Consider the following 68,685-nt stretch of genomic DNA (forward strand, 5'->3'; position numbering starts at 1 on the left):
CTTCCCCCGTTCCTCTGACGAAAGCGGTTAGAGGGAGAAAAGCGTCCTTTGCTTTCGCTTTCCCGCAATGAGCTCGGCAGATCTGCCCTTCGCGAAGGGCCGTTTTCCCCCGGAGAACTGCCTCGCGGTAGCCCTGTTCTGGAAGTGGAACGAGTATGCAGTGTTAGCGTTCAGCTATTGTGAAGGCTCGCTTTGGCCCAGGGCAAACGAAACGCCGGGGGAAGTCTGAGCAGAGCCCGGCGCCTTTCCACGGTTCAAAGCGTGGAACTGCAGACTCTTTTGCAAAGAAGAGAGCGCACAGGCAACAGCAGCCCGCACGTTTCTCAGTGAAAGGGAGAACTCCCTGACTTCATCCAGTTCTCTGAGCAAAGCAGGCAGAGGGAGAGAAACTTTCTTTCCTTCCTCTTTCCTGCAACGAATTGCTCCTTTGCTCTTGCAAACGCAGGGCTTCTTCTGAAAAACTACGTCGCGGTGCAGGGATCCTTCCAGAGGAGCAACGACATAGTTTGAGCTGGAAGGGCTTGGGAAAGCAGCCGGGGAAAAAAGGCCTCTTGCTGTTCTCTTTTCTTTCTGCCTGAATGCGGTCAATTCGCACTTGCCAAAGCAAGGTTTCCCAGCACAAACTACAAAGCAGCAGCTCTCTTGGAAGAGGAAATCCCACGCAGTGTTGCCCTGGCGAGATAGTGTTGCTACAGTGAGGCCCAGGGAAATCACACTGCCTAGAGAAATCCTAGCAAAGCCCTGTGTTTCCCCACAGGAATGTATGTCAGTTTCAGTTCTTTGCCAGCAAAGGAGCTCAGAGGCAACGTCAGATTGTGTGTATCTCAGTGAGAGAAAGAACACTGTGACTTCCCCCGTTCCTCTGACGAAAGCGGTTAGAGGGAGAAAAGCGTCCTTTGCTTTCGCTTTCCCGCAATGAGCTCGGCAGATCTGCCCTTCGCGAAGGGCCGTTTTCCCCCGGAGAACTGCCTCGCGGTAGCCCTGTTCTGGAAGTGGAACGAGTATGCCGTGTTAGCGTTCAGCTATTGTGAAGGCTCGCTTTGGCCCAGGGCAAACGAAACGCCGGGGGAAGTCTGAGCAGAGCCCGGCGCCTTTCCACGGTTCAAAGTGTGGAACTGCAGACTCTTTTGCAAAGAAGAGAGCGCACAGGCAAAAGCAGCCCACACGTTTCTCAGTGAAAGGGAGAACTCCCTGACTTCATCCAGTTCTCTGAGCAAAGCAGGCAGAGGGAGAGAAACTTTCTTTCCTTCCTCTTTCCTGCAACGAATTGCTCCTTTGCTCTTGCAAACGCAGGGCTTCTTCTGAAAAACTACGTCGCGGTGCAGGGATCCTTCCAGAGGAGCAACGACATAGTTTGAGCTGGAAGGGCTTGGGAAAGCAGCCGGGGAAAAATGGCCTCTTGCTGTTCTCTTTTCTTTCTGCCTGAATGCGGTCAATTCGCACTTGCCAAAGCAAGGTTTCCCAGCACAAACTACAAAGCAGCAGCTCTCTTGGAAGAGGAAATTCCACGCAGTGTTGCCCTGGCGAGATAGTGTTGCTACAGTGAGGCCCAGGGAAATCACACTGCCTAGAGAAATCCTAGCAAAGCCCTGTATTTCCCCACAGGAATGTATGTCAGTTTCAGTTCTTTGCCAGCAACGGAGCTCAGAGGCAACGTCAGATTGTGTGTATCTCAGTGAGAGAAAGAACACTGTGACTTCCCCCATTCCTCTGACGAAAGCGGTTAGAGGGAGAAAAGCGTCCTTTGCTTTCGCTTTCCCGCAATGAGCTCGGCAGATCTGCCCTTCGCAAAGGGCCGTTTTCCCCCGGAGAACTGCCTCGCGGTAGCCCTGTTCTGGAAGTGGAACGAGTATGCAGTGTTAGCGTTCAGCTATTGTGAAGGCTCGCTTTGGCCCAGGGCAAACGAAGCGCCGGGGGAAGTCTTAGCAGAGCCCGGCGCCTTTCCACGGTTCAAAGCGTGGAACTGCAGACTCTTTTGCAAAGAAGAGAGCGCACAGGCAACAGCAGCCCGCACGTTTCTCAGTGAAAGGGAGAACTCCCTGACTTCATCCAGTTCTCTGAGCAAAGCAGGCAGAGGGAGAGAAACTTTCTTTCCTTCCTCTTTCCTGCAACGAATTGCTCCTTTGCTCTTGCAAACGCAGGGCTTCTTCTGAAAAACTACGTCGCGGTGCAGGGATCCTTCCAGAGGAGGAACGACATAGTTTGAGCTGGAAGGGCTTGGGAAAGCAGCCGGGGAAAAAAGGCCTCTTGCTGTTCTCTTTTCTTTCTGCCTGAATGCGGTCAATTCGCACTTGCCAAAGCAAGGTTTCCCAGCACAAACTACAAAGCAGCAGCTCTCTTGGAAGAGGAAATCCCACGCAGTGTTGCCCTGGCGAGATAGTGTTGCTACAGTGAGGCCCAGGGAAATCACACTGCCTAGAGAAATCCTAGCAAAGCCCTGTGTTTCCCCACAGGAATGTATGTCAGTTTCAGTTCTTTGCCAGCAACGGAGCTCAGAGGCAACGTCAGATTGTGTGTATCTCAGTGAGAGAAAGAACACTGTGACTTCCCCCGTTCCTCTGACGAAAGCGGTTAGAGGGAGAAAAGCGTCCTTTGCTTTCGCTTTCCCGCAATGAGCTCGGCAGATCTGCCCTTCGCGAAGGGCCGTTTTCCCCCGGAGAACTGCCTCGCGGTAGCCCTGTTCTGGAAGTGGAACGAGTATGCAGTGTTAGCGTTCAGCTATTGTGAAGGCTCGCTTTGGCCCAGGGCAAACGAAACGCCGGGGGAAGTCTTAGCAGAGCCCGGCGCCTTTCCACGGTTCAAAGCGTGGAACTGCAGACTCTTTTGCAAAGAAGAGAGCGCACAGGCAACAGCAGCCCGCACGTTTCTCAGTGAAAGGGAGAACTCCCTGACTTCATCCAGTTCTCTGAGCAAAGCAGGCAGAGGGAGAGAAACTTTCTTTCCTTCCTCTTTCCTGCAACGAATTGCTCCTTTGCTCTTGCAAACGCAGGGCTTCTTCTGAAAAACTACGTCGCGGTGCAGGGATCCTTCCAGAGGAGCAACGACATAGTTTGAGCTGGAAGGGCTTGGGAAAGCAGCCGGGGAAAAAAGGCCTCTTGCTGTTCTCTTTTCTTTCTGCCTGAATGCGGTCAATTCGCACTTGCCAAAGCAAGGTTTCCCAGCACAAACTACAAAGCAGCAGCTCTCTTGGAAGAGGAAATCCCACGCAGTGTTGCCCTGGCGAGATAGTGTTGCTACAGTGAGGCCCAGGGAAATCACACTGCCTAGAGAAATCCTAGCAAAGCCCTGTGTTTCCCCACAGGAATGTATGTCAGTTTCAGTTCTTTGCCAGCAAAGGAGCTCAGAGGCAACGTCAGATTGTGTGTATCTCAGTGAGAGAAAGAACACTGTGACTTCCCCCGTTCCTCTGACGAAAGCGGTTAGAGGGAGAAAAGCGTCCTTTGCTTTCGCTTTCCCGCAATGAGCTCGGCAGATCTGCCCTTCGCGAAGGGCCGTTTTCCCCCGGAGAACTGCCTCGCGGTAGCCCTGTTCTGGAAGTGGAACGAGTATGCCGTGTTAGCGTTCAGCTATTGTGAAGGCTCGCTTTGGCCCAGGGCAAACGAAACGCCGGGGGAAGTCTGAGCAGAGCCCGGCGCCTTTCCACGGTTCAAAGTGTGGAACTGCAGACTCTTTTGCAAAGAAGAGAGCGCACAGGCAAAAGCAGCCCACACGTTTCTCAGTGAAAGGGAGAACTCCCTGACTTCATCCAGTTCTCTGAGCAAAGCAGGCAGAGGGAGAGAAACTTTCTTTCCTTCCTCTTTCCTGCAACGAATTGCTCCTTTGCTCTTGCAAACGCAGGGCTTCTTCTGAAAAACTACGTCGCGGTGCAGGGATCCTTCCAGAGGAGCAACGACATAGTTTGAGCTGGAAGGGCTTGGGAAAGCAGCCGGGGAAAAATGGCCTCTTGCTGTTCTCTTTTCTTTCTGCCTGAATGCGGTCAATTCGCACTTGCCAAAGCAAGGTTTCCCAGCACAAACTACAAAGCAGCAGCTCTCTTGGAAGAGGAAATTCCACGCAGTGTTGCCCTGGCGAGATAGTGTTGCTACAGTGAGGCCCAGGGAAATCACACTGCCTAGAGAAATCCTAGCAAAGCCCTGTATTTCCCCACAGGAATGTATGTCAGTTTCAGTTCTTTGCCAGCAACGGAGCTCAGAGGCAACGTCAGATTGTGTGTATCTCAGTGAGAGAAAGAACACTGTGACTTCCCCCATTCCTCTGACGAAAGCGGTTAGAGGGAGAAAAGCGTCCTTTGCTTTCGCTTTCCCGCAATGAGCTCGGCAGATCTGCCCTTCGCGAAGGGCCGTTTTCCCCCGGAGAACTGCCTCGCGGTAGCCCTGTTCTGGAAGTGGAACGAGTATGCAGTGTTAGCGTTCAGCTATTGTGAAGGCTCGCTTTGGCCCAGGGCAAACGAAACGCCGGGGGAAGTCTTAGCAGAGCCCGGCGCCTTTCCACGGTTCAAAGCGTGGAACTGCAGACTCTTTTGCAAAGAAGAGAGCGCACAGGCAACAGCAGCCCGCACGTTTCTCAGTGAAAGGGAGAACTCCCTGACTTCATCCAGTTCTCTGAGCAAAGCAGGCAGAGGGAGAGAAACTTTCTTTCCTTCCTCTTTCCTGCAACGAATTGCTCCTTTGCTCTTGCAAACGCAGGGCTTCTTCTGAAAAACTACGTCGCGGTGCAGGGATCCTTCCAGAGGAGCAACGACATAGTTTGAGCTGGAAGGGCTTGGGAAAGCAGCCGGGGAAAAATGGCCTCTTGCTGTTCTCTTTTCTTTCTGCCTGAATGCGGTCAATTCGCACTTGCCAAAGCAAGGTTTCCCAGCACAAACTACAAAGCAGCAGCTCTCTTGGAAGAGGAAATTCCACGCAGTGTTGCCCTGGCGAGATAGTGTTGCTACAGTGAGGCCCAGGGAAATCACACTGCCTAGAGAAATCCTAGCAAAGCCCTGTATTTCCCCACAGGAATGTATGTCAGTTTCAGTTCTTTGCCAGCAACGGAGCTCAGAGGCAACGTCAGATTGTGTGTATCTCAGTGAGAGAAAGAACACTGTGACTTCCCCCATTCCTCTGACGAAAGCGGTTAGAGGGAGAAAAGCGTCCTTTGCTTTCGCTTTCCCGCAATGAGCTCGGCAGATCTGCCCTTCGCGAAGGGCCGTTTTCCCCCGGAGAACTGCCTCGCGGTAGCCCTGTTCTGGAAGTGGAACGAGTATGCAGTGTTAGCGTTCAGCTATTGTGAAGGCTCGCTTTGGCCCAGGGCAAACGAAGCGCCGGGGGAAGTCTTAGCAGAGCCCGGCGCCTTTCCACGGTTCAAAGCGTGGAACTGCAGACTCTTTTGCAAAGAAGAGAGCGCACAGGCAACAGCAGCCCGCACGTTTCTCAGTGAAAGGGAGAACTCCCTGACTTCATCCAGTTCTCTGAGCAAAGCAGGCAGAGGGAGAGAAACTTTCTTTCCTTCCTCTTTCCTGCAACGAATTGCTCCTTTGCTCTTGCAAACGTAGGGCTTCTTCTGAAAAACTACGTCGCGGTGCAGGGATCCTTCCAGAGGAGCAACGACATAGTTTGAGCTGGAAGGGCTTGGGAAAGCAGCCGGGGAAAAATGGCCTCTTGCTGTTCTCTTTTCTTTCTGCCTGAATGCGGTCAATTCGCACTTGCCAAAGCAAGGTTTCCCAGCACAAACTACAAAGCAGCAGCTCTCTTGGAAGAGGAAATTCCACGCAGTGTTGCCCTGGCGAGATAGTGTTGCTACAGTGAGGCCCAGGGAAATCACACTGCCTAGAGAAATCCTAGCAAAGCCCTGTATTTCCCCACAGGAATGTATGTCAGTTTCAGTTCTTTGCCAGCAACGGAGCTCAGAGGCAACGTCAGATTGTGTGTATCTCAGTGAGAGAAAGAACACTGTGACTTCCCCCATTCCTCTGACGAAAGCGGTTAGAGGGAGAAAAGCGTCCTTTGCTTTCGCTTTCCCGCAATGAGCTCGGCAGATCTGCCCTTCGCGAAGGGCCGTTTTCCCCCGGAGAACTGCCTCGCGGTAGCCCTGTTCTGGAAGTGGAACGAGTATGCAGTGTTAGCGTTCAGCTATTGTGAAGGCTCGCTTTGGCCCAGGGCAAACGAAGCGCCGGGGGAAGTCTTAGCAGAGCCCGGCGCCTTTCCACGGTTCAAAGCGTGGAACTGCAGACTCTTTTGCAAAGAAGAGAGCGCACAGGCAACAGCAGCCCGCACGTTTCTCAGTGAAAGGGAGAACTCCCTGACTTCATCCAGTTCTCTGAGCAAAGCAGGCAGAGGGAGAGAAACTTTCTTTCCTTCCTCTTTCCTGCAACGAATTGCTCCTTTGCTCTTGCAAACGTAGGGCTTCTTCTGAAAAACTACGTCGCGGTGCAGGGATCCTTCCAGAGGAGCAACGACATAGTTTGAGCTGGAAGGGCTTGGGAAAGCAGCCGGGGAAAAATGGCCTCTTGCTGTTCTCTTTTCTTTCTGCCTGAATGCGGTCAATTCGCACTTGCCAAAGCAAGGTTTCCCAGCACAAACTACAAAGCAGCAGCTCTCTTGGAAGAGGAAATTCCACGCAGTGTTGCCCTGGCGAGATAGTGTTGCTACAGTGAGGCCCAGGGAAATCACACTGCCTAGAGAAATCCTAGCAAAGCCCTGTATTTCCCCACAGGAATGTATGTCAGTTTCAGTTCTTTGCCAGCAACGGAGCTCAGAGGCAACGTCAGATTGTGTGTATCTCAGTGAGAGAAAGAACACTGTGACTTCCCCCGTTCCTCTGACGAAAGCGGTTAGAGGGAGAAAAGCGTCCTTTGCTTTCGCTTTCCCGCAATGAGCTCGGCAGATCTGCCCTTCGCGAAGGGCCGTTTTCCCCCGGAGAACTGCCTCGCGGTAGCCCTGTTCTGGAAGTGGAACGAGTATGCAGTGTTAGCGTTCAGCTATTGTGAAGGCTCGCTTTGGCCCAGGGCAAACGAAGCGCCGGGGGAAGTCTTAGCAGAGCCCGGCGCCTTTCCACGGTTCAAAGCGTGGAACTGCAGACTCTTTTGCAAAGAAGAGAGCGCACAGGCAACAGCAGCCCGCACGTTTCTCAGTGAAAGGGAGAACTCCCTGACTTCATCCAGTTCTCTGAGCAAAGCAGGCAGAGGGAGAGAAACTTTCTTTCCTTCCTCTTTCCTGCAACGAATTGCTCCTTTGCTCTTGCAAACGCAGGGCTTCTTCTGAAAAACTACGTCGCGGTGCAGGGATCCTTCCAGAGGAGGAACGACATAGTTTGAGCTGGAAGGGCTTGGGAAAGCAGCCGGGGAAAAAAGGCCTCTTGCTGTTCTCTTTTCTTTCTGCCTGAATGCGGTCAATTCGCACTTGCCAAAGCAAGGTTTCCCAGCACAAACTACAAAGCAGCAGCTCTCTTGGAAGAGGAAATCCCACGCAGTGTTGCCCTGGCGAGATAGTGTTGCTACAGTGAGGCCCAGGGAAATCACACTGCCTAGAGAAATCCTAGCAAAGCCCTGTGTTTCCCCACAGGAATGTATGTCAGTTTCAGTTCTTTGCCAGCAACGGAGCTCAGAGGCAACGTCAGATTGTGTGTATCTCAGTGAGAGAAAGAACACTGTGACTTCCCCCGTTCCTCTGACGAAAGCGGTTAGAGGGAGAAAAGCGTCCTTTGCTTTCGCTTTCCCGCAATGAGCTCGGCAGATCTGCCCTTCGCGAAGGGCCGTTTTCCCCCGGAGAACTGCCTCGCGGTAGCCCTGTTCTGGAAGTGGAACGAGTATGCAGTGTTAGCGTTCAGCTATTGTGAAGGCTCGCTTTGGCCCAGGGCAAACGAAACGCCGGGGGAAGTCTGAGCAGAGCCCGGCGCCTTTCCACGGTTCAAAGTGTGGAACTGCAGACTCTTTTGCAAAGAAGAGAGCGCACAGGCAAAAGCAGCCCACACGTTTCTCAGTGAAAGGGAGAACTCCCTGACTTCATCCAGTTCTCTGAGCAAAGCAGGCAGAGGGAGAGAAACTTTCTTTCCTTCCTCTTTCCTGCAACGAATTGCTCCTTTGCTCTTGCAAACGCAGGGCTTCTTCTGAAAAACTACGTCGCGGTGCAGGGATCCTTCCAGAGGAGCAACGACATAGTTTGAGCTGGAAGGGCTTGGGAAAGCAGCCGGGGAAAAAAGGCCTCTTGCTGTTCTCTTTTCTTTCTGCCTGAATGCGGTCAATTCGCACTTGCCAAAGCAAGGTTTCCCAGCACAAACTACAAAGCAGCAGCTCTCTTGGAAAAGGAAATCCCACGCAGTGTTGCCCTGGCGAGATAGTGTTGCTACAGTGAGGCCCAGGGAAATCACACTGCCTAGAGAAATCCTAGCAAAGCCCTGTGTTTCCCCACAGGAATGTATGTCAGTTTCAGTTCTTTGCCAGCAACGGAGCTCAGAGGCAACGTCAGATTGTGTGTATCTCAGTGAGAGAAAGAACACTGTGACTTCCCCCGTTCCTCTGACGAAAGCGGTTAGAGGGAGAAAAGCGTCCTTTGCTTTCGCTTTCCCGCAATGAGCTCGGCAGATCTGCCCTTCGCGAAGGGCCGTTTTCCCCCGGAGAACTGCCTCGCGGTAGCCCTGTTCTGGAAGTGGAACGAGTATGCAGTGTTAGCGTTCAGCTATTGTGAAGGCTCGCTTTGGCCCAGGGCAAACGAAGCGCCGGGGGAAGTCTTAGCAGAGCCCGGCGCCTTTCCACGGTTCAAAGCGTGGAACTGCAGACTCTTTTGCAAAGAAGAGAGCGCACAGGCAACAGCAGCCCGCACGTTTCTCAGTGAAAGGGAGAACTCCCTGACTTCATCCAGTTCTCTGAGCAAAGCAGGCAGAGGGAGAGAAACTTTCTTTCCTTCCTCTTTCCTGCAACGAATTGCTCCTTTGCTCTTGTAAACGTAGGGCTTCTTCTGAAAAACTACGTCGCGGTGCAGGGATCCTTCCAGAGGAGCAACGACATAGTTTGAGCTGGAAGGGCTTGGGAAAGCAGCCGGGGAAAAATGGCCTCTTGCTGTTCTCTTTTCTTTCTGCCTGAATGCGGTCAATTCGCACTTGCCAAAGCAAGGTTTCCCAGCACAAACTACAAAGCAGCAGCTCTCTTGGAAGAGGAAATTCCACGCAGTGTTGCCCTGGCGAGATAGTGTTGCTACAGTGAGGCCCAGGGAAATCACACTGCCTAGAGAAATCCTAGCAAAGCCCTGTATTTCCCCACAGGAATGTATGTCAGTTTCAGTTCTTTGCCAGCAACGGAGCTCAGAGGCAACGTCAGATTGTGTGTATCTCAGTGAGAGAAAGAACACTGTGACTTCCCCCATTCCTCTGACGAAAGCGGTTAGAGGGAGAAAAGCGTCCTTTGCTTTCGCTTTCCCGCAATGAGCTCGGCAGATCTGCCCTTCGCGAAGGGCCGTTTTCCCCCGGAGAACTGCCTCGCGGTAGCCCTGTTCTGGAAGTGGAACGAGTATGCAGTGTTAGCGTTCAGCTATTGTGAAGGCTCGCTTTGGCCCAGGGCAAACGAAGCGCCGGGGGAAGTCTTAGCAGAGCCCGGCGCCTTTCCACGGTTCAAAGCGTGGAACTGCAGACTCTTTTGCAAAGAAGAGAGCGCACAGGCAACAGCAGCCCGCACGTTTCTCAGTGAAAGGGAGAACTCCCTGACTTCATCCAGTTCTCTGAGCAAAGCAGGCAGAGGGAGAGAAACTTTCTTTCCTTCCTCTTTCCTGCAACGAATTGCTCCTTTGCTCTTGCAAACGCAGGGCTTCTTCTGAAAAACTACGTCGCGGTGCAGGGATCCTTCCAGAGGAGGAACGACATAGTTTGAGCTGGAAGGGCTTGGGAAAGCAGCCGGGGAAAAAAGGCCTCTTGCTGTTCTCTTTTCTTTCTGCCTGAATGCGGTCAATTCGCACTTGCCAAAGCAAGGTTTCCCAGCACAAACTACAAAGCAGCAGCTCTCTTGGAAGAGGAAATCCCACGCAGTGTTGCCCTGGCGAGATAGTGTTGCTACAGTGAGGCCCAGGGAAATCACACTGCCTAGAGAAATCCTAGCAAAGCCCTGTATTTCCCCACAGGAATGTATGTCAGTTTCAGTTCTTTGCCAGCAACGGAGCTCAGAGGCAACGTCAGATTGTGTGTATCTCAGTGAGAGAAAGAACACTGTGACTTCCCCCGTTCCTCTGACGAAAGCGGTTAGAGGGAGAAAAGCGTCCTTTGCTTTCGCTTTCCCGCAATGAGCTCGGCAGATCTGCCCTTCGCGAAGGGCCGTTTTCCCCCGGAGAACTGCCTCGCGGTAGCCCTGTTCTGGAAGTGGAACGAGTATGCAGTGTTAGCGTTCAGCTATTGTGAAGGCTCGCTTTGGCCCAGGGCAAACGAAGCGCCGGGGGAAGTCTTAGCAGAGCCCGGCGCCTTTCCACGGTTCAAAGCGTGGAACTGCAGACTCTTTTGCAAAGAAGAGAGCGCACAGGCAACAGCAGCCCGCACGTTTCTCAGTGAAAGGGAGAACTCCCTGACTTCATCCAGTTCTCTGAGCAAAGCAGGCAGAGGGAGAGAAACTTTCTTTCCTTCCTCTTTCCTGCAACGAATTGCTCCTTTGCTCTTGCAAACGCAGGGCTTCTTCTGAAAAACTACGTCGCGGTGCAGGGATCCTTCCAGAGGAGGAACGACATAGTTTGAGCTGGAAGGGCTTGGGAAAGCAGCCGGGGAAAAAAGGCCTCTTGCTGTTCTCTTTTCTTTCTGCCTGAATGCGGTCAATTCGCACTTGCCAAAGCAAGGTTTCCCAGCACAAACTACAAAGCAGCAGCTCTCTTGGAAGAGGAAATCCCACGCAGTGTTGCCCTGGCGAGATAGTGTTGCTACAGTGAGGCCCAGGGAAATCACACTGCCTAGAGAAATCCTAGCAAAGCCCTGTGTTTCCCCACAGGAATGTATGTCAGTTTCAGTTCTTTGCCAGCAACGGAGCTCAGAGGCAACGTCAGATTGTGTGTATCTCAGTGAGAGAAAGAACACTGTGACTTCCCCCGTTCCTCTGACGAAAGCGGTTAGAGGGAGAAAAGCGTCCTTTGCTTTCGCTTTCCCGCAATGAGCTCGGCAGATCTGCCCTTCGCGAAGGGCCGTTTTCCCCCGGAGAACTGCCTCGCGGTAGCCCTGTTCTGGAAGTGGAACGAGTATGCAGTGTTAGCGTTCAGCTATTGTGAAGGCTCGCTTTGGCCCAGGGCAAACGAAACGCCGGGGGAAGTCTGAGCAGAGCCCGGCGCCTTTCCACGGTTCAAAGTGTGGAACTGCAGACTCTTTTGCAAAGAAGAGAGCGCACAGGCAAAAGCAGCCCACACGTTTCTCAGTGAAAGGGAGAACTCCCTGACTTCATCCAGTTCTCTGAGCAAAGCAGGCAGAGGGAGAGAAACTTTCTTTCCTTCCTCTTTCCTGCAACGAATTGCTCCTTTGCTCTTGCAAACGCAGGGCTTCTTCTGAAAAACTACGTCGCGGTGCAGGGATCCTTCCAGAGGAGCAACGACATAGTTTGAGCTGGAAGGGCTTGGGAAAGCAGCCGGGGAAAAAAGGCCTCTTGCTGTTCTCTTTTCTTTCTGCCTGAATGCGGTCAATTCGCACTTGCCAAAGCAAGGTTTCCCAGCACAAACTACAAAGCAGCAGCTCTCTTGGAAAAGGAAATCCCACGCAGTGTTGCCCTGGCGAGATAGTGTTGCTACAGTGAGGCCCAGGGAAATCACACTGCCTAGAGAAATCCTAGCAAAGCCCTGTGTTTCCCCACAGGAATGTATGTCAGTTTCAGTTCTTTGCCAGCAACGGAGCTCAGAGGCAACGTCAGATTGTGTGTATCTCAGTGAGAGAAAGAACACTGTGACTTCCCCCGTTCCTCTGACGAAAGCGGTTAGAGGGAGAAAAGCGTCCTTTGCTTTCGCTTTCCCGCAATGAGCTCGGCAGATCTGCCCTTCGCGAAGGGCCGTTTTCCCCCGGAGAACTGCCTCGCGGTAGCCCTGTTCTGGAAGTGGAACGAGTATGCAGTGTTAGCGTTCAGCTATTGTGAAGGCTCGCTTTGGCCCAGGGCAAACGAAGCGCCGGGGGAAGTCTTAGCAGAGCCCGGCGCCTTTCCACGGTTCAAAGCGTGGAACTGCAGACTCTTTTGCAAAGAAGAGAGCGCACAGGCAACAGCAGCCCGCACGTTTCTCAGTGAAAGGGAGAACTCCCTGACTTCATCCAGTTCTCTGAGCAAAGCAGGCAGAGGGAGAGAAACTTTCTTTCCTTCCTCTTTCCTGCAACGAATTGCTCCTTTGCTCTTGTAAACGTAGGGCTTCTTCTGAAAAACTACGTCGCGGTGCAGGGATCCTTCCAGAGGAGCAACGACATAGTTTGAGCTGGAAGGGCTTGGGAAAGCAGCCGGGGAAAAATGGCCTCTTGCTGTTCTCTTTTCTTTCTGCCTGAATGCGGTCAATTCGCACTTGCCAAAGCAAGGTTTCCCAGCACAAACTACAAAGCAGCAGCTCTCTTGGAAGAGGAAATTCCACGCAGTGTTGCCCTGGCGAGATAGTGTTGCTACAGTGAGGCCCAGGGAAATCACACTGCCTAGAGAAATCCTAGCAAAGCCCTGTATTTCCCCACAGGAATGTATGTCAGTTTCAGTTCTTTGCCAGCAACGGAGCTCAGAGGCAACGTCAGATTGTGTGTATCTCAGTGAGAGAAAGAACACTGTGACTTCCCCCATTCCTCTGACGAAAGCGGTTAGAGGGAGAAAAGCGTCCTTTGCTTTCGCTTTCCCGCAATGAGCTCGGCAGATCTGCCCTTCGCGAAGGGCCGTTTTCCCCCGGAGAACTGCCTCGCGGTAGCCCTGTTCTGGAAGTGGAACGAGTATGCAGTGTTAGCGTTCAGCTATTGTGAAGGCTCGCTTTGGCCCAGGGCAAACGAAGCGCCGGGGGAAGTCTTAGCAGAGCCCGGCGCCTTTCCACGGTTCAAAGCGTGGAACTGCAGACTCTTTTGCAAAGAAGAGAGCGCACAGGCAACAGCAGCCCGCACGTTTCTCAGTGAAAGGGAGAACTCCCTGACTTCATCCAGTTCTCTGAGCAAAGCAGGCAGAGGGAGAGAAACTTTCTTTCCTTCCTCTTTCCTGCAACGAATTGCTCCTTTGCTCTTGCAAACGCAGGGCTTCTTCTGAAAAACTACGTCGCGGTGCAGGGATCCTTCCAGAGGAGGAACGACATAGTTTGAGCTGGAAGGGCTTGGGAAAGCAGCCGGGGAAAAAAGGCCTCTTGCTGTTCTCTTTTCTTTCTGCCTGAATGCGGTCAATTCGCACTTGCCAAAGCAAGGTTTCCCAGCAAAAACTACAAAGCAGCAGCTCTCTTGGAAGAGGAAATCCCACGCAGTGTTGCCCTGGCGAGATAGTGTTGCTACAGTGAGGCCCAGGGAAATCACACTGCCTAGAGAAATCCTAGCAAAGCCCTGTATTTCCCCACAGGAATGTATGTCAGTTTCAGTTCTTTGCCAGCAACGGAGCTCAGAGGCAACGTCAGATTGTGTGTATCTCAGTGAGAGAAAGAACACTGTGACTTCCCCCGTTCCTCTGACGAAAGCGGTTAGAGGGAGAAAAGCGTCCTTTGCTTTCGCTTTCCCGCAATGAGCTCGGCAGATCTGCCCTTCGCGAAGGGCCGTTTTCCCCCGGAGAACTGCCTCGCGGTAGCCCTGTTCTGGAAGTGGAACGAGTATGCAGTGTTAGCGTTCAGCTATTGTGAAGGCTCGCTTTGGCCCAGGGCAAACGAAGCGCCGGGGGAAGTCTTAGCAGAGCCCGGCGCCTTTCCACGGTTCAAAGCGTGGAACTGCAGACTCTTTTGCAAAGAAGAGAGCGCACAGGCAACAGCAGCCCGCACGTTTCTCAGTGAAAGGGAGAACTCCCTGACTTCATCCAGTTCTCTGAGCAAAGCAGGCAGAGGGAGAGAAACTTTCTTTCCTTCCTCTTTCCTGCAACGAATTGCTCCTTTGCTCTTGCAAACGCAGGGCTTCTTCTGAAAAACTACGTCGCGGTGCAGGGATCCTTCCAGAGGAGCAACGACATAGTTTGAGCTGGAAGGGCTTGGGAAAGCAGCCGGGGAAAAATGGCCTCTTGCTGTTCTCTTTTCTTTCTGCCTGAATGCGGTCAATTCGCACTTGCCAAAGCAAGGTTTCCCAGCACAAACTACAAAGCAGCAGCTCTCTTGGAAGAGGAAATTCCACGCAGTGTTGCCCTGGCGAGATAGTGTTGCTACAGTGAGGCCCAGGGAAATCACACTGCCTAGAGAAATCCTAGCAAAGCCCTGTATTTCCCCACAGGAATGTATGTCAGTTTCAGTTCTTTGCCAGCAACGGAGCTCAGAGGCAACGTCAGATTGTGTGTATCTCAGTGAGAGAAAGAACACTGTGACTTCCCCCGTTCCTCTGACGAAAGCGGTTAGAGGGAGAAAAGCGTCCTTTGCTTTCGCTTTCCCGCAATGAGCTCGGCAGATCTGCCCTTCGCAAAGGGCCGTTTTCCCCGGAGAACTGCCTCGCGGTAGCCCTGTTCTGGAAGTGGAACGAGTATGCAGTGTTAGCGTTCAGCTATTGTGAAGGCTCGCTTTGGCCCAGGGCAAACGAAGCGCCGGGGGAAGTCTTAGCAGAGCCCGGCGCCTTTCCACGGTTCAAAGCGTGGAACTGCAGACTCTTTTGCAAAGAAGAGAGCGCACAGGCAACAGCAGCCCGCACGTTTCTCAGTGAAAGGGAGAACTCCCTGACTTCATCCAGTTCTCTGAGCAAAGCAGGCAGAGGGAGAGAAACTTTCTTTCCTTCCTCTTTCCTGCAACGAATTGCTCCTTTGCTCTTGCAAACGCAGGGCTTCTTCTGAAAAACTACGTCGCGGTGCAGGGATCCTTCCAGAGGAGGAACGACATAGTTTGAGCTGGAAGGGCTTGGGAAAGCAGCCGGGGAAAAAAGGCCTCTTGCTGTTCTCTTTTCTTTCTGCCTGAATGCGGTCAATTCGCACTTGCCAAAGCAAGGTTTCCCAGCAAAAACTGCAAAGCAGCAGCTCTCTTGGAAGAGGAAATCCCACGCAGTGTTGCCCTGGCGAGATAGTGTTGCTACAGTGAGGCCCAGGGAAATCACACTGCCTAGAGAAATCCTAGCAAAGCCCTGTGTTTCCCCACAGGAATGTATGTCAGTTTCAGTTCTTTGCCAGCAACGGAGCTCAGAGGCAACGTCAGATTGTGTGTATCTCAGTGAGAGAAAGAACACTGTGACTTCCCCCGTTCCTCTGACGAAAGCGGTTAGAGGGAGAAAAGCGTCCTTTGCTTTCGCTTTCCCGCAATGAGCTCGGCAGATCTGCCCTTCGCGAAGGGCCGTTTTCCCCCGGAGAACTGCCTCGCGGTAGCCCTGTTCTGGAAGTGGAACGAGTATGCAGTGTTAGCGTTCAGCTATTGTGAAGGCTCGCTTTGGCCCAGGGCAAACGAAACGCCGGGGGAAGTCTGAGCAGAGCCCGGCGCCTTTCCACGGTTCAAAGTGTGGAACTGCAGACTCTTTTGCAAAGAAGAGAGCGCACAGGCAACAGCAGCCCGCACGTTTCTCAGTGAAAGGGAGAACTCCCTGACTTCATCCAGTTCTCTGAGCAAAGCAGGCAGAGGGAGAGAAACTTTCTTTCCTTCCTCTTTCCTGCAACGAATTGCTCCTTTGCTCTTGCAAACGCAGGGCTTCTTCTGAAAAACTACGTCGCGGTGCAGGGATCCTTCCAGAGGAGCAACGACATAGTTTGAGCTGGAAGGGCTTGGGAAAGCAGCCGGGGAAAAAAGGCCTCTTGCTGTTCTCTTTTCTTTCTGCCTGAATGCGGTCAATTCGCACTTGCCAAAGCAAGGTTTCCCAGCACAAACTACAAAGCAGCAGCTCTCTTGGAAGAGGAAATCCCACGCAGTGTTGCCCTGGCGAGATAGTGTTGCTACAGTGAGGCCCAGGGAAATCACACTGCCTAGAGAAATCCTAGCAAAGCCCTGTGTTTCCCCACAGGAATGTATGTCAGTTTCAGTTCTTTGCCAGCAACGGAGCTCAGAGGCAACGTCAGATGGTGTGTATCTCAGTGAGAGAAAGAACACTGTGACTTCCCCCGTTCCTCTGACGAAAGCGGTTAGAGGGAGAAAAGCGTCCTTTGCTTTCGCTTTCCCGCAATGAGCTCGGCAGATCTGCCCTTCGCGAAGGGCCGTTTTCCCCCGGAGAACTGCCTCGCGGTAGCCCTGTTCTGGAAGTGGAACGAGTATGCCGTGTTAGCGTTCAGCTATTGTGAAGGCTCGCTTTGGCCCAGGGCAAACGAAACGCCGGGGGAAGTCTGAGCAGAGCCCGGCGCCTTTCCACGGTTCAAAGTGTGGAACTGCAGACTCTTTTGCAAAGAAGAGAGCGCACAGGCAAAAGCAGCCCACACGTTTCTCAGTGAAAGGGAGAACTCCCTGACTTCATCCAGTTCTCTGAGCAAAGCAGGCAGAGGGAGAGAAACTTTCTTTCCTTCCTCTTTCCTGCAACGAATTGCTCCTTTGCTCTTGCAAACGCAGGGCTTCTTCTGAAAAACTACGTCGCGGTGCAGGGATCCTTCCAGAGGAGCAACGACATAGTTTGAGCTGGAAGGGCTTGGGAAAGCAGCCGGGGAAAAATGGCCTCTTGCTGTTCTCTTTTCTTTCTGCCTGAATGCGGTCAATTCGCACTTGCCAAAGCAAGGTTTCCCAGCACAAACTACAAAGCAGCAGCTCTCTTGGAAGAGGAAATTCCACGCAGTGTTGCCCTGGCGAGATAGTGTTGCTACAGTGAGGCCCAGGGAAATCACACTGCCTAGAGAAATCCTAGCAAAGCCCTGTATTTCCCCACAGGAATGTATGTCAGTTTCAGTTCTTTGCCAGCAACGGAGCTCAGAGGCAACGTCAGATTGTGTGTATCTCAGTGAGAGAAAGAACACTGTGACTTCCCCCATTCCTCTGACGAAAGCGGTTAGAGGGAGAAAAGCGTCCTTTGCTTTCGCTTTCCCGCAATGAGCTCGGCAGATCTGCCCTTCGCGAAGGGCCGTTTTCCCCCGGAGAACTGCCTCGCGGTAGCCCTGTTCTGGAAGTGGAACGAGTATGCAGTGTTAGCGTTCAGCTATTGTGAAGGCTCGCTTTGGCCCAGGGCAAACGAAGCGCCGGGGGAAGTCTTAGCAGAGCCCGGCGCCTTTCCACGGTTCAAAGCGTGGAACTGCAGACTCTTTTGCAAAGAAGAGAGCGCACAGGCAACAGCAGCCCGCACGTTTCTCAGTGAAAGGGAGAACTCCCTGACTTCATCCAGTTCTCTGAGCAAAGCAGGCAGAGGGAGAGAAACTTTCTTTCCTTCCTCTTTCCTGCAACGAATTGCTCCTTTGCTCTTGCAAACGTAGGGCTTCTTCTGAAAAACTACGTCGCGGTGCAGGGATCCTTCCAGAGGAGCAACGACATAGTTTGAGCTGGAAGGGCTTGGGAAAGCAGCCGGGGAAAAATGGCCTCTTGCTGTTCTCTTTTCTTTCTGCCTGAATGCGGTCAATTCGCACTTGCCAAAGCAAGGTTTCCCAGCACAAACTACAAAGCAGCAGCTCTCTTGGAAGAGGAAATTCCACGCAGTGTTGCCCTGGCGAGATAGTGTTGCTACAGTGAGGCCCAGGGAAATCACACTGCCTAGAGAAATCCTAGCAAAGCCCTGTATTTCCCCACAGGAATGTATGTCAGTTTCAGTTCTTTGCCAGCAACGGAGCTCAGAGGCAACGTCAGATTGTGTGTATCTCAGTGAGAGAAAGAACACTGTGACTTCCCCCATTCCTCTGACGAAAGCGGTTAGAGGGAGAAAAGCGTCCTTTGCTTTCGCTTTCCCGCAATGAGCTCGGCAGATCTGCCCTTCGCGAAGGGCCGTTTTCCCCCGGAGAACTGCCTCGCGGTAGCCCTGTTCTGGAAGTGGAACGAGTATGCAGTGTTAGCGTTCAGCTATTGTGAAGGCTCGCTTTGGCCCAGGGCAAACGAAGCGCCGGGGGAAGTCTTAGCAGAGCCCGGCGCCTTTCCACGGTTCAAAGCGTGGAACTGCAGACTCTTTTGCAAAGAAGAGAGCGCACAGGCAACAGCAGCCCGCACGTTTCTCAGTGAAAGGGAGAACTCCCTGACTTCATCCAGTTCTCTGAGCAAAGCAGGCAGAGGGAGAGAAACTTTCTTTCCTTCCTCTTTCCTGCAACGAATTGCTCCTTTGCTCTTGCAAACGCAGGGCTTCTTCTGAAAAACTACGTCGCGGTGCAGGGATCCTTCCAGAGGAGCAACGACATAGTTTGAGCTGGAAGGGCTTGGGAAAGCAGCCGGGGAAAAAAGGCCTCTTGCTGTTCTCTTTTCTTTCTGCCTGAATGCGGTCAATTCGCACTTGCCAAAGCAAGGTTTCCCAGCACAAACTACAAAGCAACAGCTCTCTTGGAAGAGGAAATCCCACGCAGTGTTGCCCTGGCGAGATAGTGTTGCTACAGTGAGGCCCAGGGAAATCACACTGCCTAGAGAAATCCTAGCAAAGCCCTGTGTTTCCCCACAGGAATGTATGTCAGTTTCAGTTCTTTGCCAGCAACGGAGCTCAGAGGCAACGTCAGATTGTGTGTATCTCAGTGAGAGAAAGAACACTGTGACTTCCCCCGTTCCTCTGACGAAAGCGGTTAGAGGGAGAAAAGCGTCCTTTGCTTTCGCTTTCCCGCAATGAGCTCGGCAGATCTGCCCTTCGCGAAGGGCCGTTTTCCCCCGGAGAACTGCCTCGCGGTAGCCCTGTTCTGGAAGTGGAACGAGTATGCAGTGTTAGCGTTCAGCTATTGTGAAGGCTCGCTTTGGCCCAGGGCAAACGAAACGCCGGGGGAAGTCTGAGCAGAGCCCGGCGCCTTTCCACGGTTCAAAGTGTGGAACTGCAGACTCTTTTGCAAAGAAGAGAGCGCACAGGCAAAAGCAGCCCACACGTTTCTCAGTGAAAGGGAGAACTCCCTGACTTCATCCAGTTCTCTGAGCAAAGCAGGCAGAGGGAGAGAAACTTTCTTTCCTTCCTCTTTCCTGCAACGAATTGCTCCTTTGCTCTTGCAAACGCAGGGCTTCTTCTGAAAAACTACGTCGCGGTGCAGGGATCCTTCCAGAGGAGCAACGACATAGTTTGAGCTGGAAGGGCTTGGGAAAGCAGCCGGGGAAAAATGGCCTCTTGCTGTTCTCTTTTCTTTCTGCCTGAATGCGGTCAATTCGCACTTGCCAAAGCAAGGTTTCCCAGCACAAACTACAAAGCAGCAGCTCTCTTGGAAGAGGAAATTCCACGCAGTGTTGCCCTGGCGAGATAGTGTTGCTACAGTGAGGCCCAGGGAAATCACACTGCCTAGAGAAATCCTAGCAAAGCCCTGTATTTCCCCACAGGAATGTATGTCAGTTTCAGTTCTTTGCCAGCAACGGAGCTCAGAGGCAACGTCAGATTGTGTGTATCTCAGTGAGAGAAAGAACACTGTGACTTCCCCCATTCCTCTGACGAAAGCGGTTAGAGGGAGAAAAGCGTCCTTTGCTTTCGCTTTCCCGCAATGAGCTCGGCAGATCTGCCCTTCGCAAAGGGCCGTTTTCCCCCGGAGAACTGCCTCGCGGTAGCCCTGTTCTGGAAGTGGAACGAGTATGCAGTGTTAGCGTTCAGCTATTGTGAAGGCTCGCTTTGGCCCAGGGCAAACGAAACGCCGGGGGAAGTCTTAGCAGAGCCCGGCGCCTTTCCACGGTTCAAAGCGTGGAACTGCAGACTCTTTTGCAAAGAAGAGAGCGCACAGGCAACAGCAGCCCGCACGTTTCTCAGTGAAAGGGAGAACTCCCTGACTTCATCCAGTTCTCTGAGCAAAGCAGGCAGAGGGAGAGAAACTTTCTTTCCTTCCTCTTTCCTGCAACGAATTGCTCCTTTGCTCTTGCAAACGCAGGGCTTCTTCTGAAAAACTACGTCGCGGTGCAGGGATCCTTCCAGAGGAGCAACGACATAGTTTGAGCTGGAAGGGCTTGGGAAAGCAGCCGGGGAAAAAAGGCCTCTTGCTGTTCTCTTTTCTTTCTGCCTGAATGCGGTCAATTCACACTTGCCAAAGCAAGGTTTCCCAGCACAAACTACAAAGCAGCAGCTCTCTTGGAAGAGGAAATCCCACGCAGTGTTGCCCTGGCGAGATAGTGTTGCTACAGTGAGGCCCAGGGAAATCACACTGCCTAGAGAAATCCTAGCAAAGCCCTGTGTTTCCCCACAGGAATGTATGTCAGTTTCAGTTCTTTGCCAGCAACGGAGCTCAGAGGCAACGTCAGATTGTGTGTATCTCAGTGAGAGAAAGAACACTGTGACTTCCCCCGTTCCTCTGACGAAAGCGGTTAGAGGGAGAAAAGCGTCCTTTGCTTTCGCTTTCCCGCAATGAGCTCGGCAGATCTGCCCTTCGCGAAGGGCCGTTTTCCCCCGGAGAACTGCCTCGCGGTAGCCCTGTTCTGGAAGTGGAACGAGTATGCCGTGTTAGCGTTCAGCTATTGTGAAGGCTCGCTTTGGCCCAGGGCAAACGAAACGCCGGGGGAAGTCTGAGCAGAGCCCGGCGCCTTTCCACGGTTCAAAGTGTGGAACTGCAGACTCTTTTGCAAAGAAGAGAGCGCACAGGCAAAAGCAGCCCACACGTTTCTCAGTGAAAGGGTGAACTCCCTGACTTCATCCAGTTCTCTGAGCAAAGCAGGCAGAGGGAGAGAAACTTTCTTTCCTTCCTCTTTCCTGCAACGAATTGCTCCTTTGCTCTTGCAAACGCAGGGCTTCTTCTGAAAAACTACGTCGCGGTGCAGGGATCCTTCCAGAGGAGCAACGACATAGTTTCAGCTGGAAGGGCTTGGGAAAGCAGCCGGGGAAAAATGGCCTCTTGCTGTTCTCTTTTCTTTCTGCCTGAATGCGGTCAATTCGCACTTGCCAAAGCAAGGTTTCCCAGCACAAACTACAAAGCAGCAGCTCTCTTGGAAGAGGAAATTCCACGCAGTGTTGCCCTGGCGAGATAGTGTTGCTACAGTGAGGCCCAGGGAAATCACACTGCCTAGAGAAATCCTAGCAAAGCCCTGTATTTCCCCACAGGAATGTATGTCAGTTTCAGTTCTTTGCCAGCAACGGAGCTCAGAGGCAACGTCAGATTGTGTGTATCTCAGTGAGAGAAAGAACACTGTGACTTCCCCCGTTCCTCTGACGAAAGCGGTTAGAGGGAGAAAAGCGTCCTTTGCTTTCGCTCTCCCGCAATGAGCTCGGCAGATCTGCCCTTCGCGAAGGGCCGTTTTCCCCCGGAGAACTGCCTCGCGGTAGCCCTGTTCTGGAAGTGGAACGAGTATGCAGTGTTAGCGTTCAGCTATTGTGAAGGCTCGCTTTGGCCCAGGGCAAACGAAGCGCCGGGGGAAGTCTTAGCAGAGCCCGGCGCCTTTCCACGGTTCAAAGCGTGGAACTGCAGACTCTTTTGCAAAGAAGAGAGCGCACAGGCAACAGCAGCCCGCACGTTTCTCAGTGAAAGGGAGAACTCCCTGACTTCATCCAGTTCTCTGAGCAAAGCAGGCAGAGGGAGAGAAACTTTCTTTCCTTCCTCTTTCCTGCAACGAATTGCTCCTTTGCTCTTGCAAACGCAGGGCTTCTTCTGAAAAACTACGTCGCGGTGCAGGGATCCTTCCAGAGGAGCAACGACATAGTTTGAGCTGGAAGGGCTTGGGAAAGCAGCCGGGGAAAAATGGCCTCTTGCTGTTCTCTTTTCTTTCTGCCTGAATGCGGTCAATTCGCACTTGCCAAAGCAAGGTTTCCCAGCACAAACTACAAAGCAGCAGCTCTCTTGGAAGAGGAAATTCCACGCAGTGTTGCCCTGGCGAGATAGTGTTGCTACAGTGAGGCCCAGGGAAATCACACTGCCTAGAGAAATCCTAGCAAAGCCCTGTATTTCCCCACAGGAATGTATGTCAGTTTCAGTTCTTTGCCAGCAACGGAGCTCAGAGGCAACGTCAGATTGTGTGTATCTCAGTGAGAGAAAGAACACTGTGACTTCCCCCGTTCCTCTGACGAAAGCGGTTAGAGGGAGAAAAGCGTCCTTTGCTTTCGCTTTCCCGCAATGAGCTCGGCAGATCTGCCCTTCGCAAAGGGCCGTTTTCCCCGGAGAACTGCCTCGCGGTAGCCCTGTTCTGGAAGTGGAACGAGTATGCAGTGTTAGCGTTCAGCTATTGTGAAGGCTCGCTTTGGCCCAGGGCAAACGAAGCGCCGGGGGAAGTCTTAGCAGAGCCCGGCGCCTTTCCACGGTTCAAAGCGTGGAACTGCAGACTCTTTTGCAAAGAAGAGAGCGCACAGGCAACAGCAGCCCGCACGTTTCTCAGTGAAAGGGAGAACTCCCTGACTTCATCCAGTTCTCTGAGCAAAGCAGGCAGAGGGAGAGAAACTTTCTTTCCTTCCTCTTTCCTGCAACGAATTGCTCCTTTGCTCTTGCAAACGCAGGGCTTCTTCTGAAAAACTACGTCGCGGTGCAGGGATCCTTCCAGAGGAGGAACGACATAGTTTGAGCTGGAAGGGCTTGGGAAAGCAGCCGGGGAAAAAAGGCCTCTTGCTGTTCTCTTTTCTTTCTGCCTGAATGCGGTCAATTCGCACTTGCCAAAGCAAGGTTTCCCAGCAAAAACTGCAAAGCAGCAGCTCTCTTGGAAGAGGAAATCCCACGCAGTGTTGCCCTGGCGAGATAGTGTTGCTACAGTGAGGCCCAGGGAAATCACACTGCCTAGAGAAATCCTAGCAAAGCCCTGTGTTTCCCCACAGGAATGTATGTCAGTTTCAGTTCTTTGCCAGCAACGGAGCTCAGAGGCAACGTCAGATTGTGTGTATCTCAGTGAGAGAAAGAACACTGTGACTTCCCCCGTTCCTCTGACGAAAGCGGTTAGAGGGAGAAAAGCGTCCTTTGCTTTCGCTTTCCCGCAATGAGCTCGGCAGATCTGCCCTTCGCGAAGGGCCGTTTTCCCCCGGAGAACTGCCTCGCGGTAGCCCTGTTCTGGAAGTGGAACGAGTATGCAGTGTTAGCGTTCAGCTATTGTGAAGGCTCGCTTTGGCCCAGGGCAAACGAAGCGCCGGGGGAAGTCTTAGCAGAGCCCGGCGCCTTTCCACGGTTCAAAGCGTGGAACTGCAGACTCTTTTGCAAAGAAGAGAGCGCACAGGCAACAGCAGCCCGCACGTTTCTCAGTGAAAGGGAGAACTCCCTGACTTCATCCAGTTCTCTGAGCAAAGCAGGCAGAGGGAGAGAAACTTTCTTTCCTTCCTCTTTCCTGCAACGAATTGCTCCTTTGCTCTTGCAAACGCAGGGCTTCTTCTGAAAAACTACGTCGCGGTGCAGGGATCCTTCCAGAGGAGCAACGACATAGTTTGAGCTGGAAGGGCTTGGGAAAGCAGCCGGGGAAAAATGGCCTCTTGCTGTTCTCTTTTCTTTCTGCCTGAATGCGGTCAATTCGCACTTGCCAAAGCAAGGTTTCCCAGCACAAACTACAAAGCAGCAGCTCTCTTGGAAGAGGAAATTCCACGCAGTGTTGCCCTGGCGAGATAGTGTTGCTACAGTGAGGCCCAGGGAAATCACACTGCCTAGAGAAATCCTAGCAAAGCCCTGTATTTCCCCACAGGAATGTATGTCAGTTTCAGTTCTTTGCCAGCAACGGAGCTCAGAGGCAACGTCAGATGGTGTGTATCTCAGTGAGAGAAAGAACACTGTGACTTCCCCCGTTCCTCTGACGAAAGCGGTTAGAGGGAGAAAAGCGTCCTTTGCTTTCGCTTTCCCGCAATGAGCTCGGCAGATCTGCCCTTCGCAAAGGGCCGTTTTCCCCGGAGAACTGCCTCGCGGTAGCCCTGTTCTGGAAGTGGAACGAGTATGCAGTGTTAGCGTTCAGCTATTGTGAAGGCTCGCTTTGGCCCAGGGCAAACGAAGCGCCGGGGGAAGTCTTAGCAGAGCCCGGCGCCTTTCCACGGTTCAAAGCGTGGAACTGCAGACTCTTTTGCAAAGAAGAGAGCGCACAGGCAACAGCAGCCCGCACGTTTCTCAGTGAAAGGGAGAACTCCCTGACTTCATCCAGTTCTCTGAGCAAAGCAGGCAGAGGGAGAGAAACTTTCTTTCCTTCCTCTTTCCTGCAACGAATTGCTCCTTTGCTCTTGCAAACGCAGGGCTTCTTCTGAAAAACTACGTCGCGGTGCAGGGATCCTTCCAGAGGAGGAACGACATAGTTTGAGCTGGAAGGGCTTGGGAAAGCAGCCGGGGAAAAATGGCCTCTTGCTGTTCTCTTTTCTTTCTGCCTGAATGCGGTCAATTCGCACTTGCCAAAGCAAGGTTTCCCAGCACAAACTACAAAGCAGCAGCTCTCTTGGAAGAGGAAATTCCACGCAGTGTTGCCCTGGCGAGATAGTGTTGCTACAGTGAGGCCCAGGGAAATCACACTGCCTAGAGAAATCCTAGCAAAGCCCTGTATTTCCCCACAGGAATGTATGTCAGTTTCAGTTCTTTGCCAGCAACGGAGCTCAGAGGCAACGTCAGATTGTGTGTATCTCAGTGAGAGAAAGAACACTGTGACTTCCCCCATTCCTCTGACGAAAGCGGTTAGAGGGAGAAAAGCGTCCTTTGCTTTCGCTTTCCCGCAATGAGCTCGGCAGATCTGCCCTTCGCAAAGGGCCGTTTTCCCCCGGAGAACTGCCTCGCGGTAGCCCTGTTCTGGAAGTGGAACGAGTATGCAGTGTTAGCGTTCAGCTATTGTGAAGGCTCGCTTTGGCCCAGGGCAAACGAAGCGCCGGGGGAAGTCTTAGCAGAGCCCGGCGCCTTTCCACGGTTCAAAGCGTGGAACTGCAGACTCTTTTGCAAAGAAGAGAGCGCACAGGCAACAGCAGCCCGCACGTTTCTCAGTGAAAGGGAGAACTCCCTGACTTCATCCAGTTCTCTGAGCAAAGCAGGCAGAGGGAGAGAAACTTTCTTTCCTTCCTCTTTCCTGCAACGAATTGCTCCTTTGCTCTTGCAAACGCAGGGCTTCTTCTGAAAAACTACGTCGCGGTGCAGGGATCCTTCCAGAGGAGGAACGACATAGTTTGAGCTGGAAGGGCTTGGGAAAGCAGCCGGGGAAAAAAGGCCTCTTGCTGTTCTCTTTTCTTTCTGCCTGAATGCGGTCAATTCGCACTTGCCAAAGCAAGGTTTCCCAGCACAAACTACAAAGCAGCAGCTCTCTTGGAAGAGGAAATCCCACGCAGTGTTGCCCTGGCGAGATAGTGTTGCTACAGTGAGGCCCAGGGAAATCACACTGCCTAGAGAAATCCTAGCAAAGCCCTGTGTTTCCCCACAGGAATGTATGTCAGTTTCAGTTCTTTGCCAGCAACGGAGCTCAGAGGCAACGTCAGATTGTGTGTATCTCAGTGAGAGAAAGAACACTGTGACTTCCCCCGTTCCTCTGACGAAAGCGGTTAGAGGGAGAAAAGCGTCCTTTGCTTTCGCTTTCCCGCAATGAGCTCGGCAGATCTGCCCTTCGCGAAGGGCCGTTTTCCCCCGGAGAACTGCCTCGCGGTAGCCCTGTTCTGGAAGTGGAACGAGTATGCAGTGTTAGCGTTCAGCTATTGTGAAGGCTCGCTTTGGCCCAGGGCAAACGAAACGCCGGGGGAAGTCTGAGCACAGCCCGGCGCCTTTCCACGGTTCAAAGTGTGGAACTGCAGACTCTTTTGCAAAGAAGAGAGCGCACAGGCAAAAGCAGCCCACACGTTTCTCAGTGAAAGGGAGAACTCCCTGACTTCATCCAGTTCTCTGAGCAAAGCAGGCAGAGGGAGAGAAACTTTCTTTCCTTCCTCTTTCCTGCAACGAATTGCTCCTTTGCTCTTGCAAACGCAGGGCTTCTTCTGAAAAACTACGTCGCGGTGCAGGGATCCTTCCAGAGGAGCAACGACATAGTTTGAGCTGGAAGGGCTTGGGAAAGCAGCCGGGGAAAAAAGGCCTCTTGCTGTTCTCTTTTCTTTCTGCCTGAATGCGGTCAATTCGCACTTGCCAAAGCAAGGTTTCCCAGCACAAACTACAAAGCAGCAGCTCTCTTGGAAGAGGAAATCCCACGCAGTGTTGCCCTGGCGAGATAGTGTTGCTACAGTGAGGCCCAGGGAAATCACACTGCCTAGAGAAATCCTAGCAAAGCCCTGTGTTTCCCCACAGGAATGTATGTCAGTTTCAGTTCTTTGCCAGCAACGGAGCTCAGAGGCAACGTCAGATGGTGTGTATCTCAGTGAGAGAAAGAACACTGTGACTTCCCCCGTTCCTCTGACGAAAGCGGTTAGAGGGAGAAAAGCGTCCTTTGCTTTCGCTTTCCCGCAATGAGCTCGGCAGATCTGCCCTTCGCGAAGGGCCGTTTTCCCCCGGAGAACTGCCTCGCGGTAGCCCTGTTCTGGAAGTGGAACGAGTATGCCGTGTTAGCGTTCAGCTATTGTGAAGGCTCGCTTTGGCCCAGGGCAAACGAAACGCCGGGGGAAGTCTGAGCAGAGCCCGGCGCCTTTCCACGGTTCAAAGTGTGGAACTGCAGACTCTTTTGCAAAGAAGAGAGCGCACAGGCAAAAGCAGCCCACACGTTTCTCAGTGAAAGGGAGAACTCCCTGACTTCATCCAGTTCTCTGAGCAAAGCAGGCAGAGGGAGAGAAACTTTCTTTCCTTCCTCTTTCCTGCAACGAATTGCTCCTTTGCTCTTGCAAACGCAGGGCTTCTTCTGAAAAACTACGTCGCGGTGCAGGGATCCTTCCAGAGGAGCAACGACATAGTTTGAGCTGGAAGGGCTTGGGAAAGCAGCCGGGGAAAAATGGCCTCTTGCTGTTCTCTTTTCTTTCTGCCTGAATGCGGTCAATTCGCACTTGCCAAAGCAAGGTTTCCCAGCACAAACTACAAAGCAGCAGCTCTCTTGGAAGAGGAAATTCCACGCAGTGTTGCCCTGGCGAGATAGTGTTGCTACAGTGAGGCCCAGGGAAATCACACTGCCTAGAGAAATCCTAGCAAAGCCCTGTATTTCCCCACAGGAATGTATGTCAGTTTCAGTTCTTTGCCAGCAACGGAGCTCAGAGGCAACGTCAGATTGTGTGTATCTCAGTGAGAGAAAGAACACTGTGACTTCCCCCATTCCTCTGACGAAAGCGGTTAGAGGGAGAAAAGCGTCCTTTGCTTTCGCTTTCCCGCAATGAGCTCGGCAGATCTGCCCTTCGCGAAGGGCCGTTTTCCCCCGGAGAACTGCCTCGCGGTAGCCCTGTTCTGGAAGTGGAACGAGTATGCAGTGTTAGCGTTCAGCTATTGTGAAGGCTCGCTTTGGCCCAGGGCAAACGAAGCGCCGGGGGAAGTCTTAGCAGAGCCCGGCGCCTTTCCACGGTTCAAAGCGTGGAACTGCAGACTCTTTTGCAAAGAAGAGAGCGCACAGGCAACAGCAGCCCGCACGTTTCTCAGTGAAAGGGAGAACTCCCTGACTTCATCCAGTTCTCTGAGCAAAGCAGGCAGAGGGAGAGAAACTTTCTTTCCTTCCTCTTTCCTGCAACGAATTGCTCCTTTGCTCTTGCAAACGCAGGGCTTCTTCTGAAAAACTACGTCGCGGTGCAGGGATCCTTCCAGAGGAGCAACGACATAGTTTGAGCTGGAAGGGCTTGGGAAAGCAGCCGGGGAAAAATGGCCTCTTGCTGTTCTCTTTTCTTTCTGCCTGAATGCGGTCAATTCGCACTTGCCAAAGCAAGGTTTCCCAGCACAAACTACAAAGCAGCAGCTCTCTTGGAAGAGGAAATTCCACGCAGTGTTGCCCTGGCGAGATAGTGTTGCTACAGTGAGGCCCAGGGAAATCACACTGCCTAGAGAAATCCTAGCAAAGCCCTGTATTTCCCCACAGGAATGTATGTCAGTTTCAGTTCTTTGCCAGCAACGGAGCTCAGAGGCAACGTCAGATTGTGTGTATCTCAGTGAGAGAAAGAACACTGTGACTTCCCCCGTTCCTCTGACGAAAGCGGTTAGAGGGAGAAAAGCGTCCTTTGCTTTCGCTTTCCCGCAATGAGCTCGGCAGATCTGCCCTTCGCAAAGGGCCGTTTTCCCCGGAGAACTGCCTCGCGGTAGCCCTGTTCTGGAAGTGGAACGAGTATGCAGTGTTAGCGTTCAGCTATTGTGAAGGCTCGCTTTGGCCCAGGGCAAACGAAGCGCCGGGGGAAGTCTTAGCAGAGCCCGGCGCCTTTCCACGGTTCAAAGCGTGGAACTGCAGACTCTTTTGCAAAGAAGAGAGCGCACAGGCAACAGCAGCCCGCACGTTTCTCAGTGAAAGGGAGAACTCCCTGACTTCATCCAGTTCTCTGAGCAAAGCAGGCAGAGGGAGAGAAACTTTCTTTCCTTCCTCTTTCCTGCAACGAATTGCTCCTTTGCTCTTGCAAACGCAGGGCTTCTTCTGAAAAACTACGTCGCGGTGCAGGGATCCTTCCAGAGGAGGAACGACATAGTTTGAGCTGGAAGGGCTTGGGAAAGCAGCCGGGGAAAAATGGCCTCTTGCTGTTCTCTTTTCTTTCTGCCTGAATGCGGTCAATTCGCACTTGCCAAAGCAAGGTTTCCCAGCACAAACTACAAAGCAGCAGCTCTCTTGGAAGAGGAAATTCCACGCAGTGTTGCCCTGGCGAGATAGTGTTGCTACAGTGAGGCCCAGGGAAATCACACTGCCTAGAGAAATCCTAGCAAAGCCCTGTATTTCCCCACAGGAATGTATGTCAGTTTCAGTTCTTTGCCAGCAACGGAGCTCAGAGGCAACGTCAGATTGTGTGTATCTCAGTGAGAGAAAGAACACTGTGACTTCCCCCATTCCTCTGACGAAAGCGGTTAGAGGGAGAAAAGCGTCCTTTGCTTTCGCTTTCCCGCAATGAGCTCGGCAGATCTGCCCTTCGCAAAGGGCCGTTTTCCCCCGGAGAACTGCCTCGCGGTAGCCCTGTTCTGGAAGTGGAACGAGTATGCAGTGTTAGCGTTCAGCTATTGTGAAGGCTCGCTTTGGCCCAGGGCAAACGAAGCGCCGGGGGAAGTCTTAGCAGAGCCCGGCGCCTTTCCACGGTTCAAAGCGTGGAACTGCAGACTCTTTTGCAAAGAAGAGAGCGCACAGGCAACAGCAGCCCGCACGTTTCTCAGTGAAAGGGAGAACTCCCTGACTTCATCCAGTTCTCTGAGCAAAGCAGGCAGAGGGAGAGAAACTTTCTTTCCTTCCTCTTTCCTGCAACGAATTGCTCCTTTGCTCTTGCAAACGCAGGGCTTCTTCTGAAAAACTACGTCGCGGTGCAGGGATCCTTCCAGAGGAGGAACGACATAGTTTGAGCTGGAAGGGCTTGGGAAAGCAGCCGGGGAAAAAAGGCCTCTTGCTGTTCTCTTTTCTTTCTGCCTGAATGCGGTCAATTCGCACTTGCCAAAGCAAGGTTTCCCAGCACAAACTACAAAGCAGCAGCTCTCTTGGAAGAGGAAATCCCACGCAGTGTTGCCCTGGCGAGATAGTGTTGCTACAGTGAGGCCCAGGGAAATCACACTGCCTAGAGAAATCCTAGCAAAGCCCTGTGTTTCCCCACAGGAATGTATGTCAGTTTCAGTTCTTTGCCAGCAACGGAGCTCAGAGGCAACGTCAGATTGTGTGTATCTCAGTGAGAGAAAGAACACTGTGACTTCCCCCGTTCCTCTGACGAAAGCGGTTAGAGGGAGAAAAGCGTCCTTTGCTTTCGCTTTCCCGCAATGAGCTCGGCAGATCTGCCCTTCGCGAAGGGCCGTTTTCCCCCGGAGAACTGCCTCGCGGTAGCCCTGTTCTGGAAGTGGAACGAGTATGCAGTGTTAGCGTTCAGCTATTGTGAAGGCTCGCTTTGGCCCAGGGCAAACGAAACGCCGGGGGAAGTCTGAGCACAGCCCGGCGCCTTTCCACGGTTCAAAGTGTGGAACTGCAGACTCTTTTGCAAAGAAGAGAGCGCACAGGCAAAAGCAGCCCACACGTTTCTCAGTGAAAGGGAGAACTCCCTGACTTCATCCAGTTCTCTGAGCAAAGCAGGCAGAGGGAGAGAAACTTTCTTTCCTTCCTCTTTCCTGCAACGAATTGCTCCTTTGCTCTTGCAAACGCAGGGCTTCTTCTGAAAAACTACGTCGCGGTGCAGGGATCCTTCCAGAGGAGCAACGACATAGTTTGAGCTGGAAGGGCTTGGGAAAGCAGCCGGGGAAAAATGGCCTCTTGCTGTTCTCTTTTCTTTCTGCCTGAATGCGGTCAATTCGCACTTGCCAAAGCAAGGTTTCCCAGCACAAACTACAAAGCAGCAGCTCTCTTGGAAGAGGAAATTCCACGCAGTGTTGCCCTGGCGAGATAGTGTTGCTACAGTGAGGCCCAGGGAAATCACACTGCCTAGAGAAATCCTAGCAAAGCCCTGTGTTTCCCCACAGGAATGTATGTCAGTTTCAGTTCTTTGCCAGCAACGGAGCTCAGAGGCAACGTCAGATTGTGTGTATCTCAGTGAGAGAAAGAACACTGTGACTTCCCCCGTTCCTCTGACGAAAGCGGTTAGAGGGAGAAAAGCGTCCTTTGCTTTCGCTTTCCCGCAATGAGCTCGGCAGATCGGCCCTTCGCGAAGGGCCGTTTTCCCCCGGAGAACTGCCTCGCGGTAGCCCTGTTCTGGAAGTGGAACGAGTATGCCGTGTTAGCGTTCAGCTATTGTGAAGGCTCGCTTTGGCCCAGGGCAAACGAAACGCCGGGGGAAGTCTGAGCAGAGCCCGGCGCCTTTCCACGGTTCAAAGTGTGGAACTGCAGACTCTTTTGCAAAGAAGAGAGCGCACAGGCAAAAGCAGCCCACACGTTTCTCAGTGAAAGGGAGAACTCCCTGACTTCATCCAGTTCTCTGAGCAAAGCAGGCAGAGGGAGAGAAACTTTCTTTCCTTCCTCTTTCCTGCAACGAATTGCTCCTTTGCTCTTGCAAACGCAGGGCTTCTTCTGAAAAACTACGTCGCGGTGCAGGGATCCTTCCAGAGGAGCAACGACATAGTTTGAGCTGGAAGGGCTTGGGAAAGCAGCCGGGGAAAAATGGCCTCTTGCTGTTCTCTTTTCTTTCTGCCTGAATGCGGTCAATTCGCACTTGCCAAAGCAAGGTTTCCCAGCACAAACTACAAAGCAGCAGCTCTCTTGGAAGAGGAAATTCCACGCAGTGTTGCCCTGGCGAGATAGTGTTGCTACAGTGAGGCCCAGGGAAATCACACTGCCTAGAGAAATCCTAGCAAAGCCCTGTATTTCCCCACAGGAATGTATGTCAGTTTCAGTTCTTTGCCAGCAACGGAGCTCAGAGGCAACGTCAGATTGTGTGTATCTCAGTGAGAGAAAGAACACTGTGACTTCCCCCGTTCCTCTGACGAAAGCGGTTAGAGGGAGAAAAGCGTCCTTTGCTTTCGCTTTCCCGCAATGAGCTCGGCAGATCTGCCCTTCGCAAAGGGCCGTTTTCCCCGGAGAACTGCCTCGCGGTAGCCCTGTTCTGGAAGTGGAACGAGTATGCAGTGTTAGCGTTCAGCTATTGTGAAGGCTCGCTTTGGCCCAGGGCAAACGAAGCGCCGGGGGAAGTCTTAGCAGAGCCCGGCGCCTTTCCACGGTTCAAAGCGTGGAACTGCAGACTCTTTTGCAAAGAAGAGAGCGCACAGGCAACAGCAGCCCGCACGTTTCTCAGTGAAAGGGAGAACTCCCTGACTTCATCCAGTTCTCTGAGCAAAGCAGGCAGAGGGAGAGAAACTTTCTTTCCTTCCTCTTTCCTGCAACGAATTGCTCCTTTGCTCTTGCAAACGCAGGGCTTCTTCTGAAAAACTACGTCGCGGTGCAGGGATCCTTCCAGAGGAGGAACGACATAGTTTGAGCTGGAAGGGCTTGGGAAAGCAGCCGGGGAAAAATGGCCTCTTGCTGTTCTCTTTTCTTTCTGCCTGAATGCGGTCAATTCGCACTTGCCAAAGCAAGGTTTCCCAGCACAAACTACAAAGCAGCAGCTCTCTTGGAAGAGGAAATTCCACGCAGTGTTGCCCTGGCGAGATAGTGTTGCTACAGTGAGGCCCAGGGAAATCACACTGCCTAGAGAAATCCTAGCAAAGCCCTGTATTTCCCCACAGGAATGTATGTCAGTTTCAGTTCTTTGCCAGCAACGGAGCTCAGAGGCAACGTCAGATTGTGTGTATCTCAGTGAGAGAAAGAACACTGTGACTTCCCCCATTCCTCTGACGAAAGCGGTTAGAGGGAGAAAAGCGTCCTTTGCTTTCGCTTTCCCGCAATGAGCTCGGCAGATCTGCCCTTCGCAAAGGGCCGTTTTCCCCCGGAGAACTGCCTCGCGGTAGCCCTGTTCTGGAAGTGGAACGAGTATGCAGTGTTAGCGTTCAGCTATTGTGAAGGCTCGCTTTGGCCCAGGGCAAACGAAGCGCCGGGGGAAGTCTTAGCAGAGCCCGGCGCCTTTCCACGGTTCAAAGCGTGGAACTGCAGACTCTTTTGCAAAGAAGAGAGCGCACAGGCAACAGCAGCCCGCACGTTTCTCAGTGAAAGGGAGAACTCCCTGACTTCATCCAGTTCTCTGAGCAAAGCAGGCAGAGGGAGAGAAACTTTCTTTCCTTCCTCTTTCCTGCAACGAATTGCTCCTTTGCTCTTGCAAACGCAGGGCTTCTTCTGAAAAACTACGTCGCGGTGCAGGGATCCTTCCAGAGGAGGAACGACATAGTTTGAGCTGGAAGGGCTTGGGAAAGCAGCCGGGGAAAAAAGGCCTCTTGCTGTTCTCTTTTCTTTCTGCCTGAATGCGGTCAATTCGCACTTGCCAAAGCAAGGTTTCCCAGCACAAACTACAAAGCAGCAGCTCTCTTGGAAGAGGAAATCCCACGCAGTGTTGCCCTGGCGAGATAGTGTTGCTGCAGTGAGGCCCAGGGAAATCACACTGCCTAGAGAAATCCTAGCAAAGCCCTGTATTTCCCCACAGGAATGTATGTCAGTTTCAGTTCTTTGCCAGCAACGGAGCTCAGAGGCAACGTCAGATTGTGTGTATCTCAGTGAGAGAAAGAACACTGTGACTTCCCCCGTTCCTCTGACGAAAGCGGTTAGAGGGAGAAAAGCGTCCTTTGCTTTCGCTTTCCCGCAATGAGCTCGGCAGATCTGCCCTTCGCGAAGGGCCGTTTTCCCCCGGAGAACTGCCTCGCGGTAGCCCTGTTCTGGAAGTGGAACGAGTATGCAGTGTTAGCGTTCAGCTATTGTGAAGGCTCGCTTTGGCCCAGGGCAAACGAAACGCCGGGGGAAGTCTGAGCACAGCCCGGCGCCTTTCCACGGTTCAAAGTGTGGAACTGCAGACTCTTTTGCAAAGAAGAGAGCGCACAGGCAAAAGCAGCCCACACGTTTCTCAGTGAAAGGGAGAACTCCCTGACTTCATCCAGTTCTCTGAGCAAAGCAGGCAGAGGGAGAGAAACTTTCTTTCCTTCCTCTTTCCTGCAACGAATTGCTCCTTTGCTCTTGCAAACGCAGGGCTTCTTCTGAAAAACTACGTCGCGGTGCAGGGATCCTTCCAGAGGAGCAACGACATAGTTTGAGCTGGAAGGGCTTGGGAAAGCAGCCGGGGAAAAATGGCCTCTTGCTGTTCTCTTTTCTTTCTGCCTGAATGCGGTCAATTCGCACTTGCCAAAGCAAGGTTTCCCAGCACAAACTACAAAGCAGCAGCTCTCTTGGAAGAGGAAATTCCACGCAGTGTTGCCCTGGCGAGATAGTGTTGCTACAGTGAGGCCCAGGGAAATCACACTGCCTAGAGAAATCCTAGCAAAGCCCTGTATTTCCCCACAGGAATGTATGTCAGTTTCAGTTCTTTGCCAGCAACGGAGCTCAGAGGCAACGTCAGATTGTGTGTATCTCAGTGAGAGAAAGAACACTGTGACTTCCCCCATTCCTCTGACGAAAGCGGTTAGAGGGAGAAAAGCGTCCTTTGCTTTCGCTTTCCCGCAATGAGCTCGGCAGATCTGCCCTTCGCGAAGGGCCGTTTTCCCCCGGAGAACTGCCTCGCGGTAGCCCTGTTCTGGAAGTGGAACGAGTATGCAGTGTTAGCGTTCAGCTATTGTGAAGGCTCGCTTTGGCCCAGGGCAAACGAAGCGCCGGGGGAAGTCTTAGCAGAGCCCGGCGCCTTTCCACGGTTCAAAGCGTGGAACTGCAGACTCTTTTGCAAAGAAGAGAGCGCACAGGCAACAGCAGCCCGCACGTTTCTCAGTGAAAGGGAGAACTCCCTGACTTCATCCAGTTCTCTGAGCAAAGCAGGCAGAGGGAGAGAAACTTTCTTTCCTTCCTCTTTCCTGCAACGAATTGCTCCTTTGCTCTTGCAAACGCAGGGCTTCTTCTGAAAAACTACGTCGCGGTGCAGGGATCCTTCCAGAGGAGGAACGACATAGTTTGAGCTGGAAGGGCTTGGGAAAGCAGCCGGGGAAAAAAGGCCTCTTGCTGTTCTCTTTTCTTTCTGCCTGAATGCGGTCAATTCGCACTTGCCAAAGCAAGGTTTCCCAGCACAAACTACAAAGCAGCAGCTCTCTTGGAAGAGGAAATCCCACGCAGTGTTGCCCTGGCGAGATAGTGTTGCTACAGTGAGGCCCAGGGAAATCACACTGCCTAGAGAAATCCTAGCAAAGCCCTGTGTTTCCCCACAGGAATGTATGTCAGTTTCAGTTCTTTGCCAGCAACGGAGCTCAGAGGCAACGTCAGATTGTGTGTATCTCAGTGAGAGAAAGAACACTGTGACTTCCCCCATTCCTCTGACGAAAGCGGTTAGAGGGAGAAAAGCGTCCTTTGCTTTCGCTTTCCCGCAATGAGCTCGGCAGATCTGCCCTTCGCGAAGGGCCGTTTTCCCCCGGAGAACTGCCTCGCGGTAGCCCTGTTCTGGAAGTGGAACGAGTATGCAGTGTTAGCGTTCAGCTATTGTGAAGGCTCGCTTTGGCCCAGGGCAAACGAAGCGCCGGGGGAAGTCTTAGCAGAGCCCGGCGCCTTTCCACGGTTCAAAGCGTGGAACTGCAGACTCTTTTGCAAAGAAGAGAGCGCACAGGCAACAGCAGCCCGCACGTTTCTCAGTGAAAGGGAGAACTCCCTGACTTCATCCAGTTCTCTGAGCAAAGCAGGCAGAGGGAGAGAAACTTTCTTTCCTTCCTCTTTCCTGCAACGAATTGCTCCTTTGCTCTTGCAAACGCAGGGCTTCTTCTGAAAAACTACGTCGCGGTGCAGGGATCCTTCCAGAGGAGCAACGACATAGTTTGAGCTGGAAGGGCTTGGGAAAGCAGCCGGGGAAAAATGGCCTCTTGCTGTTCTCTTTTCTTTCTGCCTGAATGCGGTCAATTCGCACTTGCCAAAGCAAGGTTTCCCAGCACAAACTACAAAGCAGCAGCTCTCTTGGAAGAGGAAATTCCACGCAGTGTTGCCCTGGCGAGATAGTGTTGCTACAGTGAGGCCCAGGGAAATCACACTGCCTAGAGAAATCCTAGCAAAGCCCTGTATTTCCCCACAGGAATGTATGTCAGTTTCAGTTCTTTGCCAGCAACGGAGCTCAGAGGCAACGTCAGATTGTGTGTATCTCAGTGAGAGAAAGAACACTGTGACTTCCCCCATTCCTCTGACGAAAGCGGTTAGAGGGAGAAAAGCGTCCTTTGCTTTCGCTTTCCCGCAATGAGCTCGGCAGATCTGCCCTTCGCAAAGGGCCGTTTTCCCCGGAGAACTGCCTCGCGGTAGCCCTGTTCTGGAAGTGGAACGAGTATGCAGTGTTAGCGTTCAGCTATTGTGAAGGCTCGCTTTGGCCCAGGGCAAACGAAGCGCCGGGGGAAGTCTTAGCAGAGCCCGGCGCCTTTCCACGGTTCAAAGCGTGGAACTGCAGACTCTTTTGCAAAGAAGAGAGCGCACAGGCAACAGCAGCCCGCACGTTTCTCAGTGAAAGGGAGAACTCCCTGACTTCATCCAGTTCTCTGAGCAAAGCAGGCAGAGGGAGAGAAACTTTCTTTCCTTCCTCTTTCCTGCAACGAATTGCTCCTTTGCTCTTGCAAACGCAGGGCTTCTTCTGAAAAACTACGTCGCGGTGCAGGGATCCTTCCAGAGGAGGAACGACATAGTTTGAGCTGGAAGGGCTTGGGAAAGCAGCCGGGGAAAAAAGGCCTCTTGCTGTTCTCTTTTCTTTCTGCCTGAATGCGGTCAATTCGCACTTGCCAAAGCAAGGTTTCCCAGCACAAACTACAAAGCAGCAGCTCTCTTGGAAGAGGAAATCCCACGCAGTGTTGCCCTGGCGAGATAGTGTTGCTACAGTGAGGCCCAGGGAAATCACACTGCCTAGAGAAATCCTAGCAAAGCCCTGTGTTTCCCCACAGGAATGTATGTCAGTTTCAGTTCTTTGCCAGCAACGGAGCTCAGAGGCAACGTCAGATTGTGTGTATCTCAGTGAGAGAAAGAACACTGTGACTTCCCCCGTTCCTCTGACGAAAGCGGTTAGAGGGAGAAAAGCGTCCTTTGCTTTCGCTTTCCCGCAATGAGCTCGGCAGATCTGCCCTTCGCGAAGGGCCGTTTTCCCCCGGAGAACTGCCTCGCGGTAGCCCTGTTCTGGAAGTGGAACGAGTATGCAGTGTTAGCGTTCAGCTATTGTGAAGGCTCGCTTTGGCCCAGGGCAAACGAAACGCCGGGGGAAGTCTGAGCAGAGCCCGGCGCCTTTCCACGGTTCAAAGTGTGGAACTGCAGACTCTTTTGCAAAGAAGAGAGCGCACAGGCAAAAGCAGCCCACACGTTTCTCAGTGAAAGGGAGAACTCCCTGACTTCATCCAGTTCTCTGAGCAAAGCAGGCAGAGGGAGAGAAACTTTCTTTCCTTCCTCTTTCCTGCAACGAATTGCTCCTTTGCTCTTGCAAACGCAGGGCTTCTTCTGAAAAACTACGTCGCGGTGCAGGGATCCTTCCAGAGGAGCAACGACATAGTTTGAGCTGGAAGGGCTTGGGAAAGCAGCCGGGGAAAAAAGGCCTCTTGCTGTTCTCTTTTCTTTCTGCCTGAATGCGGTCAATTCGCACTTGCCAAAGCAAGGTTTCCCAGCACAAACTACAAAGCAGCAGCTCTCTTGGAAGAGGAAATCCCACGCAGTGTTGCCCTGGCGAGATAGTGTTGCTACAGTGAGGCCCAGGGAAATCACACTGCCTAGAGAAATCCTAGCAAAGCCCTGTGTTTCCCCACAGGAATGTATGTCAGTTTCAGTTCTTTGCCAGCAACGGAGCTCAGAGGCAACGTCAGATGGTGTGTATCTCAGTGAGAGAAAGAACACTGTGACTTCCCCCGTTCCTCTGACGAAAGCGGTTAGAGGGAGAAAAGCGTCCTTTGCTTTCGCTTTCCCGCAATGAGCTCGGCAGATCTGCCCTTCGCGAAGGGCCGTTTTCCCCCGGAGAACTGCCTCGCGGTAGCCCTGTTCTGGAAGTGGAACGAGTATGCCGTGTTAGCGTTCAGCTATTGTGAAGGCTCGCTTTGGCCCAGGGCAAACGAAACGCCGGGGGAAGTCTGAGCAGAGCCCGGCGCCTTTCCACGGTTCAAAGTGTGGAACTGCAGACTCTTTTGCAAAGAAGAGAGCGCACAGGCAAAAGCAGCCCACACGTTTCTCAGTGAAAGGGAGAACTCCCTGACTTCATCCAGTTCTCTGAGCAAAGCAGGCAGAGGGAGAGAAACTTTCTTTCCTTCCTCTTTCCTGCAACGAATTGCTCCTTTGCTCTTGCAAACGCAGGGCTTCTTCTGAAAAACTACGTCGCGGTGCAGGGATCCTTCCAGAGGAGCAACGACATAGTTTGAGCTGGAAGGGCTTGGGAAAGCAGCCGGGGAAAAATGGCCTCTTGCTGTTCTCTTTTCTTTCTGCCTGAATGCGGTCAATTCGCACTTGCCAAAGCAAGGTTTCCCAGCACAAACTACAAAGCAGCAGCTCTCTTGGAAGAGGAAATTCCACGCAGTGTTGCCCTGGCGAGATAGTGTTGCTACAGTGAGGCCCAGGGAAATCACACTGCCTAGAGAAATCCTAGCAAAGCCCTGTATTTCCCCACAGGAATGTATGTCAGTTTCAGTTCTTTGCCAGCAACGGAGCTCAGAGGCAACGTCAGATTGTGTGTATCTCAGTGAGAGAAAGAACACTGTGACTTCCCCCATTCCTCTGACGAAAGCGGTTAGAGGGAGAAAAGCGTCCTTTGCTTTCGCTTTCCCGCAATGAGCTCGGCAGATCTGCCCTTCGCGAAGGGCCGTTTTCCCCCAGAGAACTGCCTCGCGGTAGCCCTGTTCTGGAAGTGGAACGAGTATGCAGTGTTAGCGTTCAGCTATTGTGAAGGCTCGCTTTGGCCCAGGGCAAACGAAGCGCCGGGGGAAGTCTTAGCAGAGCCCGGCGCCTTTCCACGGTTCAAAGCGTGGAACTGCAGACTCTTTTGCAAAGAAGAGAGCGCACAGGCAACAGCAGCCCGCACGTTTCTCAGTGAAAGGGAGAACTCCCTGACTTCATCCAGTTCTCTGAGCAAAGCAGGCAGAGGGAGAGAAACTTTCTTTCCTTCCTCTTTCCTGCAACGAATTGCTCCTTTGCTCTTGCAAACGCAGGGCTTCTTCTGAAAAACTACGTCGCGGTGCAGGGATCCTTCCAGAGGAGCAACGACATAGTTTGAGCTGGAAGGGCTTGGGAAAGCAGCCGGGGAAAAATGGCCTCTTGCTGTTCTCTTTTCTTTCTGCCTGAATGCGGTCAATTCGCACTTGCCAAAGCAAGGTTTCCCAGCACAAACTACAAAGCAGCAGCTCTCTTGGAAGAGGAAATTCCACGCAGTGTTGCCCTGGCGAGATAGTGTTGCTACAGTGAGGCCCAGGGAAATCACACTGCCTAGAGAAATCCTAGCAAAGCCCTGTATTTCCCCACAGGAATGTATGTCAGTTTCAGTTCTTTGCCAGCAACGGAGCTCAGAGGCAACGTCAGATTGTGTGTATCTCAGTGAGAGAAAGAACACTGTGACTTCCCCCGTTCCTCTGACGAAAGCGGTTAGAGGGAGAAAAGCGTCCTTTGCTTTCGCTTTCCCGCAATGAGCTCGGCAGATCTGCCCTTCGCAAAGGGCCGTTTTCCCCGGAGAACTGCCTCGCGGTAGCCCTGTTCTGGAAGTGGAACGAGTATGCAGTGTTAGCGTTCAGCTATTGTGAAGGCTCGCTTTGGCCCAGGGCAAACGAAGCGCCGGGGGAAGTCTTAGCAGAGCCCGGCGCCTTTCCACGGTTCAAAGCGTGGAACTGCAGACTCTTTTGCAAAGAAGAGAGCGCACAGGCAACAGCAGCCCGCACGTTTCTCAGTGAAAGGGAGAACTCCCTGACTTCATCCAGTTCTCTGAGCAAAGCAGGCAGAGGGAGAGAAACTTTCTTTCCTTCCTCTTTCCTGCAACGAATTGCTCCTTTGCTCTTGCAAACGCAGGGCTTCTTCTGAAAAACTACGTCGCGGTGCAGGGATCCTTCCAGAGGAGGAACGACATAGTTTGAGCTGGAAGGGCTTGGGAAAGCAGCCGGGGAAAAATGGCCTCTTGCTGTTCTCTTTTCTTTCTGCCTGAATGCGGTCAATTCGCACTTGCCAAAGCAAGGTTTCCCAGCACAAACTACAAAGCAGCAGCTCTCTTGGAAGAGGAAATTCCACGCAGTGTTGCCCTGGCGAGATAGTGTTGCTACAGTGAGGCCCAGGGAAATGACACTGCCTAGAGAAATCCTAGCAAAGCCCTGTATTTCCCCACAGGAATGTATGTCAGTTTCAGTTCTTTGCCAGCAACGGAGCTCAGAGGCAACGTCAGATTGTGTGTATCTCAGTGAGAGAAAGAACACTGTGACTTCCCCCATTCCTCTGACGAAAGCGGTTAGAGGGAGAAAAGCGTCCTTTGCTTTCGCTTTCCCGCAATGAGCTCGGCAGATCTGCCCTTCGCAAAGGGCCGTTTTCCCCCGGAGAACTGCCTCGCGGTAGCCCTGTTCTGGAAGTGGAACGAGTATGCAGTGTTAGCGTTCAGCTATTGTGAAGGCTCGCTTTGGCCCAGGGCAAACGAAGCGCCGGGGGAAGTCTTAGCAGAGCCCGGCGCCTTTCCACGGTTCAAAGCGTGGAACTGCAGACTCTTTTGCAAAGAAGAGAGCGCACAGGCAACAGCAGCCCGCACGTTTCTCAGTGAAAGGGAGAACTCCCTGACTTCATCCAGTTCTCTGAGCAAAGCAGGCAGAGGGAGAGAAACTTTCTTTCCTTCCTCTTTCCTGCAACGAATTGCTCCTTTGCTCTTGCAAACGCAGGGCTTCTTCTGAAAAACTACGTCGCGGTGCAGGGATCCTTCCAGAGGAGGAACGACATAGTTTGAGCTGGAAGGGCTTGGGAAAGCAGCCGGGGAAAAAAGGCCTCTTGCTGTTCTCTTTTCTTTCTGCCTGAATGCGGTCAATTCGCACTTGCCAAAGCAAGGTTTCCCAGCACAAACTACAAAGCAGCAGCTCTCTTGGAAGAGGAAATCCCACGCAGTGTTGCCCTGGCGAGATAGTGTTGCTACAGTGAGGCCCAGGGAAATCACACTGCCTAGAGAAATCCTAGCAAAGCCCTGTGTTTCCCCACAGGAATGTATGTCAGTTTCAGTTCTTTGCCAGCAACGGAGCTCAGAGGCAACGTCAGATTGTGTGTATCTCAGTGAGAGAAAGAACACTGTGACTTCCCCCGTTCCTCTGACGAAAGCGGTTAGAGGGAGAAAAGCGTCCTTTGCTTTCGCTTTCCCGCAATGAGCTCGGCAGATCTGCCCTTCGCGAAGGGCCGTTTTCCCCCGGAGAACTGCCTCGCGGTAGCCCTGTTCTGGAAGTGGAACGAGTATGCAGTGTTAGCGTTCAGCTATTGTGAAGGCTCGCTTTGGCCCAGGGCAAACGAAACGCCGGGGGAAGTCTGAGCAGAGCCCGGCGCCTTTCCACGGTTCAAAGTGTGGAACTGCAGACTCTTTTGCAAAGAAGAGAGCGCACAGGCAAAAGCAGCCCACACGTTTCTCAGTGAAAGGGAGAACTCCCTGACTTCATCCAGTTCTCTGAGCAAAGCAGGCAGAGGGAGAGAAACTTTCTTTCCTTCCTCTTTCCTGCAACGAATTGCTCCTTTGCTCTTGCAAACGCAGGGCTTCTTCTGAAAAACTACGTCGCGGTGCAGGGATCCTTCCAGAGGAGCAACGACATAGTTTGAGCTGGAAGGGCTTGGGAAAGCAGCCGGGGAAAAATGGCCTCTTGCTGTTCTCTTTTCTTTCTGCCTGAATGCGGTCAATTCGCACTTGCCAAAGCAAGGTTTCCCAGCACAAACTACAAAGCAGCAGCTCTCTTGGAAGAGGAAATTCCACGCAGTGTTGCCCTGGCGAGATAGTGTTGCTACAGTGAGGCCCAGGGAAATCACACTGCCTAGAGAAATCCTAGCAAAGCCCTGTGTTTCCCCACAGGAATGTATGTCAGTTTCAGTTCTTTGCCAGCAACGGAGCTCAGAGGCAACGTCAGATGGTGTGTATCTCAGTGAGAGAAAGAACACTGTGACTTCCCCCGTTCCTCTGACGAAAGCGGTTAGAGGGAGAAAAGCGTCCTTTGCTTTCGCTTTCCCGCAATGAGCTCGGCAGATCTGCCCTTCGCGAAGGGCCGTTTTCCCCCGGAGAACTGCCTCGCGGTAGCCCTGTTCTGGAAGTGGAACGAGTATGCCGTGTTAGCGTTCAGCTATTGTGAAGGCTCGCTTTGGCCCAGGGCAAACGAAACGCCGGGGGAAGTCTGAGCAGAGCCCGGCGCCTTTCCACGGTTCAAAGTGTGGAACTGCAGACTCTTTTGCAAAGAAGAGAGCGCACAGGCAAAAGCAGCCCACACGTTTCTCAGTGAAAGGGAGAACTCCCTGACTTCATCCAGTTCTCTGAGCAAAGCAGGCAGAGGGAGAGAAACTTTCTTTCCTTCCTCTTTCCTGCAACGAATTGCTCCTTTGCTCTTGCAAACGCAGGGCTTCTTCTGAAAAACTACGTCGCGGTGCAGGGATCCTTCCAGAGGAGCAACGACATAGTTTGAGCTGGAAGGGCTTGGGAAAGCAGCCGGGGAAAAATGGCCTCTTGCTGTTCTCTTTTCTTTCTGCCTGAATGCGGTCAATTCGCACTTGCCAAAGCAAGGTTTCCCAGCACAAACTACAAAGCAGCAGCTCTCTTGGAAGAGGAAATTCCACGCAGTGTTGCCCTGGCGAGATAGTGTTGCTACAGTGAGGCCCAGGGAAATCACACTGCCTAGAGAAATCCTAGCAAAGCCCTGTATTTCCCCACAGGAATGTATGTCAGTTTCAGTTCTTTGCCAGCAACGGAGCTCAGAGGCAACGTCAGATTGTGTGTATCTCAGTGAGAGAAAGAACACTGTGACTTCCCCCGTTCCTCTGACGAAAGCGGTTAGAGGGAGAAAAGCGTCCTTTGCTTTCGCTTTCCCGCAATGAGCTCGGCAGATCTGCCCTTCGCAAAGGGCCGTTTTCCCCGGAGAACTGCCTCGCGGTAGCCCTGTTCTGGAAGTGGAACGAGTATGCAGTGTTAGCGTTCAGCTATTGTGAAGGCTCGCTTTGGCCCAGGGCAAACGAAGCGCCGGGGGAAGTCTTAGCAGAGCCCGGCGCCTTTCCACGGTTCAAAGCGTGGAACTGCAGACTCTTTTGCAAAGAAGAGAGCGCACAGGCAACAGCAGCCCGCACGTTTCTCAGTGAAAGGGAGAACTCCCTGACTTCATCCAGTTCTCTGAGCAAAGCAGGCAGAGGGAGAGAAACTTTCTTTCCTTCCTCTTTCCTGCAACGAATTGCTCCTTTGCTCTTGCAAACGCAGGGCTTCTTCTGAAAAACTACGTCGCGGTGCAGGGATCCTTCCAGAGGAGGAACGACATAGTTTGAGCTGGAAGGGCTTGGGAAAGCAGCCGGGGAAAAATGGCCTCTTGCTGTTCTCTTTTCTTTCTGCCTGAATGCGGTCAATTCGCACTTGCCAAAGCAAGGTTTCCCAGCACAAACTACAAAGCAGCAGCTCTCTTGGAAGAGGAAATTCCACGCAGTGTTGCCCTGGCGAGATAGTGTTGCTACAGTGAGGCCCAGGGAAATGACACTGCCTAGAGAAATCCTAGCAAAGCCCTGTATTTCCCCACAGGAATGTATGTCAGTTTCAGTTCTTTGCCAGCAACGGAGCTCAGAGGCAACGTCAGATTGTGTGTATCTCAGTGAGAGAAAGAACACTGTGACTTCCCCCATTCCTCTGACGAAAGCGGTTAGAGGGAGAAAAGCGTCCTTTGCTTTCGCTTTCCCGCAATGAGCTCGGCAGATCTGCCCTTCGCAAAGGGCCGTTTTCCCCCGGAGAACTGCCTCGCGGTAGCCCTGTTCTGGAAGTGGAACGAGTATGCAGTGTTAGCGTTCAGCTATTGTGAAGGCTCGCTTTGGCCCAGGGCAAACGAAGCGCCGGGGGAAGTCTTAGCAGAGCCCGGCGCCTTTCCACGGTTCAAAGCGTGGAACTGCAGACTCTTTTGCAAAGAAGAGAGCGCACAGGCAACAGCAGCCCGCACGTTTCTCAGTGAAAGGGAGAACTCCCTGACTTCATCCAGTTCTCTGAGCAAAGCAGGCAGAGGGAGAGAAACTTTCTTTCCTTCCTCTTTCCTGCAACGAATTGCTCCTTTGCTCTTGCAAACGCAGGGCTTCTTCTGAAAAACTACGTCGCGGTGCAGGGATCCTTCCAGAGGAGGAACGACATAGTTTGAGCTGGAAGGGCTTGGGAAAGCAGCCGGGGAAAAAAGGCCTCTTGCTGTTCTCTTTTCTTTCTGCCTGAATGCGGTCAATTCGCACTTGCCAAAGCAAGGTTTCCCAGCACAAACTACAAAGCAGCAGCTCTCTTGGAAGAGGAAATCCCACGCAGTGTTGCCCTGGCGAGATAGTGTTGCTACAGTGAGGCCCAGGGAAATCACACTGCCTAGAGAAATCCTAGCAAAGCCCTGTGTTTCCCCACAGGAATGTATGTCAGTTTCAGTTCTTTGCCAGCAACGGAGCTCAGAGGCAACGTCAGATTGTGTGTATCTCAGTGAGAGAAAGAACACTGTGACTTCCCCCGTTCCTCTGACGAAAGCGGTTAGAGGGAGAAAAGCGTCCTTTGCTTTCGCTTTCCCGCAATGAGCTCGGCAGATCTGCCCTTCGCGAAGGGCCGTTTTCCCCCGGAGAACTGCCTCGCGGTAGCCCTGTTCTGGAAGTGGAACGAGTATGCAGTGTTAGCGTTCAGCTATTGTGAAGGCTCGCTTTGGCCCAGGGCAAACGAAACGCCGGGGGAAGTCTGAGCAGAGCCCGGCGCCTTTCCACGGTTCAAAGTGTGGAACTGCAGACTCTTTTGCAAAGAAGAGAGCGCACAGGCAAAAGCAGCCCACACGTTTCTCAGTGAAAGGGAGAACTCCCTGACTTCATCCAGTTCTCTGAGCAAAGCAGGCAGAGGGAGAGAAACTTTCTTTCCTTCCTCTTTCCTGCAACGAATTGCTCCTTTGCTCTTGCAAACGCAGGGCTTCTTCTGAAAAACTACGTCGCGGTGCAGGGATCCTTCCAGAGGAGCAACGACATAGTTTGAGCTGGAAGGGCTTGGGAAAGCAGCCGGGGAAAAATGGCCTCTTGCTGTTCTCTTTTCTTTCTGCCTGAATGCGGTCAATTCGCACTTGCCAAAGCAAGGTTTCCCAGCACAAACTACAAAGCAGCAGCTCTCTTGGAAGAGGAAATTCCACGCAGTGTTGCCCTGGCGAGATAGTGTTGCTACAGTGAGGCCCAGGGAAATCACACTGCCTAGAGAAATCCTAGCAAAGCCCTGTGTTTCCCCACAGGAATGTATGTCAGTTTCAGTTCTTTGCCAGCAACGGAGCTCAGAGGCAACGTCAGATGGTGTGTATCTCAGTGAGAGAAAGAACACTGTGACTTCCCCCGTTCCTCTGACGAAAGCGGTTAGAGGGAGAAAAGCGTCCTTTGCTTTCGCTTTCCCGCAATGAGCTCGGCAGATCTGCCCTTCGCGAAGGGCCGTTTTCCCCCGGAGAACTGCCTCGCGGTAGCCCTGTTCTGGAAGTGGAACGAGTATGCCGTGTTAGCGTTCAGCTATTGTGAAGGCTCGCTTTGGCCCAGGGCAAACGAAACGCCGGGGGAAGTCTGAGCAGAGCCCGGCGCCTTTCCACGGTTCAAAGTGTGGAACTGCAGACTCTTTTGCAAAGAAGAGAGCGCACAGGCAAAAGCAGCCCACACGTTTCTCAGTGAAAGGGAGAACTCCCTGACTTCATCCAGTTCTCTGAGCAAAGCAGGCAGAGGGAGAGAAACTTTCTTTCCTTCCTCTTTCCTGCAACGAATTGCTCCTTTGCTCTTGCAAACGCAGGGCTTCTTCTGAAAAACTACGTCGCGGTGCAGGGATCCTTCCAGAGGAGCAACGACATAGTTTGAGCTGGAAGGGCTTGGGAAAGCAGCCGGGGAAAAATGGCCTCTTGCTGTTCTCTTTTCTTTCTGCCTGAATGCGGTCAATTCGCACTTGCCAAAGCAAGGTTTCCCAGCACAAACTACAAAGCAGCAGCTCTCTTGGAAGAGGAAATTCCACGCAGTGTTGCCCTGGCGAGATAGTGTTGCTACAGTGAGGCCCAGGGAAATCACACTGCCTAGAGAAATCCTAGCAAAGCCCTGTATTTCCCCACAGGAATGTATGTCAGTTTCAGTTCTTTGCCAGCAACGGAGCTCAGAGGCAACGTCAGATTGTGTGTATCTCAGTGAGAGAAAGAACACTGTGACTTCCCCCGTTCCTCTGACGAAAGCGGTTAGAGGGAGAAAAGCGTCCTTTGCTTTCGCTTTCCCGCAATGAGCTCGGCAGATCTGCCCTTCGCAAAGGGCCGTTTTCCCCGGAGAACTGCCTCGCGGTAGCCCTGTTCTGGAAGTGGAACGAGTATGCAGTGTTAGCGTTCAGCTATTGTGAAGGCTCGCTTTGGCCCAGGGCAAACGAAGCGCCGGGGGAAGTCTTAGCAGAGCCCGGCGCCTTTCCACGGTTCAAAGCGTGGAACTGCAGACTCTTTTGCAAAGAAGAGAGCGCACAGGCAACAGCAGCCCGCACGTTTCTCAGTGAAAGGGAGAACTCCCTGACTTCATCCAGTTCTCTGAGCAAAGCAGGCAGAGGGAGAGAAACTTTCTTTCCTTCCTCTTTCCTGCAACGAATTGCTCCTTTGCTCTTGCAAACGCAGGGCTTCTTCTGAAAAACTACGTCGCGGTGCAGGGATCCTTCCAGAGGAGGAACGACATAGTTTGAGCTGGAAGGGCTTGGGAAAGCAGCCGGGGAAAAATGGCCTCTTGCTGTTCTCTTTTCTTTCTGCCTGAATGCGGTCAATTCGCACTTGCCAAAGCAAGGTTTCCCAGCACAAACTACAAAGCAGCAGCTCTCTTGGAAGAGGAAATTCCACGCAGTGTTGCCCTGGCGAGATAGTGTTGCTACAGTGAGGCCCAGGGAAATCACACTGCCTAGAGAAATCCTAGCAAAGCCCTGTATTTCCCCACAGGAATGTATGTCAGTTTCAGTTCTTTGCCAGCAACGGAGCTCAGAGGCAACGTCAGATTGTGTGTATCTCAGTGAGAGAAAGAACACTGTGACTTCCCCCATTCCTCTGACGAAAGCGGTTAGAGGGAGAAAAGCGTCCTTTGCTTTCGCTTTCCCGCAATGAGCTCGGCAGATCTGCCCTTCGCAAAGGGCCGTTTTCCCCCGGAGAACTGCCTCGCGGTAGCCCTGTTCTGGAAGTGGAACGAGTATGCAGTGTTAGCGTTCAGCTATTGTGAAGGCTCGCTTTGGCCCAGGGCAAACGAAGCGCCGGGGGAAGTCTTAGCAGAGCCCGGCGCCTTTCCACGGTTCAAAGCGTGGAACTGCAGACTCTTTTGCAAAGAAGAGAGCGCACAGGCAACAGCAGCCCGCACGTTTCTCAGTGAAAGGGAGAACTCCCTGACTTCATCCAGTTCTCTGAGCAAAGCAGGCAGAGGGAGAGAAACTTTCTTTCCTTCCTCTTTCCTGCAACGAATTGCTCCTTTGCTCTTGCAAACGCAGGGCTTCTTCTGAAAAACTACGTCGCGGTGCAGGGATCCTTCCAGAGGAGGAACGACATAGTTTGAGCTGGAAGGGCTTGGGAAAGCAGCCGGGGAAAAAAGGCCTCTTGCTGTTCTCTTTTCTTTCTGCCTGAATGCGGTCAATTCGCACTTGCCAAAGCAAGGTTTCCCAGCACAAACTACAAAGCAGCAGCTCTCTTGGAAGAGGAAATCCCACGCAGTGTTGCCCTGGCGAGATAGTGTTGCTACAGTGAGGCCCAGGGAAATCACACTGCCTAGAGAAATCCTAGCAAAGCCCTGTGTTTCCCCACAGGAATGTATGTCAGTTTCAGTTCTTTGCCAGCAACGGAGCTCAGAGGCAACGTCAGATTGTGTGTATCTCAGTGAGAGAAAGAACACTGTGACTTCCCCCGTTCCTCTGACGAAAGCGGTTAGAGGGAGAAAAGCGTCCTTTGCTTTCGCTTTCCCGCAATGAGCTCGGCAGATCTGCCCTTCGCGAAGGGCCGTTTTCCCCCGGAGAACTGCCTCGCGGTAGCCCTGTTCTGGAAGTGGAACGAGTATGCAGTGTTAGCGTTCAGCTATTGTGAAGGCTCGCTTTGGCCCAGGGCAAACGAAACGCCGGGGGAAGTCTGAGCACAGCCCGGCGCCTTTCCACGGTTCAAAGTGTGGAACTGCAGACTCTTTTGCAAAGAAGAGAGCGCACAGGCAAAAGCAGCCCACACGTTTCTCAGTGAAAGGGAGAACTCCCTGACTTCATCCAGTTCTCTGAGCAAAGCAGGCAGAGGGAGAGAAACTTTCTTTCCTTCCTCTTTCCTGCAACGAATTGCTCCTTTGCTCTTGCAAACGCAGGGCTTCTTCTGAAAAACTACGTCGCGGTGCAGGGATCCTTCCAGAGGAGCAACGACATAGTTTGAGCTGGAAGGGCTTGGGAAAGCAGCCGGGGAAAAATGGCCTCTTGCTGTTCTCTTTTCTTTCTGCCTGAATGCGGTCAATTCGCACTTGCCAAAGCAAGGTTTCCCAGCACAAACTACAAAGCAGCAGCTCTCTTGGAAGAGGAAATTCCACGCAGTGTTGCCCTGGCGAGATAGTGTTGCTACAGTGAGGCCCAGGGAAATCACACTGCCTAGAGAAATCCTAGCAAAGCCCTGTATTTCCCCACAGGAATGTATGTCAGTTTCAGTTCTTTGCCAGCAACGGAGCTCAGAGGCAACGTCAGATTGTGTGTATCTCAGTGAGAGAAAGAACACTGTGACTTCCCCCATTCCTCTGACGAAAGCGGTTAGAGGGAGAAAAGCGTCCTTTGCTTTCGCTTTCCCGCAATGAGCTCGGCAGATCTGCCCTTCGCGAAGGGCCGTTTTCCCCCGGAGAACTGCCTCGCGGTAGCCCTGTTCTGGAAGTGGAACGAGTATGCAGTGTTAGCGTTCAGCTATTGTGAAGGCTCGCTTTGGCCCAGGGCAAACGAAGCGCCGGGGGAAGTCTTAGCAGAGCCCGGCGCCTTTCCACGGTTCAAAGCGTGGAACTGCAGACTCTTTTGCAAAGAAGAGAGCGCACAGGCAACAGCAGCCCGCACGTTTCTCAGTGAAAGGGAGAACTCCCTGACTTCATCCAGTTCTCTGAGCAAAGCAGGCAGAGGGAGAGAAACTTTCTTTCCTTCCTCTTTCCTGCAACGAATTGCTCCTTTGCTCTTGCAAACGTAGGGCTTCTTCTGAAAAACTACGTCGCGGTGCAGGGATCCTTCCAGAGGAGCAACGACATAGTTTGAGCTGGAAGGGCTTGGGAAAGCAGCCGGGGAAAAATGGCCTCTTGCTGTTCTCTTTTCTTTCTGCCTGAATGCGGTCAATTCGCACTTGCCAAAGCAAGGTTTCCCAGCACAAACTACAAAGCAGCAGCTCTCTTGGAAGAGGAAATTCCACGCAGTGTTGCCCTGGCGAGATAGTGTTGCTACAGTGAGGCCCAGGGAAATCACACTGCCTAGAGAAATCCTAGCAAAGCCCTGTATTTCCCCACAGGAATGTATGTCAGTTTCAGTTCTTTGCCAGCAACGGAGCTCAGAGGCAACGTCAGATTGTGTGTATCTCAGTGAGAGAAAGAACACTGTGACTTCCCCCATTCCTCTGACGAAAGCGGTTAGAGGGAGAAAAGCGTCCTTTGCTTTCGCTTTCCCGCAATGAGCTCGGCAGATCTGCCCTTCGCGAAGGGCCGTTTTCCCCCGGAGAACTGCCTCGCGGTAGCCCTGTTCTGGAAGTGGAACGAGTATGCAGTGTTAGCGTTCAGCTATTGTGAAGGCTCGCTTTGGCCCAGGGCAAACGAAGCGCCGGGGGAAGTCTTAGCAGAGCCCGGCGCCTTTCCACGGTTCAAAGCGTGGAACTGCAGACTCTTTTGCAAAGAAGAGAGCGCACAGGCAACAGCAGCCCGCACGTTTCTCAGTGAAAGGGAGAACTCCCTGACTTCATCCAGTTCTCTGAGCAAAGCAGGCAGAGGGAGAGAAACTTTCTTTCCTTCCTCTTTCCTGCAACGAATTGCTCCTTTGCTCTTGCAAACGCAGGGCTTCTTCTGAAAAACTACGTCGCGGTGCAGGGATCCTTCCAGAGGAGGAACGACATAGTTTGAGCTGGAAGGGCTTGGGAAAGCAGCCGGGGAAAAAAGGCCTCTTGCTGTTCTCTTTTCTTTCTGCCTGAATGCGGTCAATTCGCACTTGCCAAAGCAAGGTTTCCCAGCACAAACTACAAAGCAGCAGCTCTCTTGGAAGAGGAAATCCCACGCAGTGTTGCCCTGGCGAGATAGTGTTGCTACAGTGAGGCCCAGGGAAATCACACTGCCTAGAGAAATCCTAGCAAAGCCCTGTGTTTCCCCACAGGAATGTATGTCAGTTTCAGTTCTTTGCCAGCAACGGAGCTCAGAGGCAACGTCAGATTGTGTGTATCTCAGTGAGAGAAAGAACACTGTGACTTCCCCCATTCCTCTGACGAAAGCGGTTAGAGGGAGAAAAGCGTCCTTTGCTTTCGCTTTCCCGCAATGAGCTCGGCAGATCTGCCCTTCGCGAAGGGCCGTTTTCCCCCGGAGAACTGCCTCGCGGTAGCCCTGTTCTGGAAGTGGAACGAGTATGCAGTGTTAGCGTTCAGCTATTGTGAAGGCTCGCTTTGGCCCAGGGCAAACGAAGCGCCGGGGGAAGTCTTAGCAGAGCCCGGCGCCTTTCCACGGTTCAAAGCGTGGAACTGCAGACTCTTTTGCAAAGAAGAGAGCGCACAGGCAACAGCAGCCCGCACGTTTCTCAGTGAAAGGGAGAACTCCCTGACTTCATCCAGTTCTCTGAGCAAAGCAGGCAGAGGGAGAGAAACTTTCTTTCCTTCCTCTTTCCTGCAACGAATTGCTCCTTTGCTCTTGCAAACGTAGGGCTTCTTCTGAAAAACTACGTCGCGGTGCAGGGATCCTTCCAGAGGAGCAACGACATAGTTTGAGCTGGAAGGGCTTGGGAAAGCAGCCGGGGAAAAATGGCCTCTTGCTGTTCTCTTTTCTTTCTGCCTGAATGCGGTCAATTCGCACTTGCCAAAGCAAGGTTTCCCAGCACAAACTACAAAGCAGCAGCTCTCTTGGAAGAGGAAATTCCACGCAGTGTTGCCCTGGCGAGATAGTGTTGCTACAGTGAGGCCCAGGGAAATCACACTGCCTAGAGAAATCCTAGCAAAGCCCTGTATTTCCCCACAGGAATGTATGTCAGTTTCAGTTCTTTGCCAGCAACGGAGCTCAGAGGCAACGTCAGATTGTGTGTATCTCAGTGAGAGAAAGAACACTGTGACTTCCCCCATTCCTCTGACGAAAGCGGTTAGAGGGAGAAAAGCGTCCTTTGCTTTCGCTTTCCCGCAATGAGCTCGGCAGATCTGCCCTTCGCGAAGGGCCGTTTTCCCCCGGAGAACTGCCTCGCGGTAGCCCTGTTCTGGAAGTGGAACGAGTATGCAGTGTTAGCGTTCAGCTATTGTGAAGGCTCGCTTTGGCCCAGGGCAAACGAAGCGCCGGGGGAAGTCTTAGCAGAGCCCGGCGCCTTTCCACGGTTCAAAGCGTGGAACTGCAGACTCTTTTGCAAAGAAGAGAGCGCACAGGCAACAGCAGCCCGCACGTTTCTCAGTGAAAGGGAGAACTCCCTGACTTCATCCAGTTCTCTGAGCAAAGCAGGCAGAGGGAGAGAAACTTTCTTTCCTTCCTCTTTCCTGCAACGAATTGCTCCTTTGCTCTTGCAAACGCAGGGCTTCTTCTGAAAAACTACGTCGCGGTGCAGGGATCCTTCCAGAGGAGGAACGACATAGTTTGAGCTGGAAGGGCTTGGGAAAGCAGCCGGGGAAAAAAGGCCTCTTGCTGTTCTCTTTTCTTTCTGCCTGAATGCGGTCAATTCGCACTTGCCAAAGCAAGGTTTCCCAGCACAAACTACAAAGCAGCAGCTCTCTTGGAAGAGGAAATCCCACGCAGTGTTGCCCTGGCGAGATAGTGTTGCTACAGTGAGGCCCAGGGAAATCACACTGCCTAGAGAAATCCTAGCAAAGCCCTGTGTTTCCCCACAGGAATGTATGTCAGTTTCAGTTCTTTGCCAGCAACGGAGCTCAGAGGCAACGTCAGATTGTGTGTATCTCAGTGAGAGAAAGAACACTGTGACTTCCCCCATTCCTCTGACGAAAGCGGTTAGAGGGAGAAAAGCGTCCTTTGCTTTCGCTTTCCCGCAATGAGCTCGGCAGATCTGCCCTTCGCAAAGGGCCGTTTTCCCCCGGAGAACTGCCTCGCGGTAGCCCTGTTCTGGAAGTGGAACGAGTATGCAGTGTTAGCGTTCAGCTATTGTGAAGGCTCGCTTTGGCCCAGGGCAAACGAAGCGCCGGGGGAAGTCTTAGCAGAGCCCGGCGCCTTTCCACGGTTCAAAGCGTGGAACTGCAGACTCTTTTGCAAAGAAGAGAGCGCACAGGCAAAAGCAGCCCACACGTTTCTCAGTGAAAGGGAGAACTCCCTGACTTCATCCAGTTCTCTGAGCAAAGCAGGCAGAGGGAGAGAAACTTTCTTTCCTTCCTCTTTCCTGCAACGAATTGCTCCTTTGCTCTTGCAAACGCAGGGCTTCTTCTGAAAAACTACGTCGCGGTGCAGGGATCCTTCCAGAGGAGCAACGACATAGTTTGAGCTGGAAGGGCTTGGGAAAGCAGCCGGGGAAAAAAGGCCTCTTGCTGTTCTCTTTTCTTTCTGCCTGAATGCAGTCAATTCGCACTTGCCAAAGCAAGGTTTCCCAGCACAAACTACAAAGCAGCAGCTCTCTTGGAAGAGGAAATCCCACGCAGTGTTGCCCTGGCGAGATAGTGTTGCTGCAGTGAGGTCCAGGGAAAACACACTGCCTAGAGAAATCCTAGCAAAGCCCTGTGTTTCCCCACAGGAATGTATGTCAGTTTCAGTTCTTTGCCAGCAACGGAGCTCAGAGGCAACGTTAGATTGTGTGTATCTCAGTGAGAGAAAGAACACTGTGACTTCCCCCGTTCCTCTGACGAAAGCGGTTAGAGGGAGAAAAGCGTCCTTTGCTTTCGCTTTCCCGCAATGAGCTCGGCAGATCTGCCCTTCGCGAAGGGCCATTTTCCCCCGGAGAACTGCCTCGCGGTAGCCCTGTTCTGGAAGTGGAACGAGTATGCAGTGTTAGCGTTCAGCTATTGTGAAGGCTCGCTTTGGCCCAGGGCAAACGAAGCGCCGGGGGAAGTCTTAGCAGAGCCCGGCGCCTTTCCACGGTTCAAAGCGTGGAACTGCAGACTCTTTTGCAAAGAAGAGAGCGCACAGGCAACAGCAGCCCGCACGTTTCTCAGTGAAAGGGAGAACTCCCTGACTTCATCCAGTTCTCTGAGCAAAGCAGGCAGAGGGAGAGAAACTTTCTTTCCTTCCTCTTTCCTGCAACGAATTGCTCCTTTGCTCTTGCAAACGCAGGGCTTCTTCTGAAAAACTACGTCGCGGTGCAGGGATCCTTCCAGAGGAGGAACGACATAGTTTGAGCTGGAAGGGCTTGGGAAAGCAGCCGGGGAAAAAAGGCCTCTTGCTGTTCTCTTTTCTTTCTGCCTGAATGCGGTCAATTCGCATTTGCCAAAGCAAGGTTTCCCAGCACAAACTACAAAGCAGCAGCTCTCTTGGAAGAGGAAATCCCACGCAGTGTTGCCCTGGCGAGATAGTGTTGCTACAGTGAGGCCCAGGGAAATCACACTGCCTAGAGAAATCCTAGCAAAGCCCTGTGTTTCCCCACAGGAATGTATGTCAGTTTCAGTTCTTTGCCAGCAACGGAGCTCAGAGGCAACGTCAGATTGTGTGTATCTCAGTGAGAGAAAGAACACTGTGACTTCCCCCATTCCTCTGACGAAAGCGGTTAGAGGGAGAAAAGCGTCCTTTGCTTTCGCTTTCCCGCAATGAGCTCGGCAGATCTGCCCTTCGCAAAGGGCCGTTTTCCCCCGGAGAACTGCCTCGCGGTAGCCCTGTTCTGGAAGTGGAACGAGTATGCAGTGTTAGCGTTCAGCTATTGTGAAGGCTCGCTTTGGCCCAGGGCAAACGAAGCGCCGGGGGAAGTCTTAGCAGAGCCCGGCGCCTTTCCACGGTTCAAAGCGTGGAACTGCAGACTCTTTTGCAAAGAAGAGAGCGCACAGGCAAAAGCAGCCCACACGTTTCTCAGTGAAAGGGAGAACTCCCTGACTTCATCCAGTTCTCTGAGCAAAGCAGGCAGAGGGAGAGAAACTTTCTTTCCTTCCTCTTTCCTGCAACGAATTGCTCCTTTGCTCTTGCAAACGCAGGGCTTCTTCTGAAAAACTACGTCGCGGTGCAGGGATCCTTCCAGAGGAGCAACGACATAGTTTGAGCTGGAAGGGCTTGGGAAAGCAGCCGAGGAAAAATGGCCTCTTGCTGTTCTCTTTTCTTTCTGCCTGAATGCGGTCAATTCGCACTTGCCAAAGCAAGGTTTCCCAGCACAAACTACAAAGCAGCAGCTCTCTTGGAAGAGGAAATTCCACGCAGTGTTGCCCTGGCGAGATAGTGTTGCTACAGTGAGGCCCAGGGAAATCACACTGCCTAGAGAAATCCTAGCAAAGCCCTGTATTTCCGCACAGGAATGTATGTCAGTTTCAGTTCTTTGCCAGCAACGGAGCTCAGAGGCAACGTCAGATTGTGTGTATCTCAGTGAGAGAAAGAACACTGTGACTTCCCCCATTCCTCTGACGAAAGCGGTTAGAGGGAGAAAAGCGTCCTTTGCTTTCGCTTTCCCGCAATGAGCTCGGCAGATCTGCCCTTCGCAAAGGGCCGTTTTCCCCCGGAGAACTGCCTCGCGGTAGCCCTGTTCTGGAAGTGGAACGAGTATGCAGTGTTAGCGTTCAGCTATTGTGAAGGCTCGCTTTGGCCCAGGGCAAACGAAGCGCCGGGGGAAGTCTTAGCAGAGCCCGGCGCCTTTCCACGGTTCAAAGCGTGGAACTGCAGACTCTTTTGCAAAGAAGAGAGCGCACAGGCAACAGCAGCCCGCACGTTTCTCAGTGAAAGGGAGAACTCCCTGACTTCATCCAGTTCTCTGAGCAAAGCAGGCAGAGGGAGAGAAACTTTCTTTCCTTCCTCTTTCCTGCAACGAATTGCTCCTTTGCTCTTGCAAAAGCAGGGCTTCTTCTGAAAAACTACGTCGCGGTGCAGGGATCCTTCCAGAGGAGCAACGACATAGTTTGAGCTGGAAGGGCTTGGGAAAGCAGCCGGGGAAAAAAGGCCTCTTGCTGTTCTCTTTTCTTTCTGCCTGAATGCGGTCAATTCGCACTTGCCAAAGCAAGGTTTCCCAGCACAAACTACAAAGCAGCAGCTCTCTTGGAAGAGGAAATCCCACGCAGTGTTGCCCTGGCGAGATAGTGTTGCTACAGTGAGGCCCAGGGAAATCACACTGCCTAGAGAAATCCTAGCAAAGCCCTGTGTTTCCCCACAGGAATGTATGTCAGTTTCAGTTCTTTGCCAGCAACGGAGCTCAGAGGCAACGTCAGATTGTGTGTATCTCAGTGAGAGAAAGAACACTGTGACTTCCCCCGTTCCTCTGACGAAAGCGGTTAGAGGGAGAAAAGCGTCCTTTGCTTTCGCTTTCCCGCAATGAGCTCGGCAGATCTGCCCTTCGCGAAGGGCCGTTTTCCCCCGGAGAACTGCCTCGCGGTAGCCCTGTTCTGGAAGTGGAACGAGTATGCAGTGTTAGCGTTCAGCTATTGTGAAGGCTCGCTTTGGCCCAGGGCAAACGAAACGCCGGGGGAAGTCTGAGCAGAGCCCGGCGCCTTTCCACGGTTCAAAGTGTGGAACTGCAGACTCTTTTGCAAAGAAGAGAGCGCACAGGCAAAAGCAGCCCACACGTTTCTCAGTGAAAGGGAGAACTCCCTGACTTCATCCAGTTCTCTGAGCAAAGCAGGCAGAGGGAGAGAAACTTTCTTTCCTTCCTCTTTCCTGCAACGAATTGCTCCTTTGCTCTTGCAAAAGCAGGGCTTCTTCTGAGAAACTACGTCGCGGTGCAGGGATCCTTCCAGAGGAGCAACGACATAGTTTGAGCTGGAAGGGCTTGGGAAAGCAGCCGGGGATAAAAGGCCTCTTGCTGTTCTCTTTTCTTTCTGCCTGAATGCAGTCAATTCGCACTTGCCAAAGCAAGGTTTCCCAGCACAAACTACAAAGCAGCAGCTCTCTTGGAAGAGGAAATCCCACGCAGTGTTGCCCTGGCGAGATAGTGTTGCTACAGTGAGGCCCAGGGAAATCACACTGCCTAGAGAAATCCTAGCAAAGCCCTGTATTTCCCCACAGGAATGTATGTCAGTTTCAGTTCTTTGCCAGCAACGGAGCTCAGAGGCAACGTCAGATTGTGTGTATCTCAGTGAGAGAAAGAACACTGTGACTTCCCCCATTCCTCTGACGAAAGCGGTTAGAGGGAGAAAAGCGTCCTTTGCTTTCGCTTTCCCGCAATGAGCTCGGCAGATCTGCCCTTCGCGAAGGGCCGTTTTCCCCCGGAGAACTGCCTCGCGGTAGCCCTGTTCTGGAAGTGGAACGAGTATGCAGTGTTAGCGTTCAGCTATTGTGAAGGCTCGCTTTGGCCCAGGGCAAACGAAGCGCCGGGGGAAGTCTTAGCAGAGCCCGGCGCCTTTCCACGGTTCAAAGCGTGGAACTGCAGACTCTTTTGCAAAGAAGAGAGCGCACAGGCAACAGCAGCCCGCACGTTTCTCAGTGAAAGGGAGAACTCCCTGACTTCATCCAGTTCTCTGAGCAAAGCAGGCAGAGGGAGAGAAACTTTCTTTCCTTCCTCTTTCCTGCAACGAATTGCTCCTTTGCTCTTGCAAACGTAGGGCTTCTTCTGAAAAACTACGTCGCGGTGCAGGGATCCTTCCAGAGGAGCAACGACATAGTTTGAGCTGGAAGGGCTTGGGAAAGCAGCCGGGGAAAAATGGCCTCTTGCTGTTCTCTTTTCTTTCTGCCTGAATGCGGTCAATTCGCACTTGCCAAAGCAAGGTTTCCCAGCACAAACTACAAAGCAGCAGCTCTCTTGGAAGAGGAAATCCCACGCAGTGTTGCCCTGGCGAGATAGTGTTGCTACAGTGAGGCCCAGGGAAATCACACTGCCTAGAGAAATCCTAGCAAAGCCCTGTGTTTCCCCACAGGAATGTATGTCAGTTTCAGTTCTTTGCCAGCAACGGAGCTCAGAGGCAACGTCAGATTGTGTGTATCTCAGTGAGAGAAAGAACACTGTGACTTCCCCCGTTCCTCTGACGAAAGCGGTTAGAGGGAGAAAAGCGTCCTTTGCTTTCGCTTTCCCGCAATGAGCTCGGCAGATCTGCCCTTCGCGAAGGGCCGTTTTCCCCCGGAGAACTGCCTCGCGGTAGCCCTGTTCTGGAAGTGGAACGAGTATGCAGTGTTAGCGTTCAGCTATTGTGAAGGCTCGCTTTGGCCCAGGGCAAACGAAACGCCGGGGGAAGTCTGAGCAGAGCCCGGCGCCTTTCCACGGTTCAAAGTGTGGAACTGCAGACTCTTTTGCAAAGAAGAGAGCGCACAGGCAAAAGCAGCCCACACGTTTCTCAGTGAAAGGGAGAACTCCCTGACTTCATCCAGTTCTCTGAGCAAAGCAGGCAGAGGGAGAGAAACTTTCTTTCCTTCCTCTTTCCTGCAACGAATTGCTCCTTTGCTCTTGCAAACGCAGGGCTTCTTCTGAAAAACTACGTCGCGGTGCAGGGATCCTTCCAGAGGAGCAACGACATAGTTTGAGCTGGAAGGGCTTGGGAAAGCAGCCGGGGAAAAATGGCCTCTTGCTGTTCTCTTTTCTTTCTGCCTGAATGCGGTCAATTCGCACTTGCCAAAGCAAGGTTTCCCAGCACAAACTACAAAGCAGCAGCTCTCTTGGAAGAGGAAATTCCACGCAGTGTTGCCCTGGCGAGATAGTGTTGCTACAGTGAGGCCCAGGGAAATCACACTGCCTAGAGAAATCCTAGCAAAGCCCTGTATTTCCCCACAGGAATGTATGTCAGTTTCAGTTCTTTGCCAGCAACGGAGCTCAGAGGCAACGTCAGATTGTGTGTATCTCAGTGAGAGAAAGAACACTGTGACTTCCCCCATTCCTCTGACGAAAGCGGTTAGAGGGAGAAAAGCGTCCTTTGCTTTCGCTTTCCCGCAATGAGCTCGGCAGATCTGCCCTTCGCGAAGGGCCGTTTTCCCCCGGAGAACTGCCTCGCGGTAGCCCTGTTCTGGAAGTGGAACGAGTATGCAGTGTTAGCGTTCAGCTATTGTGAAGGCTCGCTTTGGCCCAGGGCAAACGAAGCGCCGGGGGAAGTCTTAGCAGAGCCCGGCGCCTTTCCACGGTTCAAAGCGTGGAACTGCAGACTCTTTTGCAAAGAAGAGAGCGCACAGGCAACAGCAGCCCGCACGTTTCTCAGTGAAAGGGAGAACTCCCTGACTTCATCCAGTTCTCTGAGCAAAGCAGGCAGAGGGAGAGAAACTTTCTTTCCTTCCTCTTTCCTGCAACGAATTGCTCCTTTGCTCTTGCAAACGTAGGGCTTCTTCTGAAAAACTACGTCGCGGTGCAGGGATCCTTCCAGAGGAGCAACGACATAGTTTGAGCTGGAAGGGCTTGGGAAAGCAGCCGGGGAAAAATGGCCTCTTGCTGTTCTCTTTTCTTTCTGCCTGAATGCGGTCAATTCGCACTTGCCAAAGCAAGGTTTCCCAGCACAAACTACAAAGCAGCAGCTCTCTTGGAAGAGGAAATTCCACGCAGTGTTGCCCTGGCGAGATAGTGTTGCTACAGTGAGGCCCAGGGAAATCACACTGCCTAGAGAAATCCTAGCAAAGCCCTGTATTTCCCCACAGGAATGTATGTCAGTTTCAGTTCTTTGCCAGCAACGGAGCTCAGAGGCAACGTCAGATTGTGTGTATCTCAGTGAGAGAAAGAACACTGTGACTTCCCCCATTCCTCTGACGAAAGCGGTTAGAGGGAGAAAAGCGTCCTTTGCTTTCGCTTTCCCGCAATGAGCTCGGCAGATCTGCCCTTCGCAAAGGGCCGTTTTCCCCCGGAGAACTGCCTCGCGGTAGCCCTGTTCTGGAAGTGGAACGAGTATGCAGTGTTAGCGTTCAGCTATTGTGAAGGCTCGCTTTGGCCCAGGGCAAACGAAGCGCCGGGGGAAGTCTTAGCAGAGCCCGGCGCCTTTCCACGGTTCAAAGCGTGGAACTGCAGACTCTTTTGCAAAGAAGAGAGCGCACAGGCAACAGCAGCCCGCACGTTTCTCAGTGAAAGGGAGAACTCCCTGACTTCATCCAGTTCTCTGAGCAAAGCAGGCAGAGGGAGAGAAACTTTCTTTCCTTCCTCTTTCCTGCAACGAATTGCTCCTTTGCTCTTGCAAACGCAGGGCTTCTTCTGAAAAACTACGTCGCGGTGCAGGGATCCTTCCAGAGGAGGAACGACATAGTTTGAGCTGGAAGGGCTTGGGAAAGCAGCCGGGGAAAAAAGGCCTCTTGCTGTTCTCTTTTCTTTCTGCCTGAATGCGGTCAATTCGCACTTGCCAAAGCAAGGTTTCCCAGCACAAACTACAAAGCAGCAGCTCTCTTGGAAGAGGAAATCCCACGCAGTGTTGCCCTGGCGAGATAGTGTTGCTACAGTGAGGCCCAGGGAAATCACACTGCCTAGAGAAATCCTAGCAAAGCCCTGTGTTTCCCCACAGGAATGTATGTCAGTTTCAGTTCTTTGCCAGCAACGGAGCTCAGAGGCAACGTCAGATTGTGTGTATCTCAGTGAGAGAAAGAACACTGTGACTTCCCCCGTTCCTCTGACGAAAGCGGTTAGAGGGAGAAAAGCGTCCTTTGCTTTCGCTTTCCCGCAATGAGCTCGGCAGATCTGCCCTTCGCGAAGGGCCGTTTTCCCCCGGAGAACTGCCTCGCGGTAGCCCTGTTCTGGAAGTGGAACGAGTATGCAGTGTTAGCGTTCAGCTATTGTGAAGGCTCGCTTTGGCCCAGGGCAAACGAAACGCCGGGGGAAGTCTGAGCAGAGCCCGGCGCCTTTCCACGGTTCAAAGCGTGGAACTGCAGACTCTTTTGCAAAGAAGAGAGCGCACAGGCAAAAGCAGCCCACACGTTTCTCAGTGAAAGGGAGAACTCCCTGACTTCATCCAGTTCTCTGAGCAAAGCAGGCAGAGGGAGAGAAACTTTCTTTCCTTCCTCTTTCCTGCAACGAATTGCTCCTTTGCTCTTGCAAACGCAGGGCTTCTTCTGAAAAACTACGTCGCGGTGCAGGGATCCTTCCAGAGGAGCAACGACATAGTTTGAGCTGGAAGGGCTTGGGAAAGCAGCCGAGGAAAAATGGCCTCTTGCTGTTCTCTTTTCTTTCTGCCTGAATGCGGTCAATTCGCACTTGCCAAAGCAAGGTTTCCCAGCACAAACTACAAAGCAGCAGCTCTCTTGGAAGAGGAAATTCCACGCAGTGTTGCCCTGGCGAGATAGTGTTGCTACAGTGAGGCCCAGGGAAATCACACTGCCTAGAGAAATCCTAGCAAAGCCCTGTATTTCCCCACAGGAATGTATGTCAGTTTCAGTTCTTTGCCAGCAACGGAGCTCAGAGGCAACGTCAGATTGTGTGTATCTCAGTGAGAGAAAGAACACTGTGACTTCCCCCATTCCTCTGACGAAAGCGGTTAGAGGGAGAAAAGCGTCCTTTGCTTTCGCTTTCCCGCAATGAGCTCGGCAGATCTGCCCTTCGCAAAGGGCCGTTTTCCCCCGGAGAACTGCCTCGCGGTAGCCCTGTTCTGGAAGTGGAACGAGTATGCAGTGTTAGCGTTCAGCTATTGTGAAGGCTCGCTTTGGCCCAGGGCAAACGAAGCGCCGGGGGAAGTCTTAGCAGAGCCCGGCGCCTTTCCACGGTTCAAAGCGTGGAACTGCAGACTCTTTTGCAAAGAAGAGAGCGCACAGGCAACAGCAGCCCGCACGTTTCTCAGTGAAAGGGAGAACTCCCTGACTTCATCCAGTTCTCTGAGCAAAGCAGGCAGAGGGAGAGAAACTTTCTTTCCTTCCTCTTTCCTGCAACGAATTGCTCCTTTGCTCTTGCAAACGCAGGGCTTCTTCTGAAAAACTACGTCGCGGTGCAGGGATCCTTCCAGAGGAGCAACGACATAGTTTGAGCTGGAAGGGCTTAGGAAAGCAGCCGGGGAAAAAAGGCCTCTTGCTGTTCTCTTTTCTTTCTGCCTGAATGCGGTCAATTCGCACTTGCCAAAGCAAGGTTTCCCAGCACAAACTACAAAGCAGCAGCTCTCTTGGAAGAGGAAATCCCACGCAGTGTTGCCCTGGCGAGATAGTGTTGCTACAGTGAGGCCCAGGGAAATCACACTGCCTAGAGAAATCCTAGCAAAGCCCTGTGTTTCCCCACAGGAATGTATGTCAGTTTCAGTTCTTTGCCAGCAACGGAGCTCAGAGGCAACGTCAGATTGTGTGTATCTCAGTGAGAGAAAGAACACTGTGACTTCCCCCGTTCCTCTGACGAAAGCGGTTAGAGGGAGAAAAGCGTCCTTTGCTTTCGCTTTCCCGCAATGAGCTCGGCAGATCTGCCCTTCGCGAAGGGCCGTTTTCCCCCGGAGAACTGCCTCGCGGTAGCCCTGTTCTGGAAGTGGAACGAGTATGCAGTGTTAGCGTTCAGCTATTGTGAACGCTCGCTTTGGCCCAGGGCAAACGAAACGCCGGGGGAAGTCTGAGCACAGCCCGGCGCCTTTCCACGGTTCAAAGTGTGGAACTGCAGACTCTTTTGCAAAGAAGAGAGCGCACAGGCAAAAGCAGCCCACACGTTTCTCAGTGAAAGGGAGAACTCCCTGACTTCATCCAGTTCTCTGAGCAAAGCAGGCAGAGGGAGAGAAACTTTCTTTCCTTCCTCTTTCCTGCAACGAATTGCTCCTTTGCTCTTGCAAACGCAGGGCTTCTTCTGAAAAACTACGTCGCGGTGCAGGGATCCTTCCAGAGGAGCAACGACATAGTTTGAGCTGGAAGGGCTTGGGAAAGCAGCCGGGGAAAAAAGGCCTCTTGCTGTTCTCTTTTCTTTCTGCCTGAATGCGGTCAATTCGCACTTGCCAAAGCAAGGTTTCCCAGCACAAACTACAAAGCAGCAGCTCTCTTGGAAGAGGAAATCCCACGCAGTGTTGCCCTGGCGAGATAGTGTTGCTACAGTGAGGCCCAGGGAAATCACACTGCCTAGAGAAATCCTAGCAAAGCCCTGTGTTTCCCCACAGGAATGTATGTCAGTTTCAGTTCTTTGCCAGCAACGGAGCTCAGAGGCAACGTCAGATTGTGTGTATCTCAGTGAGAGAAAGAACACTGTGACTTCCCCCGTTCCTCTGACGAAAGCGGTTAGAGGGAGAAAAGCGTCCTTTGCTTTCGCTTTCCCGCAATGAGCTCGGCAGATCTGCCCTTCGCGAAGGGCCGTTTTCCCCCGGAGAACTGCCTCGCGGTAGCCCTGTTCTGGAAGTGGAACGAGTATGCAGTGTTAGCGTTCAGCTATTGTGAAGGCTCGCTTTGGCCCAGGGCAAACGAAACGCCGGGGGAAGTCTGAGCAGAGCCCGGCGCCTTTCCACGGTTCAAAGTGTGGAACTGCAGACTCTTTTGCAAAGAAGAGAGCGCACAGGCAAAAGCAGCCCACACGTTTCTCAGTGAAAGGGAGAACTCCCTGACTTCATCCAGTTCTCTGAGCAAAGCAGGCAGAGGGAGAGAAACTTTCTTTCCTTCCTCTTTCCTGCAACGAATTGCTCCTTTGCTCTTGCAAACGCAGGGCTTCTTCTGAAAAACTACGTCGCGGTGCAGGGATCCTTCCAGAGGAGCAACGACATAGTTTGAGCTGGAAGGGCTTGGGAAAGCAGCCGGGGAAAAATGGCCTCTTGCTGTTCTCTTTTCTTTCTGCCTGAATGCGGTCAATTCGCACTTGCCAAAGCAAGGTTTCCCAGCACAAACTACAAAGCAGCAGCTCTCTTGGAAGAGGAAATTCCACGCAGTGTTGCCCTGGCGAGATAGTGTTGCTACAGTGAGGCCCAGGGAAATCACACTGCCTAGAGAAATCCTAGCAAAGCCCTGTATTTCCCCACAGGAATGTATGTCAGTTTCAGTTCTTTGCCAGCAACGGAGCTCAGAGGCAACGTCAGATTGTGTGTATCTCAGTGAGAGAAAGAACACTGTGACTTCCCCCATTCCTCTGACGAAAGCGGTTAGAGGGAGAAAAGCGTCCTTTGCTTTCGCTTTCCCGCAATGAGCTCGGCAGATCTGCCCTTCGCGAAGGGCCGTTTTCCCCCGGAGAACTGCCTCGCGGTAGCCCTGTTCTGGAAGTGGAACGAGTATGCAGTGTTAGCGTTCAGCTATTGTGAAGGCTCGCTTTGGCCCAGGGCAAACGAAGCGCCGGGGGAAGTCTTAGCAGAGCCCGGCGCCTTTCCACGGTTCAAAGCGTGGAACTGCAGACTCTTTTGCAAAGAAGAGAGCGCACAGGCAACAGCAGCCCGCACGTTTCTCAGTGAAAGGGAGAACTCCCTGACTTCATCCAGTTCTCTGAGCAAAGCAGGCAGAGGGAGAGAAACTTTCTTTCCTTCCTCTTTCCTGCAACGAATTGCTCCTTTGCTCTTGCAAACGTAGGGCTTCTTCTGAAAAACTACGTCGCGGTGCAGGGATCCTTCCAGAGGAGCAACGACATAGTTTGAGCTGGAAGGGCTTGGGAAAGCAGCCGGGGAAAAATGGCCTCTTGCTGTTCTCTTTTCTTTCTGCCTGAATGCGGTCAATTCGCACTTGCCAAAGCAAGGTTTCCCAGCACAAACTACAAAGCAGCAGCTCTCTTGGAAGAGGAAATTCCACGCAGTGTTGCCCTGGCGAGATAGTGTTGCTACAGTGAGGCCCAGGGAAATCACACTGCCTAGAGAAATCCTAGCAAAGCCCTGTATTTCCCCACAGGAATGTATGTCAGTTTCAGTTCTTTGCCAGCAACGGAGCTCAGAGGCAACGTCAGATTGTGTGTATCTCAGTGAGAGAAAGAACACTGTGACTTCCCCCATTCCTCTGACGAAAGCGGTTAGAGGGAGAAAAGCGTCCTTTGCTTTCGCTTTCCCGCAATGAGCTCGGCAGATCTGCCCTTCGCAAAGGGCCGTTTTCCCCCGGAGAACTGCCTCGCGGTAGCCCTGTTCTGGAAGTGGAACGAGTATGCAGTGTTAGCGTTCAGCTATTGTGAAGGCTCGCTTTGGCCCAGGGCAAACGAAGCGCCGGGGGAAGTCTTAGCAGAGCCCGGCGCCTTTCCACGGTTCAAAGCGTGGAACTGCAGACTCTTTTGCAAAGAAGAGAGCGCACAGGCAACAGCAGCCCGCACGTTTCTCAGTGAAAGGGAGAACTCCCTGACTTCATCCAGTTCTCTGAGCAAAGCAGGCAGAGGGAGAGAAACTTTCTTTCCTTCCTCTTTCCTGCAACGAATTGCTCCTTTGCTCTTGCAAACGCAGGGCTTCTTCTGAAAAACTACGTCGCGGTGCAGGGATCCTTCCAGAGGAGGAACGACATAGTTTGAGCTGGAAGGGCTTGGGAAAGCAGCCGGGGAAAAAAGGCCTCTTGCTGTTCTCTTTTCTTTCTGCCTGAATGCGGTCAATTCGCACTTGCCAAAGCAAGGTTTCCCAGCACAAACTACAAAGCAGCAGCTCTCTTGGAAGAGGAAATCCCACGCAGTGTTGCCCTGGCGAGATAGTGTTGCTACAGTGAGGCCCAGGGAAATCACACTGCCTAGAGAAATCCTAGCAAAGCCCTGTGTTTCCCCACAGGAATGTATGTCAGTTTCAGTTCTTTGCCAGCAACGGAGCTCAGAGGCAACGTCAGATTGTGTGTATCTCAGTGAGAGAAAGAACACTGTGACTTCCCCCGTTCCTCTGACGAAAGCGGTTAGAGGGAGAAAAGCGTCCTTTGCTTTCGCTTTCCCGCAATGAGCTCGGCAGATCTGCCCTTCGCGAAGGGCCGTTTTCCCCCGGAGAACTGCCTCGCGGTAGCCCTGTTCTGGAAGTGGAACGAGTATGCAGTGTTAGCGTTCAGCTATTGTGAAGGCTCGCTTTGGCCCAGGGCAAACGAAACGCCGGGGGAAGTCTGAGCAGAGCCCGGCGCCTTTCCACGGTTCAAAGTGTGGAACTGCAGACTCTTTTGCAAAGAAGAGAGCGCACAGGCAAAAGCAGCCCACACGTTTCTCAGTGAAAGGGAGAACTCCCTGACTTCATCCAGTTCTCTGAGCAAAGCAGGCAGAGGGAGAGAAACTTTCTTTCCTTCCTCTTTCCTGCAACGAATTGCTCCTTTGCTCTTGCAAACGCAGGGCTTCTTCTGAAAAACTACGTCGCGGTGCAGGGATCCTTCCAGAGGAGCAACGACATAGTTTGAGCTGGAAGGGCTTGGGAAAGCAGCCGAGGAAAAATGGCCTCTTGCTGTTCTCTTTTCTTTCTGCCTGAATGCGGTCAATTCGCACTTGCCAAAGCAAGGTTTCCCAGCACAAACTACAAAGCAGCAGCTCTCTTGGAAGAGGAAATTCCACGCAGTGTTGCCCTGGCGAGATAGTGTTGCTACAGTGAGGCCCAGGGAAATCACACTGCCTAGAGAAATCCTAGCAAAGCCCTGTATTTCCCCACAGGAATGTATGTCAGTTTCAGTTCTTTGCCAGCAACGGAGCTCAGAGGCAACGTCAGATTGTGTGTATCTCAGTGAGAGAAAGAACACTGTGACTTCCCCCATTCCTCTGACGAAAGCGGTTAGAGGGAGAAAAGCGTCCTTTGCTTTCGCTTTCCCGCAATGAGCTCGGCAGATCTGCCCTTCGCGAAGGGCCGTTTTCCCCCGGAGAACTGCCTCGCGGTAGCCCTGTTCTGGAAGTGGAACGAGTATGCAGTGTTAGCGTTCAGCTATTGTGAAGGCTCGCTTTGGCCCAGGGCAAACGAAGCGCCGGGGGAAGTCTTAGCAGAGCCCGGCGCCTTTCCACGGTTCAAAGCGTGGAACTGCAGACTCTTTTGCAAAGAAGAGAGCGCACAGGCAACAGCAGCCCGCACGTTTCTCAGTGAAAGGGAGAACTCCCTGACTTCATCCAGTTCTCTGAGCAAAGCAGGCAGAGGGAGAGAAACTTTCTTTCCTTCCTCTTTCCTGCAACGAATTGCTCCTTTGCTCTTGCAAACGTAGGGCTTCTTCTGAAAAACTACGTCGCGGTGCAGGGATCCTTCCAGAGGAGCAACGACATAGTTTGAGCTGGAAGGGCTTGGGAAAGCAGCCGGGGAAAAATGGCCTCTTGCTGTTCTCTTTTCTTTCTGCCTGAATGCGGTCAATTCGCACTTGCCAAAGCAAGGTTTCCCAGCACAAACTACAAAGCAGCAGCTCTCTTGGAAGAGGAAATTCCACGCAGTGTTGCCCTGGCGAGATAGTGTTGCTACAGTGAGGCCCAGGGAAATCACACTGCCTAGAGAAATCATAGCAAAGCCCTGTATTTCCCCACAGGAATGTATGTCAGTTTCAGTTCTTTGCCAGCAACGGAGCTCAGAGGCAACGTCAGATTGTGTGTATCTCAGTGAGAGAAAGAACACTGTGACTTCCCCCATTCCTCTGACGAAAGCGGTTAGAGGGAGAAAAGCGTCCTTTGCTTTCGCTTTCCCGCAATGAGCTCGGCAGATCTGCCCTTCGCAAAGGGCCGTTTTCCCCCGGAGAACTGCCTCGCGGTAGCCCTGTTCTGGAAGTGGAACGAGTATGCAGTGTTAGCGTTCAGCTATTGTGAAGGCTCGCTTTGGCCCAGGGCAAACGAAGCGCCGGGGGAAGTCTTAGCAGAGCCCGGCGCCTTTCCACGGTTCAAAGCGTGGAACTGCAGACTCTTTTGCAAAGAAGAGAGCGCACAGGCAACAGCAGCCCGCACGTTTCTCAGTGAAAGGGAGAACTCCCTGACTTCATCCAGTTCTCTGAGCAAAGCAGGCAGAGGGAGAGAAACTTTCTTTCCTTCCTCTTTCCTGCAACGAATTGCTCCTTTGCTCTTGCAAACGCAGGGCTTCTTCTGAAAAACTACGTCGCGGTGCAGGGATCCTTCCAGAGGAGCAACGACATAGTTTGAGCTGGAAGGGCTTAGGAAAGCAGCCGGGGAAAAAAGGCCTCTTGCTGTTCTCTTTTCTTTCTGCCTGAATGCGGTCAATTCGCACTTGCCAAAGCAAGGTTTCCCAGCACAAACTACAAAGCAGCAGCTCTCTTGGAAGAGGAAATCCCACGCAGTGTTGCCCTGGCGAGATAGTGTTGCTACAGTGAGGCCCAGGGAAATCACACTGCCTAGAGAAATCCTAGCAAAGCCCTGTGTTTCCCCACAGGAATGTATGTCAGTTTCAGTTCTTTGCCAGCAACGGAGCTCAGAGGCAACGTCAGATTGTGTGTATCTCAGTGAGAGAAAGAACACTGTGACTTCCCCCGTTCCTCTGACGAAAGCGGTTAGAGGGAGAAAAGCGTCCTTTGCTTTCGCTTTCCCGCAATGAGCTCGGCAGATCTGCCCTTCGCGAAGGGCCGTTTTCCCCCGGAGAACTGCCTCGCGGTAGCCCTGTTCTGGAAGTGGAACGAGTATGCAGTGTTAGCGTTCAGCTATTGTGAACGCTCGCTTTGGCCCAGGGCAAACGAAACGCCGGGGGAAGTCTGAGCACAGCCCGGCGCCTTTCCACGGTTCAAAGTGTGGAACTGCAGACTCTTTTGCAAAGAAGAGAGCGCACAGGCAAAAGCAGCCCACACGTTTCTCAGTGAAAGGGAGAACTCCCTGACTTCATCCAGTTCTCTGAGCAAAGCAGGCAGAGGGAGAGAAACTTTCTTTCCTTCCTCTTTCCTGCAACGAATTGCTCCTTTGCTCTTGCAAACGCAGGGCTTCTTCTGAAAAACTACGTCGCGGTGCAGGGATCCTTCCAGAGGAGCAACGACATAGTTTGAGCTGGAAGGGCTTGGGAAAGCAGCCGGGGAAAAAAGGCCTCTTGCTGTTCTCTTTTCTTTCTGCCTGAATGCGGTCAATTCGCACTTGCCAAAGCAAGGTTTCCCAGCACAAACTACAAAGCAGCAGCTCTCTTGGAAGAGGAAATCCCACGCAGTGTTGCCCTGGCGAGATAGTGTTGCTACAGTGAGGCCCAGGGAAATCACACTGCCTAGAGAAATCCTAGCAAAGCCCTGTGTTTCCCCACAGGAATGTATGTCAGTTTCAGTTCTTTGCCAGCAACGGAGCTCAGAGGCAACGTCAGATTGTGTGTATCTCAGTGAGAGAAAGAACACTGTGACTTCCCCCGTTCCTCTGACGAAAGCGGTTAGAGGGAGAAAAGCGTCCTTTGCTTTCGCTTTCCCGCAATGAGCTCGGCAGATCTGCCCTTCGCGAAGGGCCGTTTTCCCCCGGAGAACTGCCTCGCGGTAGCCCTGTTCTGGAAGTGGAACGAGTATGCAGTGTTAGCGTTCAGCTATTGTGAAGGCTCGCTTTGGCCCAGGGCAAACGAAACGCCGGGGGAAGTCTGAGCAGAGCCCGGCGCCTTTCCACGGTTCAAAGTGTGGAACTGCAGACTCTTTTGCAAAGAAGAGAGCGCACAGGCAAAAGCAGCCCACACGTTTCTCAGTGAAAGGGAGAACTCCCTGACTTCATCCAGTTCTCTGAGCAAAGCAGGCAGAGGGAGAGAAACTTTCTTTCCTTCCTCTTTCCTGCAACGAATTGCTCCTTTGCTCTTGCAAACGCAGGGCTTCTTCTGAAAAACTACGTCGCGGTGCAGGGATCCTTCCAGAGGAGCAACGACATAGTTTGAGCTGGAAGGGCTTGGGAAAGCAGCCGGGGAAAAATGGCCTCTTGCTGTTCTCTTTTCTTTCTGCCTGAATGCGGTCAATTCGCACTTGCCAAAGCAAGGTTTCCCAGCACAAACTACAAAGCAGCAGCTCTCTTGGAAGAGGAAATTCCACGCAGTGTTGCCCTGGCGAGATAGTGTTGCTACAGTGAGGCCCAGGGAAATCACACTGCCTAGAGAAATCCTAGCAAAGCCCTGTATTTCCCCACAGGAATGTATGTCAGTTTCAGTTCTTTGCCAGCAACGGAGCTCAGAGGCAACGTCAGATTGTGTGTATCTCAGTGAGAGAAAGAACACTGTGACTTCCC

This window comes from Elephas maximus, chromosome 3 (genome assembly GCF_024166365.1).
Source record: "Elephas maximus indicus isolate mEleMax1 chromosome 3, mEleMax1 primary haplotype, whole genome shotgun sequence".
Lineage (NCBI taxonomy): Eukaryota > Metazoa > Chordata > Mammalia > Proboscidea > Elephantidae > Elephas > Elephas maximus.